Source organism: Podarcis erhardii (assembly GCF_964252035.2).
Source record: "Podarcis erhardii genome assembly, chromosome: 3".
NCBI classification, from domain to species: Eukaryota; Metazoa; Chordata; class Lepidosauria; order Squamata; family Lacertidae; genus Podarcis; species Podarcis erhardii.
Window position 1 is genome coordinate 19,143,412 of NC_138507.1, and position 72,089 is coordinate 19,215,500.

The 72,089-nt window shown below is 43.7% G+C and overlaps 1 long non-coding RNA gene across 1 annotated transcript; it reads left to right on the forward strand.

The window, feature by feature from the left end:
* Positions 1-3,885: 3,885 nt before the first annotated feature.
* On the forward strand, positions 3,886-46,263 carry LOC309339339. Its single transcript, XR_014155204.1, has 4 exons — positions 3,886-4,428; positions 42,219-42,300; positions 44,442-44,587; positions 45,887-46,263. It is a non-coding gene; the product is annotated as an uncharacterized lncRNA (long non-coding RNA).
* The last annotated feature ends 25,826 nt before the right edge of the window (positions 46,264-72,089 follow it).

A 72,089-nucleotide genomic window follows, 5' to 3' on the forward strand; every position in this document is an offset into this window, starting at 1 on the left:
ATGATCCTCAGGGTCCCTTCCAACTCTACATTTCTATGATTAAAACCCTGGAGAACAGTTGCCAGTCACCCAAAACAATACTGAGTTGGATGAATCAATGGTCTGACTCAGTGTAAGGCAGATTTCTTCATTCTATTACTAATGGTATAACAACAACAACAACAACAACAACAACAACAACAACAACAACAACACTTTTATTATTTATACCCCACCCATCTAACAACAACAACAACAACAACAACAACAATACTTTTATTATTTATACCCCACCCATCTGGCTGGGTTTCCCCAGCCACTTTGGGTGCCTTCCAGCAAAATAAAAATGTCAAACATTAAAAAACTTCCCTATTATTATTATTATTATTATTATTCCTATGCACACTGACTTGAATGTAACAGCACAATCCTACAGTATGTCTACTGAATTAAATTCATTGGCACTTACTCCCAGCCAGGTAACTGGGGTTAAGATTGCAAACTGAAGTTATGTATACATTAGTGGCTTAAAACCCTGCTGCGTTTCAAGGTGCATTTGTGGTAAACACCAGAGAGGGGGGCAAGACACCCAATGTGTGTTACCTATTTGGTTTTCCTCCATGAAGCTGTTATCTATCTATTTTTCACATGAGATCACGGTGGCCATTTTGGGTGCTGCGATCTCTCTCTCTCTCTGTCTGTCTGTCTGTCTCTCTCTTTCTCTGCATTCTTGTACTACGCTTTTGCTCCAGAAAAAGCACTTTTGGGGGTGAGAGTGAGGCACGGGCCACATGACTTGCCCCGGGAGCACATGCTGGAAGATGCTCGTCCCAGTTTTGGCTCTCCAAATGTTGGACGGTCTGCTGTCACCCACACTTTGCAATGCCTGCCTCAAATGTACACACCTCAGCTTAACTGTGACGTGAACGTGGCTTAAGTTTTCCTTGAGGATAGGAGCTGGTTTGAAGGGAAAGCGCACCAAACAGCAGCATTTCTCAAGCATGGCTCTTTATCGTGGGTAACATTGTGTACACATAGATTCAAAAGCCAGTGGTGGGAGCCATAATAAATGGGAATGTGTGCACAAGTGGAACTTACCTCTGAATAAACAAGCAAAGGAACAGGCTACACCCATTTCAGTCAGCAGCTTGTGAGGAGATAAATTTCACAATTTCTTCCCAAAGACCATGTGCCCATGCAAGCCACCTCGTGCAAGTTGAAACAGAAAGTTAAAGTCTCCCTTTTTGGAAGCCTGCCAGAGAAGAGAACAAGCAACTTCCCTGCATAATTTTCAGAAGGGTTTCTTCCCTGTTGTGTTGACAGGGACAAGATCCCTGAAGTGAGGACAGCTGTGCATTACCCCTTGGTCTCTTATATACAATTGCTTTTGTTTCACAGTATGCCGGTATTAATACCACTTGCATTGTCAAGCTAGCTTGGGAGCTGCATACATGAGCAAGCTTGATGGTACTTGGGGCTTGCTTGTTATGCGCGCGCACGCACACACACACACACACATGCACACACGGGCTACCCATTAAGTGCATTCAACAGTAGCATTAGTTATAATTAGCAGTAGTTATAACAGCAAGAGAGAAAGTCACTTTCTACAGCGCCAGATAGACAGACATTGGTTTTAAGCCACATCTGCTATTCATTCCTTTAAGCCAACATCTATTATCAGGCAGTTACAGGCCCATGAAATTTCAATATTGGGGAGTGCTGAAGAAAGGGAGGGGAGGTGGCCCCAGCGGTGACTTCAATGGCAAGTGGGTGACCACAAAAGGTGGTGTTTTTGCTACCAAGAAAAGGGTCAGAGACAGATTCTAAGACACAGGGGAGGTCCTGCTGGCCATAGAAGCTGGGTGAAAGAGTGGATGGAGCTGTGGTCTAAACCACTGAGCCTCTTGGGCTTGCTGATCAGAAGGTTGGCGGTTCAAATCCCTGCGACGGGATGAGCTCGCATCACTCTGTCCCAGCTTCTGCCAGCCTAGCAGTTTGAAAGCACACCAGTGCAAGTAGACAAATAGGTACCACTGTGGCAGGAAGGTAAATGGCTTTTCCATGTGCTCTGGTTTCTGTCACTGTGTTCCATTGCACCAGAAGCGGTTTAGTCATGCTGGCCACATGACCCGGAAAGCTGTCTGTGGACAAACGCTAGCTCCCTCGGTCTGAAAGCAAGATGAGTGCTGCAAGCCGATAGTCACCTTTGACTGGACTTAACCATCCAGGGGTCCTTTACCCCCCCTTTTTTTTAGAAGCTGGGTGAAGAATGTTCAAGGCAACATCTGGAGAACCTATCAGCCCTGCCCGCTTTGTTGCTTAGCAGTGCAAGAGTTCTATGTGTGTGTAAAAGAGGGAGGGAGGGAAAGAGAGAAATTGTCATGCTTGGTCTAAGAATATGGATGGTGAGAGAAGGAGGACGTGCACTACTCAGCCTTCCAACTTTAGCCTTCCTGCTACAAGGTACTTCCCTGCGTGGATGATTTAGAAGAACCCAGTCATTTCTGCTTTTAGACTTTCAGCACTCTGCACCCGTGGTTAGTCCCCCTTTCTCCAAAGGTTTGAGGGGGTGATTTTCACTGGGATCGTGGTGTTAAGTACTTCCAAGTGCTGCATCCAGGACCATGATTGCCAACACACACACACACACACACACAAACACCACAACGCCACGTGTGTTTGTACACAGTTAGTATAAAACAATGCTATTTGTCAAGGGAAGAGTTAAAAAGTGATTGGGTTGATTACTAGAGGGAAGAAACAGACCCCCCAGAGGAGCTCTCTTAGAAATGACTAGAGCAATCTCACAGCCATCTACACCTGGGGAAACTGTGAAGCTATTACATTCTGTTAAGAAAAAAAAAAAAAGGATTTCCCAAGCTGCAGAAAAGAAAAAAGCAAAACACAGAAACTGAGCAGAGAAAAAATGACAAGGTGATGTTTTGTTCATTGCTTTCTGCAGCAGCTCTGTCAAAAACGAGTTCATGGCATACAGATATTTGACAGTAAATGCCCAGTGTGGAAATGGACCCATTTTGTCCTCCCCACATTTTCCTTTTCCTGAGACTTGTCTTCTCTGGCAATTCTTTCCTTTTTCTTTTTTATTTAATGCACTTACGGTGAGTGTGACAGTCAGAGATAGATTGGGAAACAGCTGCTCCTAATGTGTTATATGGCATGAGAACACTTATTACAAACTACTACCAGCCAAACTTTGAGGCATATTTTCAAAAGGATATGTTTTTAATGGATAACTATTTTGACAGCCATGGAACACAACCAGTGTGCTATAGTGGTTAGGGTGTCAGACTAGGACCTGGGAGGTAAAGGTAAAGAGACCCCTGAGCATTAGGTCCAGTCGCGGACGACTCTGGGGTTGCGGCGCTCCTCTTGCTTTATTGGCCGAGGGAGCCGGCGTTTGTCCGCAGACAGCTTCCAGGTCATGTTGCCAGCATGACTAAGCCGCTTTTGGCGAACCAGAGCAGCGCACAGAAACGCCGTTTACCTTCCTGCCGGAGTGGTACCTATTTATCTACTTGCACTTGACGTGCTTTCAAACTGCTAGGTTGGCAGGAGCAGGGACCGAGCAACGGGAGCTCACCCCGTTGAGGGGATTTGAACCGCTGACCTTCTGATCGGCAAGTCCTAGGCTCTGTGGTTTAACCCACAGCACCACCTGGGAGGACCTGGGAGACCAGGGTTCCAATCCCTGCTTGGCCATGATGCTCTGTTGGTTACCCTTGGCCAGTCACTACCTCTCAGCCAAACCTACCTCACAGAGGTGTTGTGTGAATTAATGGAGGAGAGGGAAGAATCATGTACACCACCTTGAGCTCCTTTCAGAAAAAGGCTGGCTACAAATGCAATGAACTGAATAATAAATAAGTAAATCAACGAGGAAGATTATGAAGCTACTCAAAAACTGTGCAAAGGGTGTATTACAAGAATAAACCACCTGCTGTGAAAGACAAGCCGCGCTGCTTCAACACATCCTAAAATAAATCAGAGCTAAAGGAGAAAAAGAGAGAGAAACATATAAAAGCCAAATTAAGAAGACAGCATTTGTTTTACAGACACTTTAAAAATAAGCATTCCAGACATTAACCCTCCCTGTGAGTATTCGAAGCATACAGTGAAGTCGAGGGGAAAAGGACAGAACAAGCAGTCTGGGGCCTAACTAAGTTTCAAACACCGCTTAGAGGTTTCAACAATTCAGAGGTGTACAAATGTTAAAAATAAAAATGACGCCTGAGAAAAGGTAGTGGGGTAAAATATGAAATGGATATAAAAGAGGAGTGGAATAAAAGAGGAAATAAAAGATAAAACAGATCAGAGATGGCAAAAATTGGCAAAGCAGTTCATTCAGAACTGAATACAAAAGATTATGTGACGTGATCAGCAAAAAGGCAATGCTTGCTAATGTGAGGGATCCCAAAACAAGCGAAGGTGAGGCATCTCCTTATCTTTGTGGGAAACTGAGTAGTTTCTTTATTAGAGTTGTAGACAGAAGGGTGGATTCACTATTTAGACTGAAATCCTGTTATACTGGTCCAGTTAAACATCCCAGAGAAAGGGGACTGTAACACTGATTTAAAGAGGTTGATACATTATATGATATAACAGAAGCATGATTTGATGATTGGTGGATCCTTAGTTCAGAAACTATCAGACTTATGATCTAAAATATTAGGAAAGCTTAGGTTGAGAAAGGAGGCAATTTCTACACAGATTAGTTATCTGCGAGTCCCGCCCCCCTCACCTACCCAGGTTAGAAAATGCACTTTTCAACTCACCCTGGTGGGTTTTTGTATGCTTAAAAGTCAGTGACAGTCAAGTCAAGTACAAATGAATAGTCACTTCTCTTTGCAGTGTGATAGATAATTCTAATGCCTTGTGATGTATGTGCTCTGGTTCTATGTACCGACTTATGTTCGTATGGGCATTCTGGTGTGAATATTGTGGGATGCCTAGGAGTTCTCCCTTTCTTAAAATTTCAGAATAGGAGCAAACAAATGGGGCCAAAGTCTGGTGCCAACCTTGCATTTGATCTCTTGATACATGAGATCTGTGTTCGGTTATGCATTCCCTGTTGATGAGTTGTGATTGGCTGCACAGAGAAAAGGCATCCTATCCTCCTTGGTGGCTGTAGGGGAATAGTGGTGAGGCAGGTGGTCAGACCTTCCCATTGACTGCAGGAGGATAATTGGCTCCTTAGTAAGTTAGTCATACTTTAGTCCTCTCTAGATCAATAGGATGTTATTCATTACTAACTGGAAGCTGCATTGATTTCAGTAGGACAGGGGTGTGGCTAACTTAGTTTGGATCCAACACTGCGTGCATTAACACTAGTTCTTTTCTTTTTAATTTTTTTTTAAAAAATACATCTTTATTAATTTAAAATAAATGCATTTATGAGAAAACAGACATACATACAAGTAAACAAACATACAATCAAACAAACAAACGAATAACAGAAAAATCAAACAAACCTCCACATTATAAGATACAAGAAGATTAATATAATTATCATCATATATACTCCTGATACTGAACACAATTATAAAACTTATAGAGAAGAAATTTAAAACTAACTTCCAGTTAGCCTCACTGTACTATCTATCCATTACTTTATACCTCACAGTTACATATTTCTTATATAATTTCTTTTTACCTCCCTACGAACTTATATTTATAAAATACAGGTATCAGTCTAATTCTGCCAAGATGTTTCCTTTTATTCCATGGTTTTCTAAATATTCTTTAAAGATTCCCCAATCCTTATAAACCAGTTCTTTTGTGCGTAACATTGCATCACACAGGAGGCAACTCTTAGGGGCTGAGGTCCCTTTGCCACTCCCCAATAAAATATTTGAGGGGGCCTGGGCCCCCCAAGTTGATGGGCATTGCCATTCAAATGGAGTGTGTGTGTGTGTGATGCGTTGTGTGATCGATTATGCAGTTTGGGGCTTACCTGCCCCCAATATTTTCTTCAATTTGGCACCCCAGTTGCACCATCTTTGGGACTGGTGCTAGGGGCCTCAGGAGTGAGCCTATCCAGTCCAACAGAAACAAATCAATGGCACTTTTAGAAGGTTTGGGGCAGGAGTCCAACAATATCTGGAGAACCACAAGTTCCCCATCCCTGCTGTAACATACAGGATTTGATTGTTGCAGAAACAGCCTGGCTTCTCATCAAAGCAAAATGTAGCCATAGTCCCATCCTATGCTAGCAAATGAATGCGTAGGTTGTGGAGCGTTAAAGCCTCTCCTCCTTCCAGAGGGGAGGGGTTGTGAGCGGGACCAGATCCTCGCGTCATGCAGGGGGCGTTCTGCCCCCTGTCCTGCCATCATAGCTGGCACGCCACGCCTCCCTGCTGGGCACCCAATCAGGAGACACTGCGGGGGCGTGGTTTAGCTGCTCAAATGCAGCCGCGCCAGCTCTCCCCGCCATTGTGCTGCCAATTTTCACGAGTCACCCACCCACCACTCCCTTTAGTGCGTAGCTTCTTGCTTGACCTTGCTATGGACCCATGGTTGGCCACCCTGGTTGCCCAGGGGGCCTGGTAGGAGTTTTTTCCAATTGGCAAATTGTCACCGGCCTCTTGGTTTTTTTCGCCTACCTCTTAGCAATCGTCACAACTTTCCTGGTATTTGGCGGTTAGGCATTGGAATGTGTTGTTGGTATATGGAAGGGCAGGGTGTGGCCATCGCCTACCCCTTCACTTATGGGTATTCCGTTAAAGGAATCTAGCGGTTGTGGATTCTGTCCGATGCCCTGTGTGGCGGGGGGCCATGGCACAACATCAGGGGAGAGCTTATAGTTGTTTTGGCATCAACAGGCTCCTCCTACTGGTGGTTAACCCCTCATCAGACTCACCCCTCTCCGAGTGGGTGGAGTCAAATTTGCTCTTGTCCAGTGCCTAAGCCAATACCTTCTCACATGCTGTAATCAATAAAGTTGTGGCCTTTTCTAGCCCATTAACCTAATATACTGTGTCCACATGTCTTTATTAACCCAAAGCGGGGGACGGGTACTCAAATCACAACTGGATAATGCCTGGATAGCTCCGTTGGTTACAGCGCAGTGCTGATAATGCCAAGGTTGCAGGTTCGATCCCTGCATGGGACAGCTACATATTCTGACATGGCAGGGGGTTGGACTAGATGATCCTCAGGGTCCCTTCCAACTCTACAATTCTATGCTTCTATGATTCAAACTGCAATGCCTTCAAGTTGTGCACACACACGTCATGTTAATGGGACCCACATTAGGATGGCCTTGCAGATTCCAAGTTGGAGAAAGTTTGTCATAAAAATTGCAACAAAATAAAAAATCAAGGGAGAAATAAAGTTTTGGTTTTTATGGGGAGTGGCAGGCATGTATTGTATATTTTCCCATGCTTCCACCCCACTATAGTCAAACACAAGGAGGGACTTGTTACATATAAACTCAGATTGCTCTGGTGCTTTCCCCTCCGTACAGATGGTAGCAGTTAAGATTCCTGCAGGAACTGGGAACTGCAAACTTGACACATCAGAAAGTTTCCTGTGGCCTGAAGTCAGGCTGCTGCAAACCGTGCTCGTGAGAGCTGGGAGCAGACTCCGCTAAGACACTTTTATTACACTTGGACTGGTTTCAATCCCTGCTCTATGATTAATTGCTCCTTTAAAATATATATAAAGTTCAAAACGTTACCCAGGAAGCTGTGTGAGGGAGAATTCCAGTGGCACACTAATAGCTTTGCTCTGGGGGCTGCTCCTTTCTCAGATCCAGGATTGTGCCGCTTGATTGGTACATTCTGGAGAAGCACTTTATACTGAATAACACTGCAAAGAAAAACACACTACTTCACTACCATCTCTCTCTCTCTCTCTCTCTCTCTCTCTCTCTCTCTCTCTCACACACACACACACACACAGAGCTAAAAATCAACTGAGCTGACAGCTGATAGCCAACAACATCTGCAGAACCACAAGTTCCCCATCCCTGCCCTACTCACATGGTAAGAAATGCGTCATTTTAACTTGATCAGTAGCTCCTGCCTCTTAAAGTGCAAACATCCTTAGGCCATGCTGGTTGACACCAGGAGCAACATCAGCCCAGATTCTCTGCCGCCATGTTGTCTCCAGTTGTTTTTGGACTACAACTCCCATCATCTCTTACTAGCAACACCTGTGGTCAGGGATGATGGGGATCATAGTCCAAGAAACAGCTGGAGACCCAAGTTTGGGAAACACTGGGTTAATGTGAAAAACAAAAGTGTGATCAATCGGATAAAATGCTAAAGCAGAAGTACTGTAAGATCCACTGTCGAAGCATAATTTAGAGAGGTGACTTGTCCCAAAGCAGAACTGAGTCCACAGATTTAGCAGGGACCCATAAGGCCAGTTATGAGACACCAGTGCTCAGTTGGCCTGTACGTACAGCTCAGATTCCCAGGCACAAGTTGCGAGGGACCTGTTTCTTAGCTGCTTTGTGTTATGTACTGAAGTTCTCACCCTGGGCCAGCAGGGGGATACTGTAGATAGTTATGCAAATAAGGGATCGAAAGTGACGTTCAGTGATTGGATAGTTTTAGAAAATTGTTACAGTTACATTGTACAGTGGTGCCTCGCAAGACGAAAATAATCCGTTCCGCGAGTCTCTTCGTCTTGCGGTTTTTTTGTCTTGCGAAGCAACCCTATTAGCGGCTTAGCGGCTTAGCGCTATTAGCGGCTTAGCGGCTATTAGCGGCAAAGCGGCAAAGCGGCAAAGCGGCTAAGTGGCTATTAGCGGCTTAGCGGCTTAGAAAAAGGGGGGGAAGCGAAAAAAATCGCAAGACCCGCAAGACGTTTTCGTCTTGCGAAGCAAGCCCATAGGTAAATTCGTCTTGCGAAGCGCCTTGAAAAACGGAAAACCCTTTCGTCTAGCGGGTTTTTTGTCTTGCGAGGCATGCGTCTTGTGGGGCACCACTGTACTGGAGCTCTATATAAGCAGGCTGACTGAACCCTTCAGTTCTGTTCTCTTCTGGCCTGTGAATAAACAAGAGCTGTTTGAAGAATCGCTGTGTCGTCTGATATGTTCACCCACAACTTAACACTTTGGGGCAACTATTTGCCACACGTCTGGATTTTCTTGGCTCAACAACTTCCCCTCCAAAACACTTCTTGTGTCCGGATTTTTAGTACTTGAAATATCATACTGTTGGAACTGGACCAACACTAGACTAGATGGGCATTTGGTCAGATCCATGAAAGCAGTTGTGACATCATTGCTAGAAGTCCCCCCCACACACAGACGCACGTCACAGAAGAAGTCACACTCCTATCTGGCCTCCTGGAGAACAGGGGTTTGCTTTGCTGTGGAAGAAAGAGTGCCATGTTTGTCAAAAGAGAAAGATAAACATTACTGGACGTTCATGGAAATAATGGAAAATAACCGTAGATCATCAGCAGGCAAGATACAATTCACGGCTTATGTTCCCTTCTCTTGGCCGTTTCAAAGGAGAGCGTTTATAGGCTTTTGTTTCTTCACACCCTTCAGGGTTATTCTACATACGGGCTTGACGTAGAATGGTGCATTGGAGCGGAGCTAAAGGTTGGGACATGTTGCAAGGAAAGTGACAGCTGTTCTGTCAGCAAGGGAAAGGCCTGTGTGTGTGTGTGTGTGTGTGTTTGCAGTATGTAGGCATTGCTGTAATCCTGGTCTTTATCTCATCTCTCCCTAGTGTTTATACTTTACTGTTAACCAAACCAGATACGTACTTGACTTTTCAGCAGCAGAGAACATCTAGTTTATGCTAAACTATGTTTTTATTACCATTTCCTTTATCCTTCTGCCTCCTCCCATGGCTCGCTCAGCTTACTTGGCACCTTGTGATTTACATCTGGAATCCATGCCTGCCATGTTCCAGCTTCACAAAGTACTTTCATTTCATTCAGGGGGACGGCGGCCTTTCAGAGATCGCTGGGCCACAACTCCCATCCTCCTTGGCCATTGGCCATGCTGGCTGGGGCTGGTGGAAGTTGGAGTCTAATAATATCTGGCGATCCACAAGTTATGCATCCTTGAAATAATTCTTTTGTCAATACACCTTGTCACGTTGAGGCTGTAGCCCTAAAAGCACCAGCCAGGAAGTAAATCCTACCCTAGGATGGGTGGAGTATAAATAATAAAATTATTATTTTTCAAGTAAAAATACAAAAGATTGCACTAAAAGGATTTAGTCAGTCACCTCCACACCATAACTTTAAGGCACATTGAAAGCTCATGACATTGTCCCAAAGAATTCTGGGAACTTTAGTTCCCCCCTCACAGAGCTATGATTCACAGCATCCTTAACAAACTAGTTCCCAGAATCTTGTTAATTATGCTGTTTTAAATGTGCATTTTGTATTTGATTTCACTTAGCAATGTTTTCTTTTGAAATGTTTTAAGATATTTTTTTTGTTAACTTTATGTTAAATACGTATTCTGTAGTTGACCTGCTTTGTAATGTTTTATTTTGAAATCTTTAAGATAATACTTTAGTTTTCGGTTAATTATGTGGCTTTGACTGTATACTCTATATTTGACTTTCTGCAGATTGTTTTATTGATGCTTTATTGATTTAATATGCTGTAAACCGCTTTGAGATTTTTCTTAAAAATATAAAGCGGTATAGAAAATAAATAAATAAATAAATAAATGATTTCTACAGCACTTTTTTCTTCCCCCCCCCTTTATTGATTGATTGATTTTCACATATTACATTACAATACAAATGTACCAAAGCCAACACCATTTCCTCCCCATCCCCCCATACATTTACATTTATATTTCCTCAATCCATCATATTATTCTTTTCTCCTTTCTCCCACTTCCCTCCGCCCCACTCAATTTCCTCCACATTATACAATTTACAATAATCTTTGCATTCTACAGTCTTCTCAAATCATCTATATGTTCCTATTATCTTTCCTTACTATTTTTTCTTCCATCCAGTACTTCACATTTTAATCTAGGCATATTAGTGTATCTTTTTTTTGAGCAATATTTTGCCATATATTCATCAAAACATTTCCACTCCTTTTTAAATTTTTGATTCGACAGCGCTTTTTTTCCAGCTGCAGCTCACCAAAACTCACCTATGTGCCATAGAGCTTCATTAGACTCATTCCCAGGTATGTAAGTATAGAATTGCAATTAAACGGGGCATTTCCCCTTTGACATTTTAAAGCAGCCTACTGTATGTCAGGGATACAGGTGGCTCTGTGAGTTACACCACAGAGCCTAGGACTTGCCGATCAGAAGGTCGGCAGTTCGAATCCCCGTGACGGGGTGAGCTCCTGTTGTTTGGTCCCTGCTCCTGCCAACCTAGCAGTTCGAAAGTGCAAGTAGATAACTAGGTACCACTCCGGCAGGAAGGTAAACGGCATTTCCGTGCGCTGCTCTGGTTCACCAGAAGCAGCTTAGTCATGCTGGCCACATGACCCGGAAGCTGTCTGCAGACAAACGCTGGCTCCCTCGGCCAATAAAGCGAGATGAGCGCCGCAACCCCAGAGTCAGTCACGACTGGACCTAATGGTCAGGGGTCCCTTTACCTTTCCCTTTCCCTTTCCCAACTAGGCACCCCCAGAATGTTTGGACTACATTACCCATCAGCTCCAGCTGCCACGGTGGCCACCAGGTTGATGAAGGATGGCTTCATAGGGTTGCCATATTTTGAAGAGCAAAAAGAGGACACATTTGCCGGTGGATGCCGCAAGGGGTTGCAGGGTCTGTGTGTGCCAGGGCATGCCATAGGTGGGCCGCACACTGAAGTGACATGGGAGGGTGCCTGGGAGGGACATGACAACATTTGGTACTAAAGAAAAACCCTGGGACATTTTGGCAAATTCAAAAAATTTGCCCAGACAAAAATTTTACCCCTGAAAAAGAGGACGTGTCATGGAAAAAGAGGTTGTATGGCAACCCTAGCTTACAGTAAGAGTTTCTCACATTTCGTGGTGGCAAACATGTGTTTGCTGCCACACTGTGAGGTGAGGTGGCCAGCTTATGTTCCTTGGCATGGGAACACACATATAACACGCTTCCATGAAACACATCCTTGTTTCTCTCTCGCATTACATTTCAAACACGTGTACATAAAACCATTAATGTCTGCATAATAAAAATGCAACATGGCAAGTGACCAGGATTTAGTCTACTGGTTATCATTATGAAAACATATACCAGTGAGCGGAAAAAACTACAGTGGTACCTTGGGTTACATACGCTTCAGGTTACATACGCTTCAGGTTACAGACTCCACTAACCCAGAAATAGTACCTCGGGTTAAGAACTTTGCTTCAGGATGAGAACAGAAATCGTGCTCCAGCGGCGCGGCAGCAGCAGGAGGCCCCATTAGCTAAAGTGGTGCTTCAGGTTAAGAACAGTTTCAGGTTAAGAACGGACCTCCGGAACGAATTAAATACTTAACCCGAGTTACCACTGTATAGCCATTGCTCACACTAATCTTTGCAAGGAAGTGGTAATTAAGGCTGCATCACTTTACTGCAAAGCTTAGTGTTTTTTAAGGGGGTATGGGGAGAGAGAGAAATGACCTTTTTTTTTTTGAGAGAGAGAGAGAGAGAGAGAGGAGGAGGAGGAGGAGGAGGAGGAGGAGGAGGAGGAGGAGGAGGAGGAACGTACTGGCAGCATTCCTGGAATTCTTTAAATCTCAATTTTTACTGAGTACTTTGTCTTAGATGGGTTTCATAATATGCTAGAATTGGGGAGAGGAAATGTTTTAGCCCGGTTACTGAAGCATGAAACATTCTCCTCCATTCATAAAAAAGGAAAACAAAAAAAAGGTCAGTACTGTGCCCTAGCGAGAGTGAACATGAACAAGCTAGCAAGTTTCATGTTGTGGCTCGTAAGTGAATAAAGCTTGCTCAGATCTTTCCTCACCCCCACTTTCTGAGTCACCATCAGATGTGGACTGGTGCTGCTGCTGCTTTGCTCATAATACAGACCACACCACGGTTAGTCATGTCAGTGCTGCTAATTCATTATCTTTGAGGAAGAACAGGAACATTGATCAATTTAGGAGGCTCTCTGAAATCTTTATATCACACTGCATGCCGTAAGCAGGAACAGATGAAGGACTTAGAAAAGGGAGGGAGGGAGGGGAGACACCAATCCCTATAAAGTTTCTGTACTTTCTGAATGACCTTTCTGCCTCTGACATCTAAGCTTGCACTTTCAAGTGCAAATTCCCACAAGCTGACCGGCACAGGAACCCACAGTCCCGTTGGAGACAAAATGTGCTGCCAAATTTAAATCCACGTCGCCTGCAAATCGCCTAGAGGGTCACTGAATAAGAATTAAACACTTTTCTATAAACCTTGAGCATAGCATTCTGATAGGCAAGGTATTTTAAGAGGAAGGGCCTTTGAACTGTTGCCAACCTGTTTAGGTTATATGTCGCTGCTTTTAACAAGGGTCGTTTTAAAATCAGTTGTACCTTCTAGCAAGTGTGAGTATTGCATTTGAATTAAATGCAAAAATATTTGAACTGTTGGCTGTGAAAACCATCTGAGAAGCAGTGCACACATTATAATCCTTAATATGGTGGGTAATGGTTTGGAAGCCTCTAACACCTGTAGTGGCTACTGCTGTGACAGCCAGTACAGGCACATGCTGCTACTTTTTTCCCTTGCTTTTCTATGTAGGAGGAGCAAGGCAGTCACTGCCTAGCTTTTTGCCCCCTTTGTTCTCTTTGGCATTATCTGGTTTTCCTGTCCCTCTTACCCTCTTAACTGCAGGTGGCACTGCAAATGTAGCTCACTGATTAGATTTGGCTTGGGAGCTTCAGCTGGATCCATATGCTGGTATCAAGCAAGTCTTTTGTTTTATGAAATAAAATGCAACCATTGCATTAATCAGGATTGGAGATAAGAAACTTTGCACCTGTTTTTGCAGGAGTCCTGTCATGTTTCACAAACATTGTTGCTACCACTATTACTGCTATAAGGAGCGCACCTCCCGACATCAGCCTGTCTGTGCTTTAAGATCAGTGAAGGGGCCTCTTCTTCATGTCCCACTGTTAGATAGGGCTTCTTCAGTGATGCTGCCGAAGGAAGCCTTCTCTGGCACCCAGTTGGCTAGGATGCTGAAACCTAGGGCCTCCAGGCTAGCATGCACAGAGCCAGCTGCACAGGCCAACTTTGTAGTCTCAGTGCATGGGCGAGATGAAGCTGGTGTTAAGAAAATCCTAGAGGAGGAGGTTGGATTTGTTAGGCACAGGGGAACTTTTGGGACAAGTTGGGCCTGTACCCTTGCACTTACTCTTACTCATGAGGAGTGGGTAACCATCAGTCTCCACCTCACAGATTTATACAACAGTGGGGTAACTGTCAGGCTTCAAGGAATTGGCTCCCTCCCTGCTTTTGGCAGTAGATAAGCAGAGCAAAGGAAAAGGAGTCTTCTTACAGGTTGGAAAACTTAATGATCACAGTGAGAGAGCAAATAACCCATTTCCAAGGAATGAAGGTGCTCCCAGTTAAGGGTTCCACCCACTTCCTCCCTAGTCACCCACATCACTACCGCATCTTGTAACCTGAACTCGTAACCACTGTGCTTTCTGTGCTGCCACCTTATCTGCTCTTCTTGACCTTGGGCTCAGCAGATGAATGTTTTCCAGATACAGTGAATCTGTTAACTCTCTCTCTCCCTCCCTCCCTCCCTCCCTCCCTCTCTCTCTCTCTCTCTCTCTCGCTCTCGCTCTCGCTCTCTCTCCCTCTCTCCCTCCCTCTCTCTCTCTCTCCCTCCCTCCCTCCCTCTCTCCCTCTCTCCCAGTGTGTCTTCTCCTAGCTGTTCCCCATCCAGTATTTCCCAGCTTCTGCCTTCTGAACTATGCCCCTCTGCCAACCACTGTTCCAAATCTATACTGTCCTCCTGCTCCTGAGAAAATTCAAGATCCTGATCAGGAGCAGGGGGAGGGGGAGGGGGAGGGGAGGCTCCCACCATTCCTCCTCAGTGCAGCCCTCCTCAGGACAGTCCATTTACGTATAAGTGAAACAAGCTATAACTTAGGGCCCCACCCTCTTGAGGGGGGGCCCAAAAAATGTAAAGGAAAAAAAAACCTGGATGTACATTTCCAAAATATAAGATAAAAAACAAATAAAATGAAACCTACATACAGTTAGAGCTTAATAATTATTTTACTATTAATATACTTCTTAATTGTATTTCAGTTCAACAATTACTTTGATAAAATACTTATTTTCTTATGTGCAAATGGCTTTAGATACCTATTAGGTCAATAAATTACCATATAGCATATATTCAACCCAAAAACACAGTGACAATTTGTTGTTGACAAAGGACAGCTGGACATATAAAGGGCCCCATAACCTTCAGTAGCTTAGGGCCTCATCAGTACTGCAATGAGCCAGGCAAGCAGTTGAGGGGGGCGGCAGAGGGCTGTGGTGGCAAGCCCAGGGGATGGGACAGGGAAGGTGCCCGTTCCAGTGAGCCTGCCGAGCCATGTGGACCTTCACAAATGTCCCAGTCTCCCATATTGCTGATGCTGGGTCTGCTAGTGACAGTTAGTCCCAGATGGGCCATATGAATGTGCCTTTGAATCATTGAAATGGATCGTCATGTTTTTCTATGAAATGGTGAACTCTAGCATCCAAAGATAAACCGGCTAGTGCTTACACAATTGCTTCTCCACAGATGAAAGAGAGGTGAGTCAAGAGCCTCTCTGATTGCCAAGAGTTGTTGACTCTCTTTCAGCAAACCTCTGAGTCACCCCCTTGACCATTACGACAAGGTATTTTTTTGGGGGGGGAGGGGTTCCTGGATGCGGAACATGCATATCCCTAACAGGGCTAAATGTGGCTTTGGCACTCAGGTGCATGTGGTACCTTGGGTTACAAATGCTTCAGGTTACAGATGCTTCAGGTTACAGACTCCGCTAACCCAGAAATAGTACCTCAGGTTAAGAACTTTGCTTCAGGATGAGAACAGAAATTGTGCAGCAGCAGGAGGAGGCCCATTAGCTAAAGTGGTACCTCGGGTTAAGAACAGTTTCAGGTTAAGAACGGACCTCCGGAATGAATTAAGTTCTTAACCCGAGGTACCACTGCATAGGAAGCACAGGTATTTCCTGCTTCCTGTTCCCAGGTGCTTCCATCTCATTTGGAATAGAACTTCAAATATTGCCTTCTGAATGGGAAGCTTGTGCAGAAACAAGAAGCTTATGCCACTTGCTACTCTTCCTCTTCTCCCAACACAATTTTTCACATCATAACCCAAAGCCAGTGGCAGTCATCTCAGTTATAATATTATATATTATATTTAATCAAAGTCTCTTTGTTAGTAGCAGCAGAACAACAATATAACTGAGATTGGAGGGAGGAAATGAAAAAATGTAGGGCACTGTTTCTCTCACAATAACAGTTGCTTTAAAACTCACTAATAACCCTTATAAGTATTTGATTGTAGGTTGTCCTCGTGAATCCACCATGTGTAGGGCTGACATTTTACGTTTACGCACTGTTCGCAATTGGCTGCCGTGTTCTTACTTTTGATCTCCCACAGAAATAACACTGCTGAAAGGCAATTTTGAAAAGAGAGGGTCAAAAAGCCATTTTTGCTTATTTTCTGACCTTATTCTGTGAAATAAGCAAGCGTTGTTATTTTTGAATTTGTTCAGATTCAAACAGTGGTGGCAAAAAAAAAAAAAGAGATGTCAGAAATAGTTGAGGCACAGTTGTATTATCTCATCCCCCAGATTTTTAAGGAGGACTAAATATTATTGGTGTGGCGGCTAAACAGCTATCTCCTCAGCTTGGTTTTCTTTTTCTTGACCTTGCTGTGTTTATGGGTGCCTCTGTCTGACCTCCTGATAACTCATGGCCTGGGAAAGATGCTTTTGTTTTAGCAAAGTCTGCAAATGACCAGCTCTGAGTCAAGCAAGCAATTCCCTCGCGTCGCTTCAAAATTCATCCCCACATGATTTAAGGAATCCTAAGAAAGCAACTGGCTGGCAACTCATTCTACTGGCAGACCACTTTGAAGTTGGCACACTGAGTCCCTCATCCCCCTCTCTCTACCGAAAGGCATTTTGGCAAAAAAAAGAAAACAGAGAGAGAAATGCACCTCACCTCTCTCTCTCTCTCTCTCTCTCTCTCTCTCTCTCTCTCTCTCTCTCCTCCCTTCTCACTTAGGAAGAAGGAAGGAAAGATAAACAGCAGACATGTTGAAGTTGTTGCCTAGTAACAGTCTGACTAGCCTTCCGAATTGCATGGAAGTAGTGAGAGCTCATCAGCTGATGTTTCTCCAGCTCCAGCATTGTAGCATGTGGGCATTAGAACTCAAGTAATTGGTTTCTGCTAAGGGTAAATCATTTTGCCCACATTATATCCTGGCCCTGGGTGCGGGGCCAAGTGCTACCATCAGGCAGTTGGTCCCATGTGCAGCAGAATGCCCAAGAGATCCTGCCACTGTTGGCCAATTTGGTGGCAGACAGGCGATCTGGCCTGCCATTTGCTGGTTCACGAAAGCGGCTCAGGGCCCACCCTAGAAGGCAAATAGACTTCCCCTGATTTGTTGTTGTTGTTAAAATTCTCAGGAAATTGCTGTTGACTAAACAATTTGGTGTTGACCAGGAGCCAGGGAGACTATTAGCCCAGTGAGGAGACGCCTGTACCCACTTTGGATTCTAAAATCTTGTATTACCAGGGCCGTTGCTCTGTAGCTGGGCCCCCTCAATATTCAGAGGATGCTGTGTGTACAACATCAGGATGTCTTCTGGAGAAGTTGGTGTCACAAAATATATCCTGTGAAAGATAGATAGATACAGATACAGATACAGATACAGATACAGATACAGATACAGATACAGATACAGATACAGATACAGATAGATACAGAGAGGGAGGTACCCCGGGTTACAAACACTTCGGGTTACAGGCTCCACTAAACCCGGAAGTAGTACCTCGGGTTAAGAACTTTACCTCAGGATGAGAACAGAAATCATGTGGTGGCGGCACAGTGGCAGCGGGAGGCCCCATTAGCTAAAGTGGTACCTCAGGTTAAGAACGGTTTCAGGTTAAGAACGGACCTCCGGAACGAATTAAGTTCATAACCAGAGGTACCACTGTATATATTCTCAACAACTTTGTCTGGATTTTCATTTTTGAGAATATGGCAACCCTAGTCAAAAGTGTTTACAAAAAATATTCATATATAGTTCATGTTTGCATCTGGAGTCACAGGCACATCCTAGTGTCAGATATTGAGGCAGAGATCTGAAGAAATTAGGACAAAATCTTCAGTGAGTTCTGTTTTCTTCTTGGAAAGAGCAGCACAATTTGGGGGTGGGGAGGTAAAACAACAGTAAGTGGTTTAACTGCAAACATCCTAGTATATGTTGACCTTTACCAGTAAATTGTGTAAATCTACCTGTAAATACCATTGCAAAATTTGTGATCGGCTTACTCTATTTTGCCCTTCTGTGTTTGCAATAAGACTGGTGTGTGGTTCAATATGACCAAGCTGCTGCTATCCGTAAACGTCAATATACCTAGCCGCACATTTCCCATTCCACCTTACTAAATGCTGACATTTATCAAGTACATCATGAAAAGTTGGAAGAATTGAGGAATCTGGATCTTAGTCAAGAACACTTGGCAATTCTCAGGATTTAACTGGTAGATAAACAAGATATTCAGACAACCCCCATTAGCCTCGCAATAGCAGTAAATGTCAATGTTTTCCAGGTGAGAAAATCTCCTGTGATTTTACATAGGGATATAACAAGGATGGCAAGTGCTGTTTTTCTAGAAAAAGAGGTTCCGGAGCTCACCATGAACACCTCCCTCTTTCTCTTAGAATGACAATGGCACCCACCTGAGAGGTGCCGGAACCATGTGAGAAGTGCCGGAACTGAGTTCCTGTGAGTTCCCTGTGGGGGAAAAAGCCCTGGGGGATAGGATGAGGATGGTCAGCTCTTTATATTAATTTGATGTACAGATTTCCCTTTATTTTTTCCTGTAAGTCCGTTACAGTTTGCTCAGGAACGTAAGAGGGCAGAAAGGGAGAGAACGAAAAGTGCAGAGGGAAACTGAATGGCAAAAAGAAGTGTGAAGGTTTCAAATACACTATTAATAACAAAACAAAAACCCAAAGGGAACAATGGCATGTTAAAAATGTGCAAAAGAACCACATGTCACAGATCATCCCAAAAGAGGTACAATACTTATAATTGAACTGAGCCTTCTTCTTCTTATCTGGCATGTATGTTAAGGTTTCCTCCTGAGACTTACAGTCTTGTGCTTAGACGAAGGGAATTTAATTTGTATTAGACACCAACCTTCTGCATTGTCCCAGAATGTGACCCTCTGGGTTCTGAGGCAGGGAAAATGGAAAGAAAATGTCATTTGGCTTTAGTCTTGTAAGTTTCAATAATGAAACCTGGGCAGCACAACCACCCTGCAGCCACTGCTTGCTGCTGACCAAATGAGAGACAGTCATTAAAATGACAAGTTCAGCCAAGAGACTAGAGATCATCCTAAAAAAATCAAAGCAAGCCTTGCCAGCTTCCTCTCCTCTCCCCAACCATATCCCTACTAAATATAAATGAGGTTATCAGAACTTACAGCAATTAAAAAACAACTTTTATTCATAGGAATGTCCTGATTTATTGAGAAATGGAGCATTTGAAATGTTTTGGGATTCAACTGTACTAGATTCAGTACAACTTTATGCAGTTGGGGGTATCTGGGGAAGCCACTGTGGTGCCCCCCAGATGTCATTACATTACAATTTAAAGGGCCTGCCTGAAATTTGACAGCCTTAGTCCACTCTGGAGGGTCTCCTTTGCCTGCAAATTTTATTTACTTATGTAAAAAGGGTGGGAAATGGTAGCCATTTTTAGATTCCAGATTATAGTTAACGGATGTGAGTTTTGAATTGAACAGTTCGGATTCAAAACCCAAATAGCAAATTGAATCAAAGTTACACAGACCAGATCTGAAACATATCGGGCTGCTTCCAAGCACAACAGCAACAAGGTGAATCTTCTGCTTGCTGCACATGTATATATCACATGCCATCTTGCCAATATTTGAAAACGATTGCCTGACAAACATACGTTTGGAGAGAAACATTTAAGTTGTTCCCATATAGGTTCCTATATCTTATTCTGACTATGTGAAGCACCCCTTAAACACCAGAGAAGAGTCATCCAAATTTGTCTGCCCTTATTGCAAGCCAAGAATTTGTCATACTCAGTACCCCAGCTACCGTGTTGCTCCTGACCTCATACCATGTCTCTAAAATCCAGCACAAAGTTGGGGAACCTCCTAGTCCTCTTTCTAACTCCAAGCTTGGAGTTGGGAATGAGGGGAGAAAACAAGCTCCTTACCCCAATAGCTCAGAGCAGGAAGGAGAGTGGATTTTGCTATCTATGCATCCAAGGCACCCTCAAGCATGTAGGCAAGCCAACACATATCTGCCTCCTGACTTCAGCTTGGGTGCTCCCAGTAAACTTTAGGTGCAGGGCAAAAGTCTACCCACATCCTGTCTCTGGCTCTGGGATGGAGAGGGAAGGTTCACCTCTGCCTGTAGCTCGTGGCTATGGCTCATATCGCTCACCAGAGACCGACTCCTCTCTTACCATGGTGAGGATGAGGGATGAATAACTCTGATTATTCAAGTGGCAGGAACTCAGTAAAGCCCAACACTGACTCAAAATCCAGCACTGTTCAATGAAGGCAGCTCATCCATTCAGTTGCGAGTTGTCAAGACTCCACAGGTGATGATCAGGAACCAGCAGAAGGAGAACAGATTTCCTTGAAAGAGGAAATAACATAAATGAGCACTTTCAATGCACAATCCTATGCACTTAACTTGAGAGCAAATTCAGCATTTACTTCTCTGTTGACCTCTTTAAGGCTTGCCCTGCTCACTTCCAAATTATTTTGCAAACCCTGCTGTCCAATCCTATATATGCTTATTGAAAATCCAACTTTCCTCAATACGGCTTACCTTAAGTGAGCATAGCCTTGCGGCTCTGAGTAGTTTATTTCATCACTTTGTGTTAGATTTAGCAGCATTATATAGGAGACCAGGAGATCAATACCTGACCGAAAGGGTCATTATTTTCAAAATGGATTATAGCTTGGGGGTTCTTGGCATACAGTCTCATCCTTAGTTTATTACAGCATGCTGTTGACCATCTCTGTGGCCTTCTGACAGGAGGTAGCAGATTGAATCATGCATGCAGCCAACAGCACAGATATTTTGTGGCTGCCCATCAGCTGCCCATCAATCATCTGGCTGCTGAATATCTATGTTTTATCCCATGCACTGAAATTAGGTTAGGAATAAGCAAGTGAATTCCATCTTCCAGAAGGCAGCTGATATACCTGCTCAGCCCCAGGGACCGTGCTGCCATTCAGTAAAAGTGTCCAAGGTAGTAACAATCTTCTTTTTTTAAGAAAAATAAAATTTAAACAATCAAATATTAAAGCCACAAAGCAAACAATAAAAAGAGCAGTAATACAAGCAGAGAAACAGTCATAATAATAATAATAATTTTTAAAAATGTCTGTGAAGAGATCAGGACAATAAAAGCATCTTTGGCACTGGGTGCCAGAAAACCCTTGTAAAATAGACTTAAGCAAAACATCTGTAAGGTAAAAGGTAAAGGACCCCTGGGCGGTTAAGTCCAGTAAAAGGCAACTATGGGGTTGTGGTGCTCATCTCGCTTTCAGGCCAAGGGAGCCGGCATTTGTCCACAGACAGCTTTCCAGGTCATGTAGCCAGCATGACTAAACCGCTTCTGGCACAACAAAGCACCGTGATGGAGGCCAGAGCGCACGGAAACACCGTTTACCTTTCCTCTTCAGTGGTACCTATTTATCTACTTGAACTGGTGTGCTTTCAAACTGCTAGGTTGGCAGGAGCTGGGACAGAGCAACGGGAGCTCACCCTGTCGGAGGGATTCAAACCGTTGATCTTCTGATTGGCAAGCCTAAGAGGCTCAGTGATTTAGACCACAGCGCCACCCGCATCCCATGGATGTCTGTAACACAGCTGTCTCACCAGCTCATTGTTACGTGACCAGCAGCAGTTGGCGGTGTGGGGTGGCAGTGGTTACCTATCCCCCCATCACTCACCCATGTGGTTTACCAGGTGAGGAGAGGCAGCAAGGCAGTTCAGCGCAACCACACCTGTGGAATTCAAGCAATGCTCTCACTGGTATGCTTACATGGTACTGACCTCACAGCTGCCTCAGCCCTTCCCTTCTCTCTCCTAAGAAGCCACAGCATTGACGATAAGGTCAAGCTAGTGCCACTCGACAGCAATGGCTACTGCGATAGGACAGCAGGTTTATACAAGAGACAGGGACCTTTCAGTGGTGGGAACAAAATCATGGAGATGAAGATCTGCTGGGCTCCATCTACCTGTTGTTAAGAGTCTATTAAGGACCTTTTTATTTCAACAAGCTTTTAGTGTTTAATTATCTATTGTTTTATTAACAATGATGATGACGTTCTTCTTTGAACAGCCGAACAGACTGTCTTTGTAGAGAGAAAGATTATATTCACACACACACAAGATTTACCTACCCAAACCTTTTCCATAAAGGGATCAATCCACATTGTCAAGATAGCCTGTAATCCTACATGATTTGGTTCTTTAACCTTTAATAACAATATAAAAACCAGTGATTAACCATCAACTGAAGGAAGATAGTGTAGGCCACATGAGCGAAACTATTCTGTGATCTCACTCCATTACACAATCATTTTAACAGCTCTAAGACGGCAACTTTGAACAGAACAAGCTCCAAGGAGCTTAAAGGCTCTAAAAGAGTCACATGGAATTGTTTTATTTTAAGAGGGGAGGGCTCAGAGCGGATCTTTATTCTAAGTCCTTGTGTACAATAAATCTGACTCCATTCCAGCCCTACAGAACAACCTAGAATAGCAAGGAGACGTCACACTTGGCACACACATCCTCATCGCAGTCTCCAAAGTAGAGGATGTAGTTTCGGTTTCTTGCTTTATGGGCAATGATGACAGTGAATTAGATTACACGAAATGGCTCTGTCTCAGTGACCCACCAAAAGCCTGATCGCTATGATCGTCCCTGTGAAAGATTCGAGTAGCTACATTTGTGAGTTCTGTCTCTCTTTCCCCTTCTTTGAAGTCAACCATAAAAAATGCAAAGGGGCAGAACCTACATATTCCCCCAACTGTACCTACACAATCTGGGCAATATTATTACCTCGCTGTGACCTTGTTCACTGACTTGGGGGGAGAAGCAGAAGGCTGTGTGCATCACTCGTTCCTTGAACTGGTGCTTGCTCCTGTTAATTCTGACAGAGCAGATTCCATTGAGAGTGGGGCAGAAGGGCATCCTAGATTCTTTTTCATTATTATTAAAACAATTCAACATTAATACATACATATTACGAAAATGCAAACAAACATACAAATTGCAATTGAGTAGATTGGAAGTCTAACACAAGGGTGGGGTGAGGGGTGAGGGATGGTGGTGGGAAAAGGAAGTATGTGTGGGATTGAGTGTGGGTAGGTATGAACATTTTTAAGGATTGTATGAAATATATGTTTGAAGGGCATCCTAGATTCAGTTCCCACATAGCCCCAAATGCTCAAAGCTCTCCAAGCTGATGGTGCCATGCGTACAATTTTGCTTCAGTAATGTAAACCACATGAGCTGCACCCTTTTGCCTGCACTGGATCCAAACAAGGCAGTGAAGCCAAGCAAGAATCTCTGAACTGCTTTGATAGATCAGGCTGGAACATTCTGTGTTACACCCATTTGTAACTGCTTCTGGAACTCTCTCCTCTGTATTGGTTGGGAATTTGGCTTTTTATTGATTCATTCATTTCACTGTTATATTCAGTGCTTTTTTTTTTTTCTAGAAAAAGAGGTGTTGCAACTCACCACGAACATCTTGCTTGTTCTCTTATAATGGCAATGGCAGCCACCTGAGAGGTGCCAGAACTGAGTTCAAGCGAGTTCCCACTGAAAGAAAAGCCCTGGTTATATTGTAGTATATACCGTATTTTTTGCTCTATAAGAATCCCTTTTTCCCTCCTAAAAAGTAAGGGGAAATGTGTGTGCGTCTTATGGAGCGAATGCAGGCTGCGCAGCTATCCCAGAAGCCAGAACAGCAAGAGGGATTGCTGCTTTCACTGCACAGCGATTCCTCTTGCTGTTCTGGCTTCTGAGATTCAGAATATTTTTTTTCTTGTTTTCGTCCTCCAAAAACTAGGTGCGTCTTGTGGTCTGGTGCGTCTTATGGAGCGAAAAATACAGTATTATCTATATTATAAGTGACCTCCAAGGCCTTTTTTGACTGAAAAATGGGTTACAAATGTATGTTTTAATATAGAAGAGCAGACAGATGGATGGATGGATGGATGATAAGATGATGAAATATAATAAATAAAACATTCTATTCTAAACCCAGCCAGTACCTACTTCCCCAAATCCTCCACTGTATTTTGAGCAATGTGCTATTAACAAACCAATATTTGATGCCAAACTCTTTGGAAATGGTTTGCAAAGCCCATGTGATTGCTAAATAAACCTATCCCAGAGAGTCATTAAATGATAGCCAAAACATCACATGGTTCAATTTCTCTTCTTCTTTTTCTGATCCTTGCAGGAAGCAAGCTCAAAAAAAAATCCCCATGACCAGTCAGTCCTTTAGCTTTTTGCAGACTTCGGCCAATTTAACATGTTGCAATGTTTCCTTTGGGCCCTGTTTGGGAAGCCTCTTAGCATACGGATGATTGGACTGGTCTAGTTATCTGCATCTCAGATAGCATTTCACCTTCCTGATTGCACAAACAGCTCATCACTTGGACATATTGAATTTTTTTTGCTGCCTCCAGAAATTGCCAAATCTCTTCCTTGTGGAATCTCCCCACCCCACCCCACCCCCCAACAATACACATTGGTGTATCTTGCATTCTTGGTCAATACACTGATCCAGCTACAGCCACAGTTGCTAAAAGAACAGACCTCCGAGTGTCCTTATTTTTCAGGGACAATCCCAGATTTACAGAAGCCATCCCAGTTTCTGATTTGATACCAAAATGTCCACTTTTCCTTAAGATGCCCCTGTTTTCATTGGAGAAACGTTGGAGTGTATGGAATTATCTAACTCCCAAACCAAGGAGATAAGTAACTATACAGCATTTAGAAGACATCTGAAGGCAGCCCTGGATAGGGAAGTTTTTAAAAAATGTTTAATGTTTTGTTATATTTTTATATATGTTGGAAGCCACCCAGAGTGGCTGGGGCAACCCAGTCAGATGGGCGGGGGTATTCTTAGTAGTAGTAGTAGTAGTAGTATGTTTTTTCATCGGAGAAATGTTGGAGGGTATGAGCGAAGCATTACATCATATTCTGGGACCATATACAATACTGCTTAATTCAAACAAACCACAAGTCAAGTGAAAGTTAGCATACCAGTAGCCAATGGTGAGCCTGCCAGATGGTGTTGGATTCCCAACTCCCTTCAGCCACAGCTGACAGGATCAGTGGTAAGGGATGATGGAGCTGGTCCAACAACATCTGGAACACATTTTGTTGGCTACCCCTGGTGTAAGCAGTAACTGTGCTTTAATATTGATAATAATAACAACAGGAAAAGAAGATCGACTTTTTGGTGTTGGGAAACTGACTTTTGTGTATTCATTGTGAGTTTCTATTCCAACACACACACAAACAAACAAACAAACACACAAACACACACACACACACACACCCATCAGGTTAAGTGCTTTTGCCAACTTTGCTGAAGTTGTGGAGTGATGGCTGCCTTACAGTGTATTATAGGGTTGCCATACGTCTGGTCATTCCGGGACATGTTCGGGATTCAGGCTTCAATATGGCTTCTGGGTGGATTTTTGCTGAATTGGCAAAATATCTAGGGAAACCCGGACGTATGGCAAGTACATAAAAAGTGATTGAAAAGAAGCCCAAAATGGATTTTCACTTTGGGGGATATTGCAACTCTATTATACATGCAAGCTATGTTGACTCCCTAATGCACCACAACATTTCTCAGTAGCATCATGGTCTTCTGAGATGTTTAACACAACATCAAAAGAAGCGCCCTGATTTATCTCTAACTCACTCAGCTTCATTTTGCCAAAACATGTTTTAATTGCTTTGATATCAAATTTTAAAGTGGGCACTTAGATAGCAGCTGTACGTCATGGAATTAAGGTGTCACCTAGCAAGGTGGTCACTAAAAACACAGTTTAGAGTTGGCATTGACTCTTTCTTAGCAAAAACACAATCTTCACAGATTTGGCTGAGTGTCAGGCCTAATGAGCGCAGCAGCTCACTCCCCGTAGGCTTTACTCCATGAAATCAGTTGCTGAAACGAAAGGTCCTCACTTCCCCCCACCCCAGCTTTTCACAAAGCAATCAGAGACTGTGCCCACATGCCTATCTTTGCTCCTCTCTTTTCACGCCTCTTCTGGTTCAGGAAGCCAGGGTGAAGGGGAGCTTGTCACAGCAGGAGGAGGAGACTCCCTTGACTCTTTACCAGCCTGACTCATCCTCCACCTCTTGACCTTCTCCCACCCTCCTGCTTCAGCTTCTGCCTGTCTTTCTGGACTTCTCTCTCTTCCACAGACACTCCCAGCTCACTAAGCCCTCATACCCCTTCAGCTTCTGACAACTTTTCTTCCCCATGTTCTTCCTCTGACCATTCATCAATGTCCTATCACCACTCTCCAAGCTTTGAGCCTTCTTCCTGTGGTGGTTCCCCAGCTGGTTCCTTCCACCATTCCTCTGCTTCCAACCAGTCCATGGCATCAGGGGAATCTACTGAACCTTCTTTTTATAGTTCTGAGCAATTCATTCTTGCCATTGTTTGCTCTGCTGTAACCTCATGGTTTGTTTACAAGTGCCGGTCCTACTGCTACGGTTTTATGTCACTCATAAAGTGTTCCAGGTGTCTGTGTGTGAGAGAGAGAGGGTGGGGAGCTCAGCTCCCAAATAGGGTTTCATTGCCAGGAATATATAAAGTAAAAAATAAACAAACAATTACAACAGTGCTGCAGATCATGCAAAATGTATTTTTCTCTTACCACTGAAGGCACCCAGAGTTCGGAAAGTTCATTTTTTTAAAAGGAGATAGTTCAGATTTAGGGAATGTGCAAAGGAGGAGTGGGAGAAATCATCCCATTGTGCCAAGAAAAATCCTTGCACTGACAAAACAATCTGTTTGATAATATGCTGAATACAACTAATATTCCTATAGAACCGATGACCACACACATTTCAAACATTCTGGTGTTCCTCTGTTGTAACTTTAGTAGAACCAATTTACCTAGGGGTGGGAGGTGAATGTTACTATACTTTTCAATATATAGTATCACTAAGAAATCAGTGCTGTCTCCATTGAATGTTCAGTAGACTACCTTTACCAAGAGCAAGGTGGCACTGTGGTCTAAACCACAGAGCCTAGGGCTTGCTGATCAGAAGGTCGGCGGTTTGAATCCCCGTGACGGGGTGAGCTCCCATTGCTCGGTCCCAGCTCCTGCCAACATAGCAGTTCAAAAGCATGTCAAAGTGCAAGTAGATAAATAGGTACCACTCCGGCGGGAAGGTAAACGGCGTTTCCGTGCACTGCTCTGGTTTGCCAGAAGCAGCTTAGTCATGCTGGCCACATGACCCGGAAGCTGTACACCGGCTCCCTCGGCCAATAAAGCGAGATGGGAGCCAAAACCCCAGAGTTGTCCGCAACTGGACCTAATGGTCAGGGGTCCCTTTACCTTTACCTTTACCTTTACCAAGAGCAATTAAGAACAAAACATCAAGGCTTATTTATATATATGACAACATACCAATGACCTGTGCAAAGAAGAAGAAATACACCAAGGGCTTAGTCAAACTGACCCACACTTACCTTCTTTAAAGGAGCAAATGCAATTTGAGTTTCTGCAGAATACTTATTTGCTCTGATTCAGCAGTTAAGAGTGGGTTTTCACAGGGAAAGATGTGGAAAAGTGCAGAGGAAAAAATAAGGGAATGTAAATTCACCAAAAATCTACTTGACGGGCTATCAAAATGCTAACCTCCTAAACTTCCAACCAAGTGGTAGCTCTTTTCGGTAGCCAGGCTAGCCTCAAGGTGAAACAGGGGTTTAGGAGGGAAAGGATAAGTAAACATGGGCGTGCACACACAGGAGTCGAGGGATACAATGCAGTGTCAATGGAGAAGTAAACTGCCTTGAGATTTGATGCATTTTTCTTTGTGTTTTTGTTTTTGTTTAACGGGTTCTATTTCTCTGTTTGTTTGTTGTCGTTTTTTTATATTGTGATGTGTTGCTTTGCTTTTGTTTAATGTGGCATTTTTACTTTTTCTTTCTGTAATTTTTGAAACTTCAATAAATATTATTTTTTAAAAAAGAGATCTTATGAAGAAGAGTGGTATATAAATCAAATAAGTAAACGAAATTAGAGTGGTGGCATCAGAGGGGATACCCTCCAACATTTCTCCAATGAAAATTGGAACGTCCTATTCCATTATTATTATTATTATTATTATTATTATTATTAACCCTACCCATTTCACTGGGTTGCCCCAGCCACTCTGGGCAGTTTCCAACATATATAAAGACATAATAAAACATTAAACATTTTTTTAAAAAAACTTCCCTATGCAGAGCTGCCTTCAGATGTCTTCTAGAAGTTGTACAGTTATTTATCTCCTTGGCTTGGGAGGTGGCATAAATCCAAATCCTTTCTGATGAAAATGTCCCAAGGAAAAATGGGACAGTCTGGGATCAAATCAGAAACTGTAAATCTAGGCCTGTCCCTGGAAAATAGGGGCACTTCTGAGAGGCTGCATCCAGATCAACTGTCTATTGAACATTCATTCCGATTTGTTTGTAGGGAGATGAGACCATGTTGCATCAGCCATTATTCTATGTTTTCCAGAGCATTTCCCCCTCACTTTCCTTGCAAAAAGTCTGATCTTCAGAGGAAGTGGATTCGTTGCACGAGGCTTCCCAATCAGCCATCACTGCACAACCTGACTTTGCCGTAACATGACTGAATCCCACCCAGAATCCATTGCTTTAAGACATTGGAACCAGAATGGGACAGGCGGCTGGTTTTGGTGGCTAGACTATGCCAGCCACCCAAAACTCCTGCCTTAATTTCAAGACTGGAAGCCTGATGGAAACTCTGTACTCACTTTCTCATTCGGTTGTGTGCTGAACAGCCTGTTCAGAACCCCTCCTTTTCCTGAAAGCTGAGCTCCCCTGTTTACACCAGTCAGTCCCACCACACTTCTCTGTTTACACACCATTGTCTTCCCTCGACTCCTGTGTGTGCACTCCCATGTTTATAGATCCTTTCACTGCTAAGCCCCTGCTTCACCCTGAGGCTTATATCCTCCGAAATATATTGCCAAAAAAGCAGCTTAGCACATGTCTTCACTGTTTATTTTTCAAGCTTCGGATGACAACCTAAGAAAACAACCTTGTCTCTCCTGGCCTTTATAACCTACCCTGAAAGCTTTAACATTGTCTTTTCGCACAACTTCTAAATCAGGGGTGGAGAAGCTCAGGTCTTTGGGCCAAATGGTGCCCATCAAGCCTCTTTAGTTGGTTCTTAGGACTCTCTCTTAGGACTCTTAAGGAAATCAGCTCTGAGTGCTCACTGGAAGGACAGATCGTGAAGCTAAGGCTCCAATACTTTGGCCACCTCATGAGAAGAGAAGACTCGCTGGAAAAGACCCTGATGTTGGGAAAGATGGAGGGCACAAGGAGAAGAGGACGACAGAGAACAAGATGGTTGGACAGTGTTCTTGAAGCTACCAGCATGAGTTTGACCCAACTGCGGGAGGCAGTGGAAGACAGGAGTGCCTGGCGTGCACTGGTCCATGGGGTCATGAAGAGTCAGACATGACTAAACGACTAAACAACAACAACAACAAGGACTCTCTCCAGCCACTACTGTCTTGCTTCGCACCAGCCTTGAGTGATTTTGCCTGTCTGGAATATCTCCTTGCACTTTGATATTGCAACTTACTTGCCTGGGTAGAGAGCAAAGGATGGGGGAGGGTGGTTGAGTGTGTTTAGAAACTACACAAAGGTAAAAATTGCATTCATTGCTTCACTCACTTTTGTCTCTGGCCCTGCCCACCACTGGCATGTAACCCCTCAGGCTGAAAAAAATTGTCCAGTTCTACTCTGAATTGAAAGATGCTTATTGAAGGCAAATTAGCCACAGCCATTTTTTTACAGTGCCACCAGTTCACAGGAATACTTCCTGCTTCCCAAGTGAGGCTTGGATTTTCCCTCTAGGAATTATCTGCTTCAATTATCTTCTCAAGGACATGACAGAAGTGTTATAGGGGTTTTTTTGGGGGGGGCTCCTAAACACTATAAATTAATAAATGGTAGGATTTTGGTTTGGGGGGATGTGAAGGAAGAAATATAAGTTGCAGAGGAATTCCTGAGCTAGCCTATGCAAAACGACCTGGGCTAGCTAGGGTCATTAAGAAACAATGTGGGGCCAACACATTTATTGTGGCATAGGCAGGTTTTGCCCCCAGCCATCATCATTCTAAGAGAACAAGGGAGGTGTTCATGGTAAGTTCTGGCACCTCTTTTTCTAGAAAAATAGCACTGGGCATAAGCTTTCGTGAACTACAATCCACATCTGATGAAGTGGACTGCAGTCCACAAAAGCTTATGCATTTGTTAGACTTTGAGGTGCCACAAGACTTTTTGTCACTTTAAAAAAAACCACAGTGATAAAACACCAGGGGCTTGTGGGGGGTGGGGAAGCTCATCAGAACTCAGCAGCCGTCAAAATCTACTCTGGACAGCTTACAAATTGCTTCAGCAGCCCAAAGCTGTCTGGAATAAATAGCTTTTACAGCTTCTCTGAAATGCCAGAAGTGAAGAGCAGTTTCTGACCTTGCTGAGGTCATTCCAACCCTCGGGGCAACTGTGGTAAAACACACACACACACACACACACACATACACACACACGCCCAATCTGTAGTTGATGTTGCATACCTCACCTGATGAGGGTGTGCAGAGCATGGACTGCCCAGCCACGAACAGCATACTAGGTGAGGTGATCTCTCAAGGTATGTCAGTCACAGATAGTGAAAGGCTAGCAAAGGCTAGCAAACAACAACATCCTAAACTGGGCCTAAACAGGCCGTGCTGTTCTCATAGTAATGGCTGAATGTATTCATCAGGAGGCTAGCTGTAGAATTCTATGCTGGTCATTCTCCCCACACCCAAAATTGAAATCAGAGTTATGCATGCATGTGCTAATTTTCAGGTTGTGTAACACCATGCCAGACCCTCTGAGTGTCCCTGTTTTCCAGGGACAGTCCTGGATTTACAGAAGCTGTCCCAATTTCTGATTTGATCCTAGAATGTCCATCTTTTCCTTAGGATGTCCCTATTTTCATCAGAGAAATGTTGGTTATGAAGTTATGCGACCCTCGAGCCAAGGAGATAAGTAACTATACAACATCTGAAGCTCTGTATAGGGAAGGTTTTTTAAAAATGTTTTATTATGTGTTGGAAGCTGCCCAGAGAGGCTGGGGCAACCCAATCAGATGGGTGGGGTAAAAATAACAAATTAATATTATTATTATGGAATAGGATGTCTCTATTTTCATTGGATAAATCTTGGAGGGTATGCCATGGGTTAAAGTGGGGTCAGGAGTTTCACAAGCACAACCATGTTATTAAATGCAACTTAAGCTTCAATCCAGATTTGCTACATTGATGCCACGCTTCTTTTTGGTCCTCTTGTTGTTGTCCAAATGTGTTTCTTTCTCAGATATAGTGTTTTCATTTTCAATCATTTCTTCTAGCTGATATTTCTGGTCGTCCTTCAAATGATGTACAGTGGTACCTTGGCTCCCAAATGTAATCCATTCCAGAAGTCTGTACCAAAACCAAAGTGTTCTAAAACCAAGGCATGCTTTCCCATAGAAAGTAATGCAAAATTGATTAATCCATTCCAGACTTTTAAAAAGAACCACTAAAACAGCAATTTAACATGAATTTTACTATCTAATGAGAACATTGATCCATAAAATGAAAGCAATAATCAATGTACTGTACTATAAAATAAACAAGACAGCACAGTGGTGCCTCGCAAGATGAAATTAATCCGTTCCGCAAGTCTCTTTGTCTTGCGGTTTTTTCGTCTTGCGAAGCACGGCTATTAGCGGCTTAGCGGCTTAGCGGCTTGGAAAAAGGGGGAAAGGGAAAAAGCTTGCAAGAACTCGCAAGACGTTTTCGTCTTGCGAAGCAAGCCCATAGGGAAATTCATTTTGCGAAGCACCTCGAAAAACAGAAAACCCTTTCATCTAGCGAGTTTTTCGTCTTGCGAGGCATTCGTCTTGCGGGGCACCACTGTATTGTAGATGATAAAGATTTTTAAAAATACAAATTTCTTACGTGCACTGATTATAGTCATTGTTTGGATGGGGGACTTTTATCCATTTCTGCAGTCACACAATCAATCAATCAATCAATCTATCAGCAACTGAACTGGGTTCTACACAGTCACAAAAATTAAGTCACAAGCCACAGTCACAAGTCAGTCCCATAAAATAAGGAACAAGTCTCAGTAAAAGAAAACAACAGAAAAGCCACACAAATAAAAACACAAAAATTAGCAAAAACAAAAGCTCCAAATATACCTTCTGTGTTGCATGGGTGCTCAGGATTCAACAGCTGACAGACTCAACTGGAAGCCTCTGGTTAGCAGCGGGGAACTCAATTTACAAATGGAACACACTCAACAGGAAGTGGAACATGTTCTGCTTCCAATGCAAAGTTCACAAACCAAAATACCTACTTCTTGGTTTGCAGCATTCTATTTCCAAGTTGTTCATAAACTAAGCTGTTCTAAAACTAAGGTACCACTGTAGTTGGTTCACTCATAGGATCCGGCAGAAGGTGATATCTTTCAGAAAAACAGAAAGATGATATAGATGGTACATGACCCCAGTTAAACTTGCCAAAATATACCATTCGTCTGATAATAAATGTTGGAAATGTAAAGAAAACGAAGGAACATTCTTTCACCTCTGGTGGACATGCCCTAAGGTGAAGGTATTCTGGGAAATGATATATAATGAGCTGAAAAAGGTATTTAAGTATACCTTCACTAAGAAACCAGAGGCCTTCCTTCTGGGTATTGTCGGCCAGAAGGTGTTAAAGAAGGACCGAACATTCTTTATGTATGCAACAACGGCAGCAAGGATACTCATCGCAAAAAAATGGAAAACTCAAGATCTACCCACACTGGAAGAGTGGCAGATGCAACTGATGGACTATATGCAACTGGCCGAGATGACTGGCAGAATCCGCGACCTGGGAGAAGAGAAGATGGAGGAAGACTGGGAGAAATTCAAGAAGTATCTACAAAAACATTGTAATTTGGTTGAATGTTAAGAAGGATGCTAGATTATAAAAAATTGGCCACCACTAAATTAGATTTGAAATTTGATGATAAGTGAGACTAAAGAAAATATAAAACTTTTTGGAAGAAGTGCTAGATTATATTTGAATGTGTGGACATGAGATTGTAAACAAGTTGATAATTTGTTTGGAAAAAACTTTTAACGATGTAAATGGGAGCGGGAGACGTGAGGGAGTCCAAAGAAGTCATGAAATTATGTTTGTGATAGAAGTAAGATTGTTTATTATTTGTGCATTTATATTTAAAAACTTTAATAAATATTTATAAAAAAAAAAAAAAGATATCTTTCAGAAAAACAAACTTGTTATTTCAGTTACAGAAAAGAACCCTTAACTGTTTTTGAGTTTGGACGCAACCAGAGATGAATCCCAATTTCATAGATTCCAGGAAATTCAGCACCAAGATTGCATCAAAATGACATATATGCACCTATATATTAGAAAATGACAACATGCTGCTCTTGTGGGTCATTCAAATAGTTGGGGAGAATGTGCTGCAAATTTCCTGGTGCTAATTATAGCTTTTCAAGGGTATCCCTGCAATAGAAAAAGGCAATGATAATGGAATGTTCTATGGACTACATGCAGGAAGATGATTCATTCATTTGGTTAGAAAAATGCAGTCAACTTAGTTCTTGTCCATCCCATTTATGGTAGCAAAATATCTTAGCGTTCTCTAAATTTGACAGCATACGGTCAGATGCAGAGCAGTGTGCCGCAACCCCATCACTCCTAATCACACCGCCACCTCACTCCTGTTGCCCTGTTTACCATTTTCTTTGAGGAGGGACACGGGTGGCACTGTGGTCTAAACCACTGAGCCTCTTGGGCTTGCCAATCAGAAGGTCAGTGGTGAGCTTCCGTGAGCTTCCATTGCTCTGTCCCAGCTTCTGCCAACCTAGCAGTTTGAAAGCATGCCAGTGCAAGTAGATAAATAGGTTCCGTTGTGGCAGGAAGGTAAAAGGCATTTCCGTGCACTCTGGCACTCGTCATGGTCCTTTGTGTGCCAGTAGTGGTTTAGTCATGCCAGCCACATGACCCGGAAAGCTGTCTGTGGACAAATGCCAGCTCCCTTGGCCTGAAAATTGAGATCGGCACCACACCCCATAGTCACCTTTGACTGGACTTATCTGCCCAGGGGTCCTTTTTCTTTGAGGATAATTTTCTGTGGCTTTTTTCAACATGGACTTTCTTCCCATGTCCTGCATTTCCCTGCCTTTCCATCATGTTGCTCTTTTTAGTGGCTAGTTGATGCCCCATCTGGCATCCAAAGGAGGAGTCCGATTGGCACATTTTACAAATAATAATAATTGTGAATTCACCCAAGTCACTTCCGTAGAGGTCAGTGGCTCCAAACTTTATTCTCCACAGAACACTTGAAAATTGCCAAGGGCCTCGATGGGTTTTTCCTGCCTGTTGCAGCAATTGCAATGTACTGTGCTGGAAAACGTATGATTTTTTAATTGTCTTTAAATTGCTTCTTTTCTTTCTTGTATATTGCATTTTCTTGTAATTCTATAGAATTGAAACTGCAGCACAATGTAACCAATAAAAAACATTTTAAAATCCATATGAACATTTAATATGAAGGATCCCCAAATCCACAAACATGCCATGGACCACCTGAATGAAGTTTGTGGACCTTAGGTGGCCTGCAGACAACGGTTTTGGAACCCTTGATATAGATGCTGCTCTGATACATTTCTTACAGACATCGCCTTGCTGTATTATGGTGCGCAGGAACTTAGCTCTTGTTATTTGGCTCAAATTCGTGGCCAAGTATGACCATAGAGCAGCATTAGCATCAGTTGCCTTATACACACATACAGCTTTCTTGTGGTCCATAGTCCCAAAATACACAGTACAACAATAGTACAGGGCGAGTCCTTAAAAGAGGCCCCGTGGATACAGAGTACACATGTTCCACAGGGCCTCTTTTAAAAGACTCATCCTGTATATATCAACAGTATAAAATCAGCCTTGCTAGCCAACAGAGGAGCTTTAACCTGTATACAGGGGTACCTCGGGTTACATACTCTTCAGGTTACATACACTTCAGATTGCAGACTCCGCTATCTCAGAAATATTACCTCAGGTTAAGAACTTTGCTTCAGGATAAGAACAGAAATTGTGCTCCGGCGGCGCAACAGTAGCAGGCGGCCCCATTAGCTAAAGTGGTGCTTCAGGTTAAGAACAGTTTCAGGTTAAGAACGGACCTCTGGAACGAATTAAGTACTTAACCCGAGGTACCACTGTATACTGATTTCTGATTTTTACTGCCTCTGAGAGGAATTTTGCTACAGCCAGTGTAATAGTATCAAACTTCTCCTCAAGGAGAACCTCGACATGAAATGAGTCTGCAATTGCAGGTTGTTCTGATAGTATTGGACTGATTAGATGCTGACTAGCCTGTTTATAGGGGAAGCGGGTGACGTTGTGGGTTAAACCACAGAGCCTAGGACTTGCCGATCAGAAGATCAGTAGTTCGAATCCCCACGACGGGCTGAGCTCCCATTGCTCGGTCCCTGCTCCTGCCAACCTAGCTCCGTGTTTATGGAAGACAATCTTACTTGGCCAAAGAAGAAGAAGTAGTAGTTATACCAGTTTACAATGTCCCAAGAGAATAGCTTTCTTGACTGACTGCAAATTATTTTTATTTGTTTCTGGTCTCCTTTAGATCCATTCATTTTCAGAGGGGCCAAAACACAGGATATAGATTTTAAAATGAATAAAATAAAATGAATAAAATTTAAACAAATATGGTTAGTTTATTAACACAACCTCCCTCACACAGCAGTGCTGATCAGGCTACTGCAGAGTGAATTAATGGACAGCACACAATGGACAGAGATGAACCCTCAAGCAATGCACAATTTTCATTTTCATTGGGGGGGCACACAAAGGCAGTGATTGTAGTTGTTCACCCTGGGGCGGGGGGAAACTTTACTGCTCTCGCAAAACAAACACTTTGAAAACTGCAAACTGAAGTTTAAGGAAATCCAATGGATCAACGAACCCAAGTGCTTTTTACACTCAATCCACAGGTCCAAAGTTTGTTCCAGAATTCAGTATTTTGCTGCCTTCTTAGCCCCTAGGAAAAGACTTACTCTCATCTTGATCTTGCTAAGCATATTTTAATTTAAACTCATCACAGCCATCATGATTATATGAGCCTTTGCAATCCACTAATTCTGAATCTATACTAGATTTCATATAGGCCTCTTTTTATTTGTGTGTTTGATAAATTTGTATTCTGCCTTTCCACCAAATTGTGCTCAGCAATACAACTACAATAAAAATTAAAAACACAGAAAAGCAAGGCAGGTAGCACATCAATGAAAGCAGCTGTGCCCCTGAAGGACCAGGTGCACAACCTGGGAGTCATTTTGGACTCACAGCTGTCCATGGAGGTGTAGGTCAATTCTGTGTCCAGGGCAGCTGTCTACCAACTCCATCTGGTATGCCTGCTGAGACCCTACCTGCCCGCGGACTGTCTCGCCAGAGTGGTGCATGCTCTAGTTATCTCCCACTTGGACTACTGCAATGCACTCTACATGGAGCTACCTTTGAAGGTGACCCGGAAACTAAAACTAATCCAGAATGCGGCAGCTAGACTGCTGACTTGGAGTGGCCACCGAGACCATATAACACCAGTTCTGAAAGATATTCATTGGCTCCCAGTATGCTTCCGAGCACAATTCAAAGTGTTGGTGCTGACCTTTAAAACCCTAAATGGCCTCAGCCCAGTGTACAGTGGTGCCCCGCAAGACGAACGCCTCCCAACACGGAAAACCCGCTAGACGAAAGGGTTTTCCGTTTTGGAGGCACTTCGCAAAATGAATTTCCCTATGGGCTTGCTTCGCAAGACGAAATGTCTTGCGAGTTCCTGCAGTTTTTTCCCCTCCCCCCCTTTTCCTAAGCCGCTAAGCCGCTTATCAGCTGATCCGCTGATAAGCCGCTTATCAGCTGATCCGCTGATAAGCCGCTTATCAGCTGATCTGCTAAAAGCCGCTAAACCGCTAATAGCGCTAATCCGCTAAGCTGTCAATGGGCTTGCTTCGCAAGACGAAAAAAACCGCTATACGAAGAGCCTCACGGAACGGATTAATTTCGTCTTGCGAGGCACCACTGTACCTGAAGAAGCATCTCCACCCCCATCATTCAGCCCAGACACTGAGGTCCAGTTCCGAGAGCCTTCGGGTGGTTCCCTCACTGTGAGAAGTTAGGTTACAGGGAACCAGGCAGAGGGCCTTCTCAGTAGGGGCGCCCGCCCTGTGGAACGCCTTCCCATCAGATGTCAAGATCTGACTTTTAGAAGATATTTGAAGGCAGCCCTGTTTAGGGAAGTTTTTAATGTTTGATGTTTTATCATGTTTTTAATATTCTGTTGGGAGCCACCCAGAGTGGCTGGGTAAACCCAGCCAGATGGGAAGGGTATAAATAAATTGTTGTTGTTGTTAATAATAATGTCCTCCATGGCAGGGGAAAACAAGCTTGCTCCATCTTCCATGTGACAGCAGTTATTATTATTATTATTATTATTTTAGCTAAGTCCAAACAATTTCAACGTATGACTATAAGCCAGCTTATGTCCTATCATGCAGTCTTATAAAGAAGCCTGCTTGTCTTTAGCTAAGAGGACTGAGCTATTACTTGGAAATGATCAACCAGGATATTCCTTAATGGGAAGCAGGAAATTCCTGAGAGTAATCACTCAGGCCATTTGACTGAAGATACTGAAACAGTCCTTTGGGCATACCAAGAGATGATTAAGAGCAGACGTGGTCTAGAAAGATCAGTCACTGAAAAACAAACCTTTGTGTTTGTGGGGTCATTGGATTTGATGGCATCCATCCACGTCTCCATCTGCTTGAACTCGGAGCGGTCTTTTCTACCACAGCCATGTGGCCACAAAGTCTTCAGATGTGTCATGTATGCGACCTGCATCTCCCATTCAGCCAGGAAGTTCTTAATCACTGTCTGTTTTTTTCCTCCCAACTCTGGTACAATTATTGAGTAAGCAATACCATCCCACATCCCTTCGCTTGGAAAACGACAGTTATTGTCCCAGACTTGAGTCAATTTGTATAATTTGTGTGTATATATTGTATATATAGTGTATATATTACTTGAGAACGGCAAACTATCTGTCCTCAGCAGCCTCTTCACAGCTTTGGATTTTAAAATAGGGATTCTTCTTCTTCTTCTTCTTCTTCTTCTTCTTCTTCGATCACTCGTAGTGGAGTAAAATTGTCTTCCATAAACACAGTTTTATCAATGAGTCCGTAAGTAACTGTGGAGGTCAATTCTGGATCCACATGTCGTACCACAGTGGGGACATTGGCCGACATTGATAGGGATTAGCCAGTGGTGGCACCTAAACCAATCTTGGGGACGCACACATCACAAAGGATATCATGTAAGCACCTAAGTGGAGAAGTGGTGCCTCGGACAATTAACGAATTTAATTTCCAAATGTATATACTGCTTTTCACCAATGAATTTAAAGTGATTTACAATAAAATGAGCATAAAGCCAATGGCATAATGGGGGGGGGGAGTAAGTGTTGATGGCACAGGGGCAGTTGCCCTGGGCACAAAATTGTAAGGGGGCAGAATTTTAACACCTGCTGCTGCCTTAATACAGCTGCATGCTTCCGTTTCTGTGTTCCATCAAAAATGGTTTCTCCTTGAGAACCAGGAAGTGAGCTCTCCAGACAACGGAATGACTCTTCTCTTCTTAGCTCTGTGGCTGTGATCTCCTGGGTGACACAGACACTGCTAGGCAGTTGAATGTGCATGCGTACCCTGTCCGTTTCCCTCCTCTGCGTGGCCCTGGGTGCTGGCAATCCATGTTATGCCACTGCATAAAGCAAGGATTTAAAAAGGTCAACTGAACATCACATAAAAGAGGAGAAAGCGCAGCAGCAGAAAAGCCCAAATGTAAGAATTAGAATCCAAAAGTACACCATCTTAATCTGCTTGGGAAATGACAGAAGGGATGCTGCCAAACACCTAGCCTGTGGAAGTGTGCTTCACAAGTCCAGAACAACTGAAAAGGCCCAGCTTCATGTGGAGACCAACCTGGTTTCTAAAGGAGGGCCCTCTGTAGCTGATATGAAACTAGGTGGTCCACATGGGTTTAGGTTCTCATTGAGAAAACTAAGACCCAGATCTAGACCCAAGAGAAGAGCTATAGCATCTGTTTTGCATGCAGAAAATCCCAGGCCCAATCCCTGATACCTCCAGATGATGTAGATAGAAGACTCTCTGCTTTCTGACCCCTCATTTCCCTCCTCCAATTGAAGATATGATCTACCTCTTTGGGTGAAGGTGGTGGTGGGGAGTCAGCAGAAGATGCAACGCTGAATTAGGCTGCAAAAGTTCAGTTGGGGTAAGACTGCAAACAATGTAGGGCAGGGACCCAATTCAAGCTTCCTTCCGTTCCACTCTCTTTCTGTGGCTTTGGGTGTGGTCCTTAATTGTGTGGTGGTGGGGTATGCCTATCATCTCACCTACAGAGGTGCTGGTGGGGGGGATCTGACATAATTCCCTTACCCTACAAAGGGGCGTTGTGAGAATGAGCAGAGAAATAATTTTCATGGTGCTCAGATACTGCAGCAATGAGGACCTTACAAGGGATCTTAGAAAGATACAGATCTTAATGATGTATATTATTCAAAATGTACTTGTCCTTCCTTAGGCACTTTCATTGCAGAGCACAAAGTCCTAACATGTTCTGAACACTCCCTAATAGCCCCATCATCTCTTCAAAGGAGGATACCGCACAGGGAAGAAACGCAATAACCTATATAGACACGGAATATGATATACACATCTTCCTTCAGGCCTGGTTAGAACCATCTTTTTTGACTTAGATTGAGAAGTCAACCCACCAGCTGCAACCCTTCTGGAAGACCTTTACCTGGTGCTGTTCTTTTTTCCTTAGTTTTTCGTCTTGTAGACAGTGAAAAACAGTCCTTGCCCTAAGCTAGTTTTAGTTAGGATGCTCTCCAAAGCATTTGTTTGTTACTGAGGCCTAGCCAGGTTTTTCTTGCAAATCTGGTTTAACCCACACTATTTCCCTTTGGAAACCAACCAAAACATGGTTTCCCATCAGACTTGTTTGTTTTTCAAACTCTCAGATCAGCTTTCGAATATGAGCAGCAACTTTAAGCGAGAGGGCTTAGAGTCATTCCTTTTCTGACCCAAAGAAGTAGCATTGGGGGGCAGGGAGCAGGCAGGGGAAAAGTTTGACAAGAAAAACAGAATTCTCCCAGCTTACCCTAAGGCCCTATTTGTTGTTGTGATGGTTGACACCTTAGATCTCTTGTTTCCTTATCTTTATTTCTTCTACCACCCTTTCCCCCACTTCCTGTTTGGTGCTATGGTTGGGTCACCGGCCATCCAGGCAGAACCCTCACAGCAGAAGATGTGTGACATTAAGAGACAAACACCACATTCTGCTGGAGGTGGGTCTGCTGCTGGAAGATAGCCTTCAAGTGCCAAGTCTGTCCTCTCTCTCCTTGAATGTGTATAACCACTTCATTGGGTAGGTATTATAATCTGAAATTAAATTGTGAGTCACTGGTGACATCTCCATAGGCTCATCCACATTTCCACTTGCTCCACTGCTTTCCCCTGAGATAACCCGCCGTTTGGTGCTGAATCGGAACAGATAGCAATGGGGTTTGCCCCGGATTGCCGTTGGTTCCAATTTAGCGCTAAAGAGTGGGGTTTCGAGGTGGGGAATAGTGGGGCATAGGCAGAACTGTTTAGTGCTGTGTCTAGAAAGCACAAAGAGCAGAAAATGGCCCAGTCCTGTGCTTTCTAGGCAAAGAGACACTTGAGAAATTCCAACAGGACTTCAGTGACTTCCACCCCACCACCACTAAATCCCAGCAGCCCCAGCCAGCATGGCCAGTGATCAGGCAAAAACATCTGGAGGCCCATAGGTTCCCTACCCCTGGTCTACAGCCATGTTTTGTGATGTACCCACATCTGTTCTGAACCATCATATGGACACACAACTTAAAGAATGAAGGGAAAGCAGGTTTTTGAGACTAGACTGGTACTACTGAATAACCTGCTGTGGCAGGAAAGGGGAACCTGAGAAATGCTTAGACTCCTTCAGTCCTAGCCAGCATGGTCTCTGATGATGGGAGCTGTGGTCTAGCAGTCTTGCCCCCCCCCCATTACAGGATAGGGTATGAAGAGAAAATGATGGACTAGCACTTCTTGCAAACTGAAAAAATCATCATGGTTGTACAACCCATCCTAGAGGAGGAGGAGGAGGAGGAGGAGGAGGAGGAGGAGGAGGAAGTGGTGCCCTTCTGAGTGGGGTGTCCCAGCTACTCTTGGCAGCTTCCAACAAAAAATAGAAAAAACACAATACAGTGGTACCTCTGGTTACATACTTAATTCATTCCGGAGGTCCGTTCTTTACCTGAAACTGTTCGTAACCTGAAGCACCACTTTAGCTAATGGGGCCTCCCACTGCTGCCACGCCACGCAATTTCTGTTCTCATCCTGAAGCAAAGTTCTTAACCCGAGGTAATATTTCTGCGATAGCGGAATCTGTAACCTGAAGCGTATGTAACCCGTGGTACCACTGTACAACACCACACACTAAAAACCTCCCTGAAAAGGGCTGCCTTCAGATGCTTTTTAAAAATCACAGACAATTTGTTGATATTGCTATGAAACATTTTCCATAGCATTTGCATTCTGATCTTCTCCCTGCCCAGATGTTCCCCCGTTGCCCCAGATCTAAGAGGGAGAAGAAGCCTCAAAGCATCTTCAGAGAGAAGTAGTAGCAATAATGACAAGGTAAGAAGAACTATCTTTTTCTCAAGCTCAACCTACACATTATATAGGGGAACCTGTGTCCCTCCATAAATTGCTGGTCTACAACTCCCATCAGTCCCAGCCAGCATGGCCAATGGGCAGGGAAGATGGGATTCGTAGTCTGACAACATCTGGCCGGCCACAGGCTCCCCAACTCTTACATGGAGCGCTCTGGGATGCTTTCCTCTACAGGGTGTTATCTAGAGCAAAGGACAAGCACTGCAAGATTGCATGCATGATTCTTTCCCCTCCAATCCTTTTCCATCTCTTTTTCTTTAATAATAATTTTTTATTGATTTTCCAACACAGATTATGAGCAAAACAACACACACAGAGAAACATACAAAAACATATAAACATGTATAATTTCAAAACCTCTTTTTCATTAACCTTACTTCCCGGACTTCCCCTTACCTCCCCTTTTCTGCATCCTGTTTTAAACTTTTTTCCAACAACTCCTCACGTCAATCAAATAATAACATTTTCTTATTTTAAATTCATTCTCATACTTATTCGGTTACGGCTGTAATTCTATATTTTCCTTTCCCTTGACATTTTAGTCCTCATTAATTTTGCAGTAGTTCTTAAGATATACTTTAAATTTCTTCCAATCTTCTTCCACCATCTCTTTTTCTTGATCACAGATTCTGCCGGTCATCTCCGCCAATCCCATATAGTCAATTACCTTCGCCTGCCATTCTTCCAGCGTAGGTAGTTCTTGTGTCTTCCAATACTTTGCTAAGAGAATCCTTGCTGCTGTAGTAGCGTACATAAAAAACGTTTTATCCTTCCTTGACACCAGTTGGCCGACCATGCCCAGGAGAAATGCCTCTGGTTTCTTATGAAAGGTACATTTAAGTACCTTCTTAATTTCATTATAAATCATTTCCCAGAAGGCCTTAATCCTCGGGCAAGTCCACCAAAGGTGATAGAAGGTACCTTCAGTCACATTGCATTTCCAGCATTTGTTGTTGGGCAAATGATAAATTTTTGCAAGCTTGACCGGGGTCATGTACCACCTGTAAATCATTTTCATAATATTTTCTCTTAAGGCATTGCATGCCGTGAATTTTATACCGGTGGTCCATAACTGTTCCCAGTCTGCAAACATAATGTTATAACCAATGTCTTGTGCCCACTTAATCATCCTTTTCCATCTCAAGATCACTCTTCCTCAACCTGCTTTTCCACCTGGCAGATGGGGAAGGTATGAGAGTCTCATACGTTCCCCATATCTTTCCCCTTGTGGGTGAAAAAACTGGTTGGCAAGGAAGGGAGATTGTGAGCTGGAAAACAACTGGAGGGGAAAGTGTTGAGCAACCACTTCCTGTCCGCCTGCTAATACACAGCCTCCCCAGGGAGGTTTGCTGTGGGTTAAAAAGAGAGAAAAAGTGAATAGTTTAAACATCCATGCAAATATAAAACCTATGATGTCAAGGTGTCATCAGTTTAATTGTTTCTAAAAATAATTTTCCCCCACTTAGTGAGCTATTTTGAGTAAGAATCACCCCAATATGAATTCAAACTTTGGGGGAATTTGAACTGTGAATTATGCCACTTATAAAATGCTGTAGAATTACAGTCGTACCTTGGTCGCCGAATGCCTTGGAACTTGTATGTTTCGGGTCCCGAACAATCGAAAGCCAGAAGTGAGTGTTCCGGTTTCGAACGATTTTCAGCAGCCAAACGTCCAGCACGGTTTGCACAACTCCTGCAGGATGCTCCTGCAGCCAATCGGAAGCCACGCCTTGGCATTCTGTTTAAGAACCAAGGTACGACTCTATTATTATAATTGTGATTTCTTACCTGCCCTTTGCCATAAGATTCCAGGGTGGGTTTCAGAAATTTTAAAAAATGCAACATTGAGCACTTGGGAGTAGGGGAGAGATTGTGTCCCAAAATCACATGAGAACATAGCACCCAAAATGGCCACTTGTGCTGTTGCAAGAAAAAACAGGATGTCCCGGTTTTTCCAGGACAGTTGTTGGGTATGGGACTGTTCTTACAAGGGAGTCGTATGTTACATATAGATACTGCCAAAAGACAACACGCAAGGCCTTGTTCAGGTGTTGGTGTGTATCTGTGTGTGAAGATTGAACTTTCTCTCTTTTTGCCTTCTACAGCATGCATTCTGATGATACTTTCTGCGTCAAATGTCCTGCATCCGGGCAGGCATCTGGGAAATGGCAGGGCATAGAACTTTGGACTTTGGGAGACAGTCGGAAAGAAACACAAGAGGAAGAGAAATTATACACAAACACACTGAAAGGTAAGTATGGATGAGACAAGACAGTCAGTCTTATTTGCAGCAGATTTTTGTGGGAAGTGCTTGTGGGGTGGGGGGAAAGAAGGACCCTCAAATCTTTGTTTTCTCAAGAGATTTCATACCTGGTCAGATAGAGTCATTTCTGGCTAAAATCTGCAAACGGAAACCAGCTTTCATTGCATTCTGCTCTAGGAGCGCCCAACAAAAACCAGTGCAGATTATCTTAATTTGCAAGATAAACAGCATGCAGAGGTGAGAGTGGGGGATGACCCATTCCCAGAGCTTTCTTTTTCCAGCCGGAGCTCAGCTCCATCACCTCTCAGGTGGGCGCACTTAGATTACATTCTAAGAGAACAAGGGAGAAGTTCATGGTGAGCTATTTCTAGAAAAATAGCACTGCCCATTCCCACTCCCCATTGATTATCTCTAGAATGAATGCCCTATTCAAAAGGCTAAAGAGGATCTATTATCTACCATCTTACCTATGCAAAATATGCTCCTATGAACCAATGCCTGACACAAAAAAAAATCTTATAGATGTCAACTCTGAAGTAAGTCCCTCTGAGCTCAGAGTGGGTTTCTACCAGGTAAGTTGGGAAAGGGCTACAGCTCTCGGCATTTATAATTAGTAAAGTATATCAATTAATTCTCTATTTTAAAAAATTACCCAAAGCAGCCTGCAGCAAAACTTTGCAGACTATGATGTTCATAACTAATCCTGGCTAAGAACTGCTGCTTTATTAATGTATTATTATCATGTGCTGCAAGAGTAGAATATATGTTCTATTTGTTTTCTCTTTTTTTAAATGGGAGAAAAGTTCCACTGATGCCTGGGGAAAGGTGATTCATTCACCTATTTTGCTCCAGATACTTTTATGGTGGCTGTCTTAATAGCCTTCTTCTTTGCGTCCATTAATTATTTTTCTACAGGTGTTCTCTGTTATAAACATAAGGAATTTAGGGTGTTGTTGTTTTTTAAAAGCAGACAGAATATCTCTCCTCCTCAGCCTTGAAAGTGTTTTGTCAGCAATCATCCTTCCCTATAGATATGTGGGCCATTCCAGAATTGGCAATCCATGCCAAACGAAGGAGCAAAATTCTGGACGGTACCACTGTACAGGTGGGCCATTGCATTTCTGAATGCTTCCGCAAGCTAAAAGTCACAAACTAGGCCATCAAGGAAATGATTATACTATACATTTATCCCTGACATGCTAGACCACTACATGCTGGGAGTTTTCTTATAACTAGGGGTTGCATTAACACACGCCATGACCTCCCTCTCTCATTTGCTATCGGAAGTGACACCGCCTAGAATGCTCCCAATTTCATCTGTGAAATGCAAGGATGACGAGCTCATGGACTTTCAGATGTTGCCAGACTTCAGTGTCCCTAATCCATGACCTTTTGAGGAAAGTCAGCTTCCCTAGCCATGCAGAATGAAGCAGAGAATGAGAACTGTTTCTTCTCTCTCTTTCACTTTCTTTGCAAAGAGGTATCACTGAAGCAAAGCTCTTGACAAAGTCACAGTGAAAGTGAAGAACTTCCCCAGGGCTAAGCAGATGTGCCACCACTGAACTACAGATCCTCCCAGTATCTATAACATAGGATGTAGCAGAAATCTTCAATAAAATTCAATCAAAAAGACTTCCATGGCCATTCCTACCCTTTATTTAACACCTTCTCCCCTAAACCTGCCAGAGCAGCTCTCGAGGTGAAAGCAGTTCCCATCCTGTGAAGCAGCTATATTTTCAGAACGCCCAATCAGAAAAGGTCAGAGCTACCATTTCAGTCATGAAAGCTTCATCAAACTCAACATTAGAATACGAAGCCCAGACAAAGACAGGGTTAAATTTTGTTTCATCAAGGTGAGCACACAAGACAAAATCAAAACAAAAAGTCCTCCATTTCTTCTGCCTTACTCATGGCATCCACCAAGTCACAGTCCAAAGAGTTTCAGGAGTCGCTCGGTGCTGTATGATGCTACCAAAGTCCAGAGCACTACAATGATGGAAAGAAAGGACTTGTTTTGAGGAGGAAAGCAGAGCCCAACAACTGCTAACTAAATTCTGTAAGGGTAGGAGAAGGCCAAGTGATTTGGGATGCCTCTAGACTGGTATCTTCCCAATCATCAGCCAAGCATTGTTCTCCCACTGTACACTATGTGTCAAATTTATTTTTTTTATTCTACTGCTAAGCAGTAGAAGAAGGATAGCTCAGTTGATAAGATCATGCGGCCGATGATGCTAAGGGTGCAGGTTTTATCCCCCTATGAGACACTTGCATATTCCTGCCTTGCAAGGGCTACATGATCCTTGGAGGGACATGGGTGGCACTGTGGTCTAAGCCACCAAGCCTCTTGAACTTCCCATCAGAAGGTCAGCAGTTCGAATCCCCACAACGGGATGAGTTCCCATTGCTCTGTCCCAGCTCCTGCCAACCTAGCAGTTCGAAAGCACGCCAGTGCAAGTAGATAAATAGGTACCAGTGCGGTGGGAAGGTAAACTATGTTTCTCTGTGCTCAGTGTCCCATTTCACCAGAAGCGGTTTAGTCATGCTGGCCACATGACCCGGAAAACTGTGGACAAACGCCAGCTCCTTCAGCCTGAAAGCAAGATGAGTGCCGCAAACACATAGTCGCCTTTGACTGGATTTAACCGTCCAAGGGTCCTTTACCTGTTTTTTACCTTTACCTTCCTACTCTACAATTCTATGATTCTATGACTGCAACTGACTCAAAGTAGACCCATTAAAATAAATGAGCAAGTGACTAACATGTCCAATGATTTCAGTGGGTTAACTCGGAATGTGGCTCATTTGGCTACAATCCCCACTCCCCCAAAATTTCAAAGCAGGGGGGAAATGTAGATTAAAACAAAAATCAAAATTTAAATTTGCACTAAAGTATTTTTTGTTCACTTCAGCACTTAAATGGCACCAGTAGGAAAGGTAACTGAATATAGGATGTGCTAGATGTGTGGCCGAAGAATTGATGCTTTTGAATTATGGTGCTGGAGGAGACTCTTGAGAGTCCCATGGACTGCAAGAAGATCAAACCTCTCCATTCTTAAGGAAAACAGCCTGAGTGTTCACTGGAAGGACAGATCCTTAAGCTGAGACTCCAATACTTTGGCCACCTCATGAGAAGAGAAGACTCCCTGGAAAAGACCCTGATGTTGGGAAAGATGGAGGGCACAAGGAGAAGGGGACAACAGAGGACGAGATGGTTGGATAGTGTTCTCAAACTACTAGCATGAGTTTGACCAAACTGCGGGAGGCAGTGGAAGACAGAAGTGCCTGGCATGCTCTGGTCCATGGGGTCATGAAGAGTCGGACACGACTAAACGACTAAACAACAACAACAACAGATGTGTGGCAATAGGCTCTCTCACTGCACATGTCAGAGCCACATTTATTTTTAAAAGATGGAAGAGTAACACGAAGGCAGTGAGGGCGAATAATTAACAGATGATGGCAGTTGTAGTCTAACAACATCTGGAGGGCCACAGATACAAATTTTGCATTAAGGTGATCTGCAGCTGCAGAGGCTGCTTTACTCTTCTTTGTTTAAAAAAAGATCAGATTTTCTGTAGTCTGAAATAAAGATCAGAAAAGAACAACAATTTGGTGAATGTATCTTATAGATGCCCTCTAATTTAAAAAAAAAAAATGACCAAAGCGTGACTATTACACCATAAACACCTAGTATGGAATCATTCTTGGTTAGTACTGTGGTGTTTTAGAGGTTAGTTTATAGTTTCCTCTTGGTACTTTAAGCAGATTACTTCATCCTGGTGAATTTAGGGCTGGCCTAATCAATTTGATCCACCAGGAAATGCCAGCTCTTATTTTTTTGTCATAAGGTCTTTTCTTATTCCGAGTGCCTCATCATTTTTAGCAGAAACACTTAAACTCTATAATCTGCTTCCATATTCCTAAAATGACTTACAGGACAGGATTGAAAGAAATGGTTTCACAAAGTATCTTGTCAATTGAAATATGTTACTTTGGCTGAATGGGAAATGTTTTCTGGTTGACAATGAAGAACTGGTCTGAAAAGGCAACAGTGGTAGGGACAATAAAAGTTATGAAGTGGTTTGGATCACATCTCGCTCCCTTGGTAGATCATTCTCATTCTCCTTCGAATATGAGACACTTGAAGAAGTTGCTCATAAAACTGCAATGGCTCTGGGGCATGAACGAGCTGGGGTTCATTTATTTCCTTACTGACCATGATGTAAATCTGAGCATATATAAGTTAGTTTCAGCACAGATCTCAAAGCTGTTCCTATTAAGTGTTGGTGGGGGCAGCAAGGAAGCAGAGCAAGCCAGGCTTGAGAGAAAAAATGCTGGCGGAGTAAAAATCACCCAGAATTTTTAGCTGCCAAGCTGCATAAAGCATATAATTTCAGTGTGCAAGCCCCTAGGTTCAGTCACATTGAAAGTACAGTCGTACCTTGGAAGTCGAATGGAATCCGTTCTGGAAGTCCATTCGGCTTCTAAAATGTTTGGAAACCAAAGCACGGCTTCTGATTGGCTGCAGGAAGCTCATGCAGCCAATCAGAAGCCCCATTGGATGTTCAGGTTCCAAAGAACATTTGCAAACTGGAACACTCACATCCGGGTTGTCAGCGTTTGGGAGCCAAAACGTCTGAGTACCAAGGCGTTTGGGATCCAAGGTATGACTGTATACCAGGAATATATGGTGGAGATTCCTGTATACCAGGCATATATGGTGCATTGGGTTACGCTCACCTTTTCCACCTCAACTTTGCAACTCACTTTGAAAACCATAAAAGAAAAGCCCACCTCATGTGTTGCCACCTCTGGTTGCAAATATGCTAACAGAGGTCTTCCCTGGTACCTGCAAGCTCCCATCCCATCCACTATGAAATTTGCATACCACTCTACACCTGAAGATCTCTGGGTGGGTTCATGGCATAAAAATGCAGAATAAAGCCACAAAGTGCATATAATAAAAGCAAGAGCAAAGCAAAACATTACCCCCCTCCCCTCCCCTCCTACAATACATTTTAAAAGACATAGACCGTTGAAGAGTCTGAATGTTTTCACCTGGTGCCGAAAGATAAGCAATGAAGGTACCAGGCAAGCCTTCCTGGGGAGAGCACTCCACGGGTGGGGAGCCACTGCAGAAAAGGCTTGTTCTTGTGTTGCCACCCGCCGGACCTCTTGTGGAGGAGGCACATGAAGAAGGGCCTCAAATGATGGTTGCAGGGTCCAATTTGGCTTATATGGGGAGAACCAGTCAAGTATTAGGAAGTTAACATGGCTGTACCTCTAATAGCCATGCTGACAAGGGTTTTTCATAAGGTGTAGGCTTTTTTTGTTCTTCCGCGAGCAAAATTTAGCTCATTCAGCTTGGACTGGTATTCCTTAGTTCAGTGGTTCTCAACCTGTGGGTCCCCAGATGTTGTTGGACTACATCTCCCATCATCCCTGAGCTCTGGCCTTGCTAGCTACGGGTGATGGGAGTTGTAGTCCAACAACATCTGGGGACCAACCCACAAGTTGAGAAAGGCTGCCTTAGTTTAACGTAGCACCTGGCTCCAACTGAAGATAAAGGCTGCTCCTAAAGACCCCGCCTTCTTCAAGATGTTGCCAATTCATATTGAAATACACCAGCCCAACTGACAGACATGGCACACCTGGAGCACTTGTGAGTGTCATCAAGTTAAGAGAGGCAGAAGGAGAGAGGGAGCAGCCAGAGAGCCCAGATGCATTGGGCTTGAGGTTAGCAATTAGTGCCCTGCTAAATTGCAGGATGCTTTAAGTTATGCTCACTTGAGGGCAATGCCCTAGACTTTGCACTGTGTGGTCCTGGCAGAGAGAATTAAACAGTCATTTTCCCTGTGTACCTTGGCTCCAGTCACATAATTATCTCAGCGCAGCAACTGCTGTAGCAACGGCCTGAAACACCCACCCACTTGACTAATCCTAGCAGGAAGGAAGAGTCGCGGCTGCTTACCTTCCTCGGCTGAATTACAAAAATCGAGACCATCCTCTTAACCTTACGCGTGACGATCGTAAGCGAAACGTAATGCCAAATCAACAAATCTGCTTGCCAGCCCTCTAACCACCTTCCAGTGCGGTGTAGTGGTTAAGACTGATAGACTCGCAATCTGGGGAACCGGGTTCGCATCTCCACTCCTCCACATGCAGCTGCTGGGGGACCTTGGGCCAGTCACACTTCTCTGAAGTCTCTCAGCCCCACTCACCTCACAGAGTGTTTGTTGTGGGGGAGGAAGGGAAAGGAGAATGTTAGCCGCTTTGAGACTCCTTAAAGGGAGTGAAAGGCAGGATATCAAATCCAAACTCTTCTTCTTCTTCTTCTTCCTCCTGGTAAGCCATAGGTGGATTGATCTATGGGAAGTAGAAGGCACATTTGATAAATCTCGGTGCTCCTTTCTAATTCAGGTGAACTTCACCTGAGGCCAAGATCAGCTCAATTGAATTCACCGAGGCTTCCACCTTCCACCTGATTTACCAGGAAAGCAGTAGGCGGCAGGTATATCACAGCACAGAGGGTCCTATGTGTCGATTATTTGAGTTGCATCCTTTACAAAGTGCAGAATGCTGCAATCATTAGCCAGCCTGTGCTAGACAGGAAGAGTGTCTTTCCATGATCAAATGGGCTATCTGCTCATCAGTGTTTCTGGTCTCTCTGGTGTATGTCAGCCCTGCAGTGCTGAGCTAATTTGCCTTCCACATGGGAACATGCCAAGCATACCAACTCCCCTCCCTCTCAGTAAATCACTGATAACAATCTTCCATTTATTCTCAAGGGAAATCCGCAGCTATCTGAAGCAATCAGATCCCACAGTCGTATCTTTCCCCTGAAGAACCCACACATAAAGCAAGTTGGAGTCCCCAGATGGCTTTTAAAATCGGGGAAGGAAAGAAAGAAAGAAAGAAAGAAAGAGCAAGCATTGAAGTGACACCTCGCCACCAGACATTTCAAGAGAAGACGCCGGCTGCCGACTTCCACAATTTATCGCGAGAGTCTTGGGATTCGGCTGGAAAATGGTAGAATTTCATTGCAAGAAGAAGTGGTACTTCTAACCGGAATGCACACTGGAGATGAGATTTCCGTTCCACGTTGGGGGCTCAGGTGGATTCCCTGCTCCCTGGCATGCTGGAAAATATGCACTGAAAGCCCAAACTGTCCATTAAGGGTGGTAGACCCAGATTTCCAAATGTAGTGGTACCTCAGGTTGCATACGCTTCAGGTTACAGACTCAGCTAACCCAGAAATAGTACCTCGGGTTAAGAACTTTGCTTCAGGATGAGAACAGAAATTGCGCGGCGTGGCACCAGTGGGAGGCCCCATTAGCTAAAGTGGTGCTTCAGGTTAAGAACAGTTTCAGGTTAAGAACGGATCTCCAGAACGAATTAAGTACTTAACCTGAGGTACTACTGTACAGGTCTGCCCCACAGATGTAGGAAGCAAGGGGTGGGGTGCGAATGTCATGTTTTTTAAAAAGAGAGTTTCAGCAGGTGCAACTGGTTGTGCAAGGTGAAGGGAAGCTGCAGCTACTGAAATGTCCTGCTCGGCACGACTCTCCAAAAGTGCAGGATCCCTGCGTCCTCCTTAGCCTCCAGCCAACCTCATGCTGTGTCAAGATGCAACCAGAATGAGTAGGCAGGTGGTTAGGTTTGCTTTGGCAGAAGTAGGAGTGAACTCTGCCACCTGTCCACCCCTCCTCCTTATAACTGTAGCTCACCACTTTTACAAGCCCTGACACACACACATATACCGGTATATATATATATATAACTTTTTTTTTTTTTTTTTTTTTTTTTTTTGCAAAAGAAACAAACCAGGAAGAAAGTAGGGCAAGGATAATTCCAAGTCAACTGTCAACGGAAAGTAGATGCTAAAAGGCCCTGAAGATCTGGAACAGCGCTATACAGCCATCAACAGATGTTTTAGACTACACTTCCCATCAATCTCAGCCAGCATGGCGAATTGTAGTCCTCAACTACTAGAGGATTCCATGTTGTTGACTACCCCTGCGCTACACTAAGGCTTCACTAGAGTAATAGTAATAGAGTAATAGAATCATAGAATCATAGAATCATAGAGTTGGAAGAGATCACAAGGGCCATCGAGTCCAACCCCCTGCCAAGCAGGAAACACCATCAGAGCACTCCTGACATATGGTCGTCAAGCCTCTGCTTAAAGACCTCCAAAGAAGGAGACTCCACCACACTCCTTGGCAGCAAATTCCACTGTCGAACAGCTCTTACTGTCAGGAAGTTCTTCCTAATGTTTAGGTGGAATCTTTTTTCTTGTAGTTTGGAACCATTGCTCCGTGTCCGCTTCTCTGGAGCAGCAGAAAACAACCTTTCTCCCTCCTCTATGTGACATCCTTTTATATATTTGAACATGGCTGTCATATCACCCCTTAACCTCCTCTTCTCCAGGTTAAACATGCCCAGCTCCCTTAGCCGTTCCTCATAAGGCATCGTTTCCAGGCCTTTGACCATTTTGGTTGCCCTCCTCTGGACCCGTTCCAGTTTGTCAGTGTCCTTCTTGAACTGTGGTGCCCAGAACAGGACACAGTACTCCAGGTGAGGTCTGACCAGAGCAGAATGCAGTGGCACTATTACTTCCCTTGATCTGGATGCTATACTCCTATTGATGCAGCTCAGAATTGCATTGGCTTTTTTAGCTGCCGCGTCACATTGTTGGCTCATGTCAAGTTTGTGGTCAACCAAGACTCCTAGATCCTTTTCACATGTACTGCCAGTCGGAACATTAACCACCCAAGCAAGCCATTGGTGAAAACTGGTCCTGGCCATTTTTAACCATGCCTATGAAGCCAATTTCCGCAGGAGAGTTTTGTGGGTGTGGTTCTTATATTCACCTCCAAGATGCACATAACACAAACAGCTTCCCATCTCTCCAGGGAGTCTGTATAGGGAGTCCTTCTCTGCTCAAATGACCCAGGAGATTGTAAAGGTAAAGGTAAAGGTACCCCTGCCCGTACGGGCCAGTCGTGTCCGACTCTGGGGTTGCGCGCCCATCTCACTTAAGAGGCCGGGGGCCAGCGCTGTCTGAAGACACTTCCGGGTCATGTGGCCAGCGTGACAAGCTGCATCTGGCGAGCCAGCGCAGCACATGGAAACGCCGTTTACCTTCCCGCTAGTAAGCGGTCCCTATTTATCTACTTGCACCCGGGGGTGCTTTCAAACTGCTAGGTTGGCAGGCGCTGGGACCGAGCAACGGGAGCGCACCCCGCCACGGGGATTCGAACCGCCGACCTGACGATCGGCAAGTCCTAGGCGCTGAGGTTTTACCCACAGCACCACCCGCGTCCCAGGAGATTGTAAACACACCCAAAAAACTGCTTACACCACTCTAAACCGTCAACAGTTGTTTTATGTCCAACTGCCTTCATCATACAATGATTTCTCAAAAGACTTAAACCTCATCATTCCATTTTGGATAGGTTATACATATGAATGAGGACGGCTTTTTATGTCGTTTAGGTCTTTTTAGATCAGATTTGTTGCACTGTGGGTGAATTCTGCAACATGCTCTTGACATGACAAATGTACAGGGGATGCGGGTGGCGCTGTGGTCTAAACCACTGAGCCTCTTGGGCTTGCCAATCGGAAGATTGGCAGTTCAAATCTCCACGACAGAGTGAGCTCCCATTGCTCTGTCCCAGCTTCTGCCAACCTAGCAGTTCGAAAGCACGCCAGTGCAAGTAGACAAATAGGTACTGCTGCGGCGGGAAGGTAAACGGCGTTTCCGTGCGCTCTGGTTTCCGTCACAGTGTTCTGTTCTGCCAGAAGCAGTTTAGTCATGCTGGCCACATGACTCGGAAAGTTGTCTGTGGACAAATGCTGGCTCCCACGGACCGAATGCAAGATGAGCCCCGCGACCCCATAGTCACTTTTGACTGGACTTAACCATCCCGGGGTCCTTTACCTTTTTACCTTTTATATTACATTATTCTGCTCTGTGATGCTTCTGCAAATAAGTGGTACCTCGGGTTACATATGCTTCAGGTTACATACGCTTCAGGTTACAGACTCCGCTAACCCAGAAATGGTGCTTCAGGTTAAGAAATTTGCTTCAGGATAAGAACAGAAATCTTGCTCCAGCAGCACGGCAGCAGCAGGGGCCCCATTTGCTAAAGTGGTGCTTCAGGTTAAGAACAGTTTCAGGTTAAGAACAGACCTCCGGAACGAATTAAGTACTTAACCCGAGGTACCACTGTACTGCTGTCTGGAGGAGCTGTAGTGCAACAAAAGTGGGAAAAGGAAAAACAAAACAAAACAAAACCCAAAACCAGAATATTTGTGGTATGAAAAGCTGCGGGATTTCAGCAGAAGTTACAGGAGATGGACTGATAAGAAATGAAGCAGTATGGCTACCCCAAAGCCTTTGCAGTCACAAACTGTATTGAAAGTGAGATCACTTATGACCACCCTGATAACATCAGGAGCACAAATCACTACGAATGGGCAATAAAAAGGACATCTGGACAGACACTAAAGATTAAAACCAGCATTCTGAACCCAAGAGAGAATGAAATTGGCAGCCAGTGGAGATGGAATAATATTGGAGTAATAGGCTCTGTAAATCTTGCTCTGGCTAATACTCAGGTGACCAGATCCCCCATGTTTTAGCCAAGAGCTGTTCCTTCTTTCTGCATCTGTTCTTTCTTTTTACCATCAAAAACCAATATCAGATTTATTTCATCTACAATTGGGAATGTGAGTTTGCTGGAAACCACGTGAGGGGAGAGTGCTCGTGCACTTGAATCCTGCTAGCAAGTTTCCTAAACATCTTGTTGCTCGCTGTGAGAACAGGATACTTGAACTAGATAGCTTGATCCAGCCAGCTCTTCTTATGTTAATACATTCTTAGTTTTTCTATTTTTAGCAGGAATAGCCCACAGCGTAGTTGCGTCCCTTTGGTCGGAAACACCAGAAACTGTACTAACAAGCTGCACCCTTTCAAAACATGTTTTGGAAGCCTTTGTTTTGATGAAGAAGGTTCCGAAATAACCATTATGACATAAATTTTAACAGCCTGCCACCACTTTTTAAGGAAGGATAATTAGACATTTGGCAGAACCCTTATGACACCAGGAGGCACTTTGACATCAGGCATTTACAGTAGTAACTTGTTTTTGAACAGCTTAGTTCTCGAATGTTTTGGTTCCCAGACATCACAAACCTGGAAGCGACTGTTCCGGTTTGTGAACTAATTTTGGCAGCTGAACATCTGGCAGGGCTTCCACAGCTTCTGATTAGCTGCAGGAGCTTCCTGAAGCCAATCAGAAGCCGCACATTCGTTTCTGAACGTTTTGGAAGTCGAACGGACTTCCGGAACGGATTCTGTTCGACTTCCAAGGCACGACTGTGTTGTGGAATAGCCATGATTTGATCACTCACTTTTTATGGAGGGTCTGTATGGCATCCTCATCAACAAACCCTTGACCTGCATTTTTTCCATGGTTCTTCCATCATTTTTAAGGCCACTAAAAAAAGAAGAAGAAGAACATGACAGGAACATAATATCTGCAGGTATGGATTGCCTTAGCTCTAGTCTGTCATCTTCATTAAGAGATGTGGTTTTGACATGTGCCGTGATGTGCTCTATTTACCATACTTTTCCGTGTATAAGGCTATGTTTTTTTACTCTAAAATATTTTTTAAAATATGGGCTCATTTTATACACAGATAGTATCTCCCCCCATTTTCTTAAATCGGAGCCCCCCAAAATAGGGGGCATCCTATACATGGGGGCGTCTTATAGACAGAAAAATACGGTATTTATTTATGCTGAGGGTCTTCAACCACTTGGGCACACCTGAAAAGCAGAGAGACTGTTATGGGCACCACACATGTCAACAGCTCTTCAATCCCCTGCTGTAACAAGGGAATTTTTCAACTTTCAAATTCCCAAACGGAGGGGTGCTTTAAAGTTCTAACATAACTTGGGAATTCAAAACATGTTTTGGCTAAATCAACATGATTCACTTTTGCTTGGTAAATAAAAATGTGTGTAAAATTGCGTAGAATTCTTATTTTTTATTATGTATTTGGTTTTTATTTTTATTAGGCATTTTTATGTTTTTATGTTTTGATTTTTTCTTGTGAACCACCCTGTGAGTATAGATCGGTAAACAAATTTTAACAACAACAACAATAATACGAATAAATCATTAAAAAGATTGCCAAGTACTTGCAGTTTATGTGTTAACATTATTTATTTTCATTTAGCATTCTCTGACATTTTCGGAAGGTAAAACTGACATTCTTTGGCTTTCCAAAAGCAGTTCATGTGCTTCTTCATCAAACATAGACTTGCCAAGCTAAATGTTGTCCAGTCACAAAAATAATAGCAGATTTGAATTTCTCACACCCAAAAACATAACTCTATGATTCTGTGATTCTAAATACAGGGACAACTAATGAATATAGTAGACTGGGGGGCATGAGCAAAGCCAGGATTTCTTTTAGTGGGGGGCAGGACACCCACCGATGAGCATCCTTTGTATGGCTCTACCACTCAGGTTGCCACCTGATTATTTCTATTTTTAGTTGAGTATTTTTATTTATTTACTTGATGGGGGGGAGTCAACTGGTCATCCCCCCCGGCTTCACCCATGCTGCAGGAGGCAAAAGAAGAGCTTCACACTTGAGATGCAATATGCAGATCATTTGTGCCGTCTGAAGTCCCAAGTCTCCTTTCAAGACGCACAATTTCCGATGTAATCATTTAGCTGTACCTCGAAACACAACCAGTGGCAGCCAATTCTTCACATGCATGGCATGCAAAGGGCCTTTGGCTGCCAAGTTACACACACACACATCCCCGCAGAAGAAGTCGAGCACAGTGATAACGTTTCCATGGCAGCCAAACTTCGAAGCTTTTTCCGCCCGGCTCTCAGGAGGTGCTTGAGACAGCAGAAACGGATTGCTTGTTGACTCACGATTGATTTGTTCACTCCCAGCCTTGCATGCCACTGACAAATCACCATTGTTTGCTAATTCATTAATAAGCGCTTGAGAGCATGCCCGCATTTCAACCCGGGCTGTGTTGGCACAGATTCATTACTTCAGATTTAGCACAAACGCCTTCCCTCTTCACCACGGCATGCACAATTTCTCAAGATAGAATTCTGCTGTGGGAAATCCCTGCGCACCCAAGATATGTTCAAATCAGCTAGAAAGTAGTTTAACTGCCCAAGGACGCAGTGCGTTGTAATTTTCTGAGGGTGCTGATAGTCCTTTTTTAGAGACTAGCAGCCTCTTTTTTATTTGTTTATTTGTTTATTTGTTTATTTGTATTACAGTTCTTTCCCACCTTTCCTTCAAGGAGGCATACAGGATTATCCCCCCCATCTCCATTTCATTCTCACAACGACCCTGTGAGGTAGGTTTGCCTCAAGTAGGCCCAAAGTCATGCAGTGGCCTTCATGACTGAGTGGGGATTTGAACCAGCCAATGCTCAGTGATGATGGGAGTCCAACATATTATTATATGCGATATAGAAATTAATAAATGGTAGGCTTTTGATTTGAAGGGACGCGGGTGGCGCTGTGGGTTAAACCACAGAGCCTAGGACTTGCTGATCAGAAGGTTGGCGGTTCAAATCCCCGTGACGGGGTGAGCTCCCGTTGCTCGGTGCCTGCACCTGCCAACCTAGCAGTTGGAAAACACGTCAAAGTGCAAGTAGATAAATAGGTACCGCTCCGGCGGGAAGGTAAACGGCGTTTCCATGCACTGCTTTGGTTCGCCAGAAGCAGCTTAGTCATTCTGGCCACATGACCCAGAAGCTGTACACCAGCTCCCTCGGCCAATAAAGCGAGATGAGCACAACAACCCCAGAGTCGGTCACGACTGGACCTAATGGTCAGGGGTCCCTTTAGCCTTTACATTTACCTTTAGGTTTTTGATTAATTGGGATATGGATGAAAGTACAAGCTGAAAAACTGTGCCAGACAAGGAATCCCTGGCTTATGCAAACCAGCCTGACTGGCCTAGCGAAGAAGACATCTGTTAATATTACAAAAGGGGTTGATGAGCTGTCTGAGGGGAATCCTTTGGCCTGGGGAGACAGATGTTGCCAAGGTGATGGGGTGTGTGTTTGAAGTGACGGGGAAAGAGAGTTTTTGAGCAAGGTGTTCTGGGAAGAAGAATGGAGAGAAAAGACTGGGATCCATCTTGGGCAGGTTGGCTGAAGGCTGGCTGGGAGAGATACCTTGGACTCCAGGGCTGCACTGCTGTGAGAAACAAGCCCCTCTAGAAATGACCATGGTGTAGGATCTGAATTCCCTCCATGCAGACCGAAAGTGTAAATAGGTGAATAAACTATATTTCTTAAAGATACGATAAGTCTCTGCCGTGTCTCCAAAGGAACACAGATCCTGGGTGAGTGCTTGAAACCTCCCTGGAGTCTTGCTATCTTTTGGCAGGGAGTGGCACCCAAGTTTTGTAGCAATGTGGATGGTGCCCATCTGTCAGAGACCAGGCTGAGGAGTACAACTCTGGTGATGAATGGTGGGAGCTACCCCTCCCCCTGCTCATGGCCAGGATCCTGAAACACCACAGGAGCGGTGTAGTAGTATTGATTTGGAATAGTGGTTCGCTGAGGGACACAGCTCGGAAGACAATAGTTGGGCAGAACTGGGAGGTGAACAGCAAGAAGAACAACAACAACTGGAAGAGAGTGAGCTAGCCTCTCAGTCCCAAGGCTAGGAGATTAGATAAGGTGGCTTCGCAAAAGGCTCAGTGGTAGAGAGATCAGGTGGTTAGGAGACGAGAGGATAGAAGTGACCAGAGGGAAGTGGGCAGAACCTTAATTGGGAGCACCTGCGCTCTGAGAATGGTGGCTTGTTCTTTTGCCGCGTTCTTTAAACATTTCTATTACTGGTAAGAGACTGCTTTCTCTTTGTACTGCTTATCTATAGTGAAAAGGGCAGGAAGCTGAGCCCCCGAAGCCTGACACCATCCCTGTTGTTGGTTTTTTTTTGGGGGGGGGTCTTTCCCAGTCCTACCTGGAAATGTCACATAATAAACATGGCACCTTCTGCATGAACTGAGCTACAGCAAGGTGGGAAGACACATTCCACCCGACTGGCTCGGCCACATGAAGAGACTCTGCGTCTGCCTGGCCCTGAGGCAGGACAATTGAAGAGGCACCTGCCACACCAGAACCCATGTGCAGGTGGAGCCTCTCACGTCATTTCTGGCGGGGATGGCTCCTTGAGCATCCAGAATCCTCTGTCACATTACAGAGAATTGGGTGTGGTGCTTAATACGGGTAAGAAACCAGCCCATGTGTTTCTCGTTGCTTTTCATGCAGGAATGCCTCAACTTGGGCAGCTGAAATTCCTGAGCTAATTCTGCCATTCCCAGATTTCCCACCAGAGGTGGAAAGGCCCATGGGGGGAAGGGAACAAATGGGAAGATACATGCCCAAGCTAATGATGCAATAAATAAGGGAAGGTTTAATCTGTTTTCAGCAACTATTTCTATGTAACACAAATGGGTCCAATGTCTATATCTGAAGCAGAAGTCAAAGAAGGAGGGAGATGCAGCTGGGCTGTGGTTTGGAAGTTTCTCCACTTCTGTATCAAATAAATGTTGGAAATGCAAACAGTCCATAAGGTCATTTTTTTCATATGCGGTGGACTTGTAAAAAAAAAAAGAAGCAACAGGCTTTTGGGAAATGATATGCAATGAATTGAAGATGTTTAAAATAGTCATCTCCAAAAAGTCTGAAGCATTTATTTTGGGATTAATAGGGGCAGGTTTAAATTGGTTAAATTGTTTGTGTATGCTACCACGTCAGCCAGAATATTGTATGTGCAGAAATGGAAATAAGAAGTTCCAACAAAAGAGGAGTGGACTTTTAAATTATATGGAGAAGGCGAATTTGGTGGCAAAAAATAAGAGACCAAAAATATGAAATGTTTGTGAAAGGTTGGAGACCATTTTTAGATTATATGAGAAATTATTATAGCCAAATGAACTGGAAATATAAGGAAAGGAATAAGAATGATAAAGGAATGCAATATAGGATATATGTTATAAAAATAAGTATTTAAGGCAGTAGATAAATGGATTTGAACAGAAACATCATGGAACTGAGGGTGGGAAGCCAAAATGTTAAGGGAAGATAATATGGGAACTGAATGGAATTTGTTAATTTGTATGAAAATCAATTTTAAAACTATGATAAAAAAGGAAGTTTCCCTCCTCCTTTGGACCCGGAAAAGCCTTCTGAATTAACATGGAAGAATTACAAAGGTAAAAAATGTACAGGTTGGATATAATCTCATGTTCATCATGTTCCCCAAAGTGGAGGAGAGGAGAGGCACTGCTCAATTTCCCCCTTATGCCCTAGATGTACAAATATGTGCATGGCTTAGGCTCCTCATTCACAGCACTCTACGACTAGACAGAAATCCCCACTAAGTGATGCGTCTGCTGTTGTTACAGACACCGAATGCTGCTGTTAGCACCTCTGTGGTTGCATCAGAGTTATTTTGGCTTTTACCGCAAGTAAGCAAGCACAGGCTCCTCTCTCTCTCCCTCCCTCCCTAGGTATGAAGCACAGCAAAAGACTGCATGAGGTGCCTTTGAATATTCACCATAAAGCAACTAGGAAAGTGCTCTCAAACATGAAAGGTCAAAATCTTGCTCCAATGCAGAGAGAGAGAGAGAGAGAGAGAGAGAGAGAGAGAGAGAGACAGACAGACAGACAGACAGACAGACAGACAGACAGACAGACAGACATTAACTCCTAGGTCAGAGGTTTTCAACCATTTTGAGTCCACAGCTCCCTTGACCAACTACATTCTTTCTGCGGCACCCCTGTGGGGTTCTGCACAAGCCTCCTGGAGGTCCAGGCAGGGAAACTTGTGTACTCCAGGTCAGCCCTGGAGGTTTGGCAACCCTAGCTATGGACCATCCCTCTCCATACTTTGCACCATGGAAAACACCACTATGGGAATCAATAGGTCAAGCAGGATATCAGTGTCACTTCCTTTAGCATGCTGCCTTTCCATAAAGAAAATTACAGTGGTACCTCGGGTTACATACGCTTCAGGTTACAGACTCTGCTAACCCAAAAATAGTACCTCGGGTTAAGAACTTTGCTTCAGGATGAGAACAGAAATCACACTGCGGTGGCGCGGTGGCAGCAGGAGGCCCCATTAGCTAAAGTGGTGCTTCAGGTTAAGAATAGTTTCAGGTTAAGAACGGATCTCCGGAACGAATTAAGTACGTAACCAGAGGTGCCACTGTATGCTCAAAGTGGGCTTACAAGGAAATCAACAACCACAATAATAGTTTCATAATAACATCCATGAGCTGGGAAGTACCTCCTGGCTCTCCAACCTGCAGTAGGGATTCACTAGACACACCCCAGTCAAGCACACCATACTTGTCCCTCTTCATATCCTCTTCCTGCATTGCAGGGAATTGGACTAGATGCTCCTTGAGGTCTCTTCCAACTCAGTTGGCATCTGTCTGTCTCCAGAGACAATGGAGTATGGAGTACAGTGGTACCTCAGGTTACAGACGCTTCAGGTTACAAACGCTTCAGGTTACAGACTCCACTAACCAAGAAATAGTACCTCGGGTTAAGAACTTTGATTTTGGGTATAATATTCAATTCGATGAATGGGAAAAACTGTGGAAAGAGAATATGAAATTTACGGCATGTACGTTATTGAAAGAGAATGTAATGAAAATGTTTTATAGATGGTACATGACTCCTGTAAAATTAGCGAAGATGTATAAGGTTGATAACAAATGCTGGAAATGCAAAGATAAAGAAGGGACGTTCTTTCACCAGTGGTGGGAATGTAAGAAAGTTAAAAGCTTTTGGGAAATGATTTATAATGAGATGAAAAAAATATTAAGATATACTTTTGTGAAAAAACCAGAAGCTTTTCTTTTAGGTATTGTAGGAAAGGACATAAGAAGAAAGGACTATAAGCTTTTCCAATATGCAGCAACGGCAGCCAGAATCCTGTTGGCCCAAAAGTGGAAACAAGAGGAGATACCGATGATAGAAGAATGGAGATTAAAATTGATAGACTATGCCGAACTGGACAAATTAACTGGGAAAATTAGATATACTAAAGACCAAAAGTTCATCGAGGACTGGGGAAAATTGGTGGATTATCTGAAAAACATTTGTGGTATAAACACAACGTTAGTGGGATTTCAAGAGGCACTGTAAAAATACAAATAAGTATTGTTTATTTAAAAAAAATGGGAATAAGGAGGAATAATGGCAATATGGAAAAAGGGAATGTGTACTAAAGGTATAAGTACGAATGATCTCAGAGGCGCTGAAGGAAGTTCAAAACAGGTATAATATGTTGTATTCGATATAAAATGTATAACTGGATGAAAACTAATAAATTTATTTACAAAAAAAGAACTTTGCTTAACCCTCTCCCATCTTCTATTCCATCGTTCATCCTTCTCCCCCTTCTCCTATAGAGCAGTTCATTCACTTGTGGCACAGAAGATCCTCTAAGAGGATGGGGGTGGGGAGATGTGCATCAGTGACCTCTCCCACTTCCTGTGTATTAAAGGAAATGTTGTGATCTCTGAGCTGCAACCTGGCAAGGCAAAACTTTCGGATTAGTGCCGGGGATTCTCTGTTAATGCTGATGCCTCTCCCTCCGGCTTGGAATCCTGGTCACTTTCTGCCTGTGAGAGCATTCAGTGAAAAGACTATTATGAAAATGAAATACAAACCAACTGCCTACGGGTACCTGAGCACATTTCTGAATTACTGATTAATAATATTTTCTTTTATCTTTTTTTTTCCTGCTTCAGATCAACTCCAGACTTGGCTTTCTTGAATAATCAGAGATTTCCCTACCTGATGCCTAAAAATAATTACTCCCCTAAGGCATCAGTCCTCTGACAGTGTCTCTTGAGTTTCTCTGTTAAAGCCAGTGGATTACTTGAGAATAAATTCAATGAGAGCTGAACTTGAAAGTGTTTCTCTCTGCTAGTGCCTCTGGAAAATAGAGAGGATCCCTTCGCTTCAACTCTCTTTTTCAACATGGATCCTTTAGAACAATATGTTTCAATTGAACTGTGGGTGAGCAGGGGCCTTCCATCCAGTGGCGTAGTGTGGGGGAGGGGGCCACAGGGGTGTTTGCCCTGGGCTCAGAATTGTTCGAGGCACAAAGTTTCAACACCCAGTGCTGCCTTAATGCAGCTGTGCACTTTCATTGCTGAAAGGACTTCTCCATACAAACCAGGACGTGACCTCTCCAGACAATGGAACGACTCTTCTTTTCTTATCTCTACAGCTGCAATCTCCTGTCTGACATGGATGCCAGTTAGGCAGTTGAATGCGCACGCGTACGCCGTCCGTTTCCCTCCTTTCCATCCCTTCTCCACATGGACCCGGATGCTGGCAACACACGCTACGCCACTGCTTCCATCTAAAGTAGGGTTGGGGAAACCCGTGTTTCTGCAGACATTGTTGAAAGCTGCTCACATGGGAGTGTGGCCTTTGGGCTAAAAGAATAGGTTCTCCATCTCTGCACTAAACTGAATTGGGGAAGCTGGGAATATTGACACAACACCTGCAACCTCTACTGTTAATATGCTGTTGTCTTCATTTCCTTGCTTCTATTTAAAGTTGTGCCCAAGTAGTATAAGAGTGCCTCAAAATGTATGGTGTTAACTGCCTTGAGATCTATGGGTATACTATTACTACTACTACCACTAATAGTAATAATGGTGCTTTGGATGGGACCACGGTTTTTCTCCAACTTGCCAGTGCAGTGGCAGAAGGCTAGCCTCAGATGATCCCTGGTGTCAACATCACCATGTGATCATGAAAATGACATCCACCCCCATCGTTCTGCCCGGACACTGAGGTCCAGCGCCGAGGGCCTTCTGGCGGTTCCCTCATTGCGAGAAGCCAAGTTACAGGGAACCAGGCAGAGGGCCTTCTCGGTAGTGGCACCTGCCCTGTGGAACGCCCTCCCATCAGATGTCAAAGCGATAAATAACTACCTGACATTCAGAAGACATCTTAAGGCAGCCCTGTTCAGGGAAGTTTTTAATCTGTGATATTTTAGTGCATTTTTGGTTTCTATGGAAGCCGCCCAGAGTGGCTGGGGAAACCCAGCCAGATGGGCGGGGTACAAATAATAAATTATTATTATTATTATTATTATTATTATTATTATTATTATTATTATCACATCAAGGGGAATGCAGTGACAGAGGAAAGGGAAGATCTTTGAGAGCAAGCGAGGCATGTGATGAATTGTCTGTACTTGGGAAATTGTCTTAAAATAGCTAATATTTTCCCCCACAAAAACCTCAGTGCGTCATGCAAGCACAGAACCTATTTATCTTCTTCTGCTTCATCTCAGAGGCAGCTGGCACTGGACTATGGATCACTTGCTTTCTAAACAATGATTGGCTGAAAGCCACTGGGAATTCATTTAATTACTATTAGTTTCCCCCCCAAAAAAAAATTTCCCCCAAGCCCCTCTACACTTTAAGTTAGGGAGTCTATTTCCCCCTTGAAGTCTTAGGGCAGTGGATCAAAAACAAACATCATCAAACAATTAGGAGCATAGGAATTTACCTTCTGCTGAGTTGCAACATAGTTCTGTCTGCTTTGGAATTGTCTACACTGACTTGCAATGGATCTCAATGATATCAGACAAAAGCATACCCTCCAGCATTTCTCTGATGAAAACAGGGACATCCTATTCAATTATATTATTATTATTATTATTATTATTATTATTATTATTATTATTCCCCGCCCATCTGGCTGGGTTACCCTGGCCACATATAAAAACATAATAAAACATCAAACATCAATAGTAACGATCTGATTCAAAATAAAAAGTCACAATGACTTCAAAATAAACAGCTTATACCAAACAAAGCAACATTCAACCATCCTTCAGAATCTAATAGAAAACAGTAAAATTAAACATCAGCAAATAATAATTAAACAGTTGGTGTTTGACTGTTAACCTGGGAAGAGCCATAGCTTATTAGAACAGCTAAAAATGTGACAAAACATTTGTTCATTAAAAACAATCCAAAATGGAAAAAAAAAAGAATTTACACCAAAACAGAGAGCAGGGCAGGTCACAGCCCCAATGACTTCATTGCAGAAGATGGAACAGATGTTGTACCAATCAAGATTGGGTTTTGAATTTGATGCTGAGTCCCAGTTCACTGGGTCCAGCGAATGGTTTGTGAACATGCAGCACTACAGCATTGGTGTTGTGGCTTGCTAGACCAGCATGGGTCTGATCCGTAAACGCTTCGGAGTTTTCAAAAAGAAAAGCTGCATGCAAGTGTGCATTGCCTCTGCGATTGCTTCTTCTCCATAGCTAAATGAATCCTATGTAACATCTTAGAATGCAATTCTTCTTTGGCTATCACTCGTAGCCAAGTAAGATTGTCTTCCATGAACGCGGTCTTAACAGTGTGTCCGTAGGTGACTGTGGAGGCCAATTCTGGATCCACACGTCCTTTCACAGTGGGGTCCTAGGTTTCTGGGTGGGAGTTGATCACAGTGAGGGTTTGCCAAGCGTGCCTTCCTCTTAGCACATTTCTCCATTTCCTGAGTTCGAGCATCTTCAAAGCCCATGATAGTTTTGGTAAAGGCTGTTCTCCAACTGGAGCACTTGCAGGCCAGTGTTTCCCAGTTGTCAGTGTTTACCCTACATTTTTAAAGATTTGCCTTGAGAGAGTCTTTAAACTTCTTTTGTTGACCACCAGCATTACGCTTTCCATATTTAAGTTTGGAATAGAATAGTTGCTTTGGAAGACGATAATCAGGCATCTGAACAACATGACCCGTCCAACGAAGTTGCTGTTGAAGAATCATTGCTTCGACACTGGTGATCTTTGCTTCTTCCAGTACACTGGAGTTAGTTTGTCTGTCTTCCCAAGTGATTTGTAAACATTTTCAGAGACATCGTAAACCCTTCTGAGTTTTCAGAAAGGAAAGCCGCATGCAAGTGTACATTGCCTCTGTGATGTGGATCCTATGATAACATCTTAGAATACAATTCTTCTTTGGTAGCCAAGTAAGATTGTCTTCCATGAACAAGGTCTTAACAGTGTGTCTGTAGGTGACTGTGGAGGCCAATTCTGGACCCACACGTCCTTCCACAGTGGGGACATAGGTTTCTGGGTGGGAGTTGGTAATAGCGATCCTATGCTAAGTGGATCCTATGATGATGCTGTGATAACATCTAAAAACCATGGGATTTTTAGAACGCAATACACTATACCAGCAAATTCTCACCACCATCATCATTAACTAGCATGGCTTGATGGTGCCCCCAAATACATTCAAAGTGTGAAGGAATCAGATCTGCCTGATCTCTGAACATGGAGCCGTAAGACCAGGCTCCATAGGACAACCTAAGTCTGTTAGTTCTGCTCAGTGCAATGTGTGAGCAGCAGTAGACTTTGGGCTTTAAAAGTTCAGCAGCATCCTGCTGTGCAGTGCCAAAATTTGGCGCCCCCACCTCTCGCTTTCCGTTGCTCATCACTGTTGCGGTGGCTCCTGGGGTGCCCTCTCAGCTTGGCACCCGGTGTGGGCAAACCAGTCATGCTCCCCGAAATCCGCCTCTGGTGTGAGGCTGTGGCGGAGCCAACCGTACATGTAAATTCTGCCTTTCCATGAGCTCATTCATTGCCCTGAACCATCCGCTGCCACACTGGATACATAATCTTCAATTACTTGAGATGGGAGACTGATAACTGCGCAAACAGGGAAATAAAGGCATCCAGACTCCACACCCTTGCAAGGCAGACATGCTTCCCTGATCTACAGATTTTAACTTGGGGGCTCTAGAGCCTCAAGGCTTTCTCCGCAAGGGAGGTGGGAAGCCAGCAAAATGGTGTCAGGTGACTGTCGTTTATATGAGAGCTAAACTTTACACCTCAACCTCTAAACTTCAAATCTCAAAAATGTACACTTTGGTTTTCTGGCCCCAAGTCTGCCTATTGAAAGAGTTGGATGGATCATTGATTCGCAAGTCCCAAAAGGGAACGAGGGGGAAAGAAATCCTTGCTAATAAACATCCTGACAAGTGAAACAAAGCCCTCTTTTCATGGAGGAATCCAGCTGAGACATGCTACTACTTCCTCTTGAAAGGAGTATCAAAGAAAAAATACACGGTAGATTAAAGGCAAGTACCTGCCTGCTTATGACAAACAGAGACTGAATGCTAATAAGCAGTTTCAGGAAAGGCAAAATTGAAGAATGTTTAGGGAGCGCACACACAAACACCTTTTTTCTCCAGGCCTCATGTGCAATTCTGTCTCTCGGCACCCAGATGCTGAGCACCTACTCCTGCTTTTCACAGGCATCCTGAAAAGATCTTTGAAAATCTCACTCGAGTCCAACCCTCACTTGGCAAATAGTTTAGCATGCTTGGTGGGGGGTGAGGGAAAAACCTCTCTAGTGACATGATAATGCTTCAGCTCTGTTGCATTTGGACGGGTGTTGAGGTCAATGCAACCTATTAACCAGAAAAAGCATTGATAGCTTTGGATTTCATCTGGCAACCTTGTTATGTCTGCTTGTTTTTGTTGTGATATCTGGTGGGTTAGGGAAAGCTGTACAAAGGTGACATGTCGTTTAATTGAATTTTACATGTGTTGGCTTTCTTTCCGAAGTAGTTATTGGAAATCTGGCTTTTCTGCCCATCTCTGAGGTATGACATTTCTCCCCACACACTCCATTCTTCGTAGGGTTGCCATATGTCCTCTTTTTCATGATGGGAGTCGTCACAGAGATCCATAGTTAAAAGTAGAAGTCGGCAAATGTGTTCTCTTTTTACCTCTTCAAAATATGGCAACCCTTCCAGGGGAACAAACAGCAAAACAGAAAAAGCAGTACATTTTTTTTGGTTAATATTTTGTTTTCCTCACATAAGAACAAAACTCAACAAATGAAAATCTTATCAACAGGGTGCTTTGATGTCTTCCAGAAATTAAAGAGTCCCAAAAATCGTTTGCTAAGGATAGATTTGTTACACATGCTGTCCATATAGGTCTGAGATGGAATTTTTAAAATTTACAATAATAGAAAACTATTTAACTTCAAAACATACATCATAGGCTCTGGGGAGATTATAACATGTTTGCAGTTCTTCTCCTTATTCCAATCTCCAGATGACCTTGGGCTAGTTGCCGGGTTTCCCAGACTTGGGTCTCCAGCTGTTTTTGGACTACAACTCCCATCATCCTTAGCTAGCATGACTAGTGGGCAGGGATGATGGGTGTTGTAGTCCAAAAACAGCTGGTGACTCAAGTCTGGGAAACACTGGCTCTCTCTCAGCTTTGTAACTAACCTCACTTGGCTGTTGTGAAGATAAAAGGGGAGGAGATGCAAGCATGCTGATTACAGTAATTTGGAAAAAGTACTGGCTGAAAAGGGGACACGGGTGGCGCTGTGGGTTAAACCACTGAGCCTAAGACTTGCCGATCAGAAGGTTGGCGGTTTGAATCCCCGCGATGGGGTGAGCTCCTGTTGCTCAGTCCCTGCTCCAGCCAACCTAGCAGTTCGAAAGCATGTCAAAGTGCAAGTAGATAAATAGGTACCACTCCGGCGGGAAGGTAAACGGAGTTTACGTGCACTGTTCTGGTTCACCAGAAGTGGCTTTGTCATGCTGGCCACATGACCCGAAAGCTGTACGCTGGCTCCCTCAGCCAATAAAGCGATATGAGCGCCGCAACCCCAGAGTCGGTCACGACTGGACCTAATGATCAGGGGTCCCTTTACCTTTACCTTTACTGGCTGAAAAAGTGGTATCAAACTCCCTTTCAGAGAAGGCTTTTCGTGGATCATCTTCTAACCTGAAGCAAAGGAGTTTCAGATTTCCTGATGGCTCTTGTCTTTCTCCAAAAGCATGATTCTAGCACAAGTTCAACTTTCTCCTCATGTGGGTTGAAGTTCCTGTTGCTTAAAATATGATTTGTCTAATCCCCAATCCATCACAATGATCGTCAGTGATAAACGATAAACATGCGTGTGAGCCTTACCTTGTTGACCTTCGTAAATCTCCTCTGAGAAAAGCCATTCCTTTGTTAAGAAGTCAACAGATGCTAAGCCCTTTCAGCTGGATGTTGCCCAACCTCCCTTGCAACTTTCGCTAGTGCCTTGGTGCAAAAAAAAAATTGTTCCTTTCACTACCTGAAGTTAGACATTTCTCTTCCGGTTGGTGGAGGGATAAGACCACTGGTCACCCCTGCAAACACCAGACCATCTGCTTGCTAACACTGTGAAGGAAGGAACCCTGGTAGCTGTAGAAAGCTTTCACTGCCTTTTCAGTTATCCTGTAAATCAGTGGGTTGTATTCGTCACTCCTTATGGGTATGTTTAGCCTGGAAAAGAGGAGACTGAGAGGCGATGAGATAGCCATCTTCAAATATCTCAAGGGCTGTCACATGGAAGAGGGAACGGGCTTGTTTTCTCCTGCTCTAGAGGGGAGGACGTGAACCAATGGCTTCAAGTTACAAGAAAGGAGATTCTGACTAAACATCAGGAAGAACTTTCTGACAGTAAGAGCTGTTTGGCAGTAGAACAGTCTCCTTTGGGAGGTTCTCCTTCCTTGGATGTTTTAAGCAGATGTTGGATGACCATCTGTCATGGATGCATTAGCTGAGATTCTTGGATTGCAGGGGGTTGGACTAGACTTGTACTACATAGCGGAGGCAGAAAGTGGGGTGCCCTCCCTAAGTTGTTGGACTACACTCCCCTTACCTTGGTGGTCAATGGGCAGGGATGATCGAAGTTGTAGCTCAACATCTGAATGGCACCACACTAGCTACCCTCCCAGGTGAGAAACACAGCCCTTCTTAAAGCAGTAGATTCCTTCCAAGCACCATCCAGTTCCCAGCTGTTTACTTCTGCATGCCACCAAATATGTCCTCTTAAAAATATATAAGGTTGTCTCTAATTGGGTAGGGTAGCCTCATAAAGTCTGCTGGGTTTGTGAAGAAGAAGAAGAAGAAGAAGAAGAAGAAGAAGAAGAAGAAGAAGAAGAAGAAGAGGAGGAGTTTGGATTTGATATCCCGCTTTATCACTACCCGAAGGAGTCTCAAAGCGGCTAACAATCTCCTTTATCTCCTTTCCCTTCCTCCCCCACAACAAACACTCTGTGAGGTGAGTGGAGCTGAGAGACTTCAGAGAAGTGTGACTAGCCCAAGGTCACCCAACAGCTGCATGTGGAGGAGCGGAGACGCAAACCTGGTTCACCAGATTATGAGTCCACCGTTCTCAACCACTACACCACACTGGAATTTGCTTACATGAAGTTGTGAAGTCTTTAAGATGCCACAAGACTCTTTGTTGCACAAATTTGCTAGGTTTGTTTGCTACATCTCTGATATTTGTCAGTTTATTTTTTTAAGGACAAGACTCTTAATTTCAGGTTTGTGGGTTCGAGCCCCACGTTGGACAAAAGATTCCTGCATTGCAGGGAGTTAGACCAGATGCCCTCGTGGTCCCTTATAACTCTTCTACTTTATTTATTAAATTTGTATATGGCTCTTCATCCGAAGATCACAATGTGATCAGAGTTCCAATGTCATTAAAAGGCAAGGGAGTCCTGATGATCTATTCCAAAATGAATAAAATAAATCGCCATTTGATTTGAAAGGGCCAGCAGTCCTCTCCGCACAGGTCGTGCAAAGCTGGGATGACTTGGGGTTCTTGTGTGACTCATCTCTATGAAAGTACAGTCATAGTCAAGACCTCACTGAGGATCAGACACAATTCTGGCTGGGAACAGAGTCTGGGTTGGTGATCACTTCCCACAGCAAAACAGGCCACGGCAGAAAAAAGTTGCACAATTTTTCAAGAGACTAATCCAGAAAGCTGCATCTTAGGGTAATGAGCTTCAGCATTACAGCTTGGGTGCAATTTTCCCATAGAAGTGTTTTTACAGCTGTGGTTAATGTGTGACTAATCCTTACTGTGGAGTAAACCACATTACCACTCCTTAAATAACTGGGAAACTTCGTTAGTATGTTGTGGGGGCGGGGGCGGGGGGGGGATGGGAATAGACCGAAAAGGCAACTGCTGAAAATGTAAGATGATTGTCAATTATTTTTTACTGGTTTGAGCTGTGCATGTTTTATGATGAACTATTAGGTCTGGCTACAGTTACTTTATGACTATATATATCTCTCTCATGGAAGTAAAAGCAAGGAGAAGCCTTTGACTTACATATAAGCAAATGCCGACAAATATTAATGGCAGTAATAAAGTCAGCTTGCTTCTTGAGCTGACATTCCTTCAAATAATTACTAAATATTCAAGCTCTCTGGCCCTGCAAACAGACCACCCAAAATTACTTTCCAAAATTATATTCCAAAATTACTACAGTGGAACCTCGGGTTAAGAACTTAAAATTTGTTCTGGAGGTCCGTTCTTAACCTGAAACTGTTCTTAACCTGAGGTACCACTTTAGCT